The 69932-nt window shown below is 36.9% G+C and overlaps 2 protein-coding genes and 1 long non-coding RNA gene across 3 annotated transcripts; 2 read left to right on the forward strand and 1 right to left on the reverse strand.

Moving 5' to 3' along the window:
- The first annotated feature begins 26905 nt into the window (after window positions 1-26905).
- On the forward strand, window positions 26906-31862 carry LOC114320366 (Protein kinase superfamily protein). Its single transcript, XM_028267521.2, has 8 exons — window positions 26906-27221; window positions 27353-27799; window positions 29267-29527; window positions 30007-30161; window positions 30263-30342; window positions 30513-30648; window positions 31108-31257; window positions 31505-31862. The coding sequence occupies exons 1-8, from the start codon at window positions 27209-27211 to the stop codon at window positions 31682-31684; spliced, it is 1422 nt and encodes a 473-aa protein (XP_028123322.2). The 5' UTR covers window positions 26906-27208; the 3' UTR covers window positions 31685-31862.
- A 7840-nt stretch (window positions 31863-39702) lies between these two features.
- Window positions 39703-40350, forward strand: LOC114320352 (Tetratricopeptide repeat (TPR)-like superfamily protein). The gene has a single exon (XM_028267507.2). It carries the CDS (start codon window positions 39703-39705, stop codon window positions 40348-40350), a length of 648 nt encoding a protein of 215 aa, XP_028123308.2.
- A 5932-nt stretch (window positions 40351-46282) lies between these two features.
- Window positions 46283-47349, reverse strand: LOC114320333 (uncharacterized). Its single transcript, XR_003649801.2, has 2 exons — window positions 47154-47349; window positions 46283-47025 (listed from the first exon to the last, which is right to left on the reverse strand). It is a non-coding gene; the product is annotated as an uncharacterized LOC114320333 (long non-coding RNA).
- Window positions 47350-69932: the final 22583 nt, after the last annotated feature.

A 69932-nucleotide genomic window follows, 5' to 3' on the forward strand; every position in this document is an offset into this window, starting at 1 on the left:
ATTAAATAAAATGAAAAACTTACAATGATCTGACCTAACCTCGTAGAGGTTTACAGCAACAAGCTATTTGAAACTAGTCCTGTGAATGAAGTGCAGTGCAGGAATTTGAAGTACAGAAATGTAAAGAACTATAAAAATTGGAAAGGAAACAAAGTAAATAAAACTGGTTTTTTGCTCTGAGTCTGGATGCTTTATTCTGGGGCCTTCTCTACTATTTATACTTCTCAATGATAACCGTCGAAGTGGGCTTCCAACCGTCGAAGTGTCCTCTTGTGATTGCTGAACATGCTCTCTCACTGTCAATCCCACTATGCCACATTGCAGTTAGGCTTCCCTCTTGATTTTGAATTTGAACTTTGTGAGTAACCGTCAAGCCACACCACCTTATATCCCTTGATTGTTCTAGTGCCATGCAAATCCATTATTATCAATACGGGCTGACACGTGTCTAACTTTGATTGGCAACTTGTGTTAACTTCTTAAATTGCCCCATTTATGCCACGTGTTGAATTGTGATTGGCTTTTACAATTTATATAGCTAATAGAATGCCTTTGAGATCTGTAGTTTCTTGGAGTTGGCCTGATATTACCGTCAGTTTGTGAAAGATTTCTCTAGATTAGCTTCACCATTGACTAAACTGACAAGGAAAGAAATTAAGTTTGTGTGGAGTGAAACCTGTAAGAAGTCATTTCAAAAGCTTAAAGTTAGACTTACCACTGCTCCAATATTGATTATTCTGAAGAGGGGTTTGGGCTATTCGTTGTATTGTGATGCTTCACGGGAAGTTTTGGGTTGTGTATTGATGCAAGCAGGGAAAGTATTAGCTATGGCTCACAGTAGTTGAAAACACATGAGATGAACTACCTTACTCATGACCTAGAGTTAGTAGTGGTGATCACAAGAGTCTGAAATATATGTTTGCACAGAAAGCCTTGAATCTGAGGCAGAGAAGGTGGAGGGAGCTTATTGAAAATTATGACTTTGAGTTGCATTATCATCTGGGGAAGGCCAATGCTGTGGTCGATACCCTGAGTAGGAAATCCATTGGCAGTGTAGCTAGTATTGCCATTCGGGAATAGGAGATGTTAGGCGTTATTGGTGAGTTTGACTTGTATCTTGGTGAGTCTGTTGAGTCGACAGCTTTGTTTACCATGGTTGCCCAACCTACACTTAAAAGTCAAGTTGTAGAAGCACAGAGGGGTGACCTTGAGATAGAAACCCTTCGAGAGAAAATCTCTAGTGGGAAGGTACAGAAACGTGTAAACATATATTCTGACTTGAGTGTTGGATACCTTGACCGTCTTTTTGTACCGGAGTCTTGCCGAAAGGAAGTACTCCGGGAGTTCCACCACTAACGCCTTGCGGTGCACCCGGGAGCCACAAAGATGTATTGTGACCTTAGTCTCCAGTTTTGGTAGAGATGTATAAAGAGAGATGTGGTCTTATTTGTTTCAAGGTGCCTTACTTGTCAACAAGTGAAGGCCAAACATCAGAGACCAACGGGTTTATTACAACCCTTGCCTATAGCCGAGTGGAAATGGGAGCATGTCACAATGGATTTTGTTATAGGTCTTCTGAGGACTCAATAGGGTAGTGACGTCATTTGGGTGGTAGTCGACCGATTGACCAAATCAACGCACTTTGTGCCGATGTGCACTAGTGACTCGGTAGAATATCTAGCCGACCTTCATGTTACGGAAATAGTGAGGTTGCACGAGGTCCCTATAACGATTGTTTCAGATAGAGATCTACATCTTACGACTTGTTTGTGGCAAAGCCTACAGAATACCTTGGGCACAAGATTGAGTTTTAGCACCGCGTATTACCCTCAGACTAACAAGCAGTCAAAGCGCACCATTCAGATTCTAGAGGATATGCTTCGGGGTTGTGTTCTTGACTTTAAGGGGTCGTGGAAGAGACAATTGCCCTTAGTGGAGTTTGCCTATAACAACAGCTTTAAATTGAGTATTGGTATGGCACCGTTTGAGGCCTTGTATGGCTGACCGTGTAGATCACCTGTGTGTTGGGCCGAGGTGGGTGATACACCTATGATAGGTCATGAGTTACTCCGGGAAACAACAAAAAAGATTGCACATATTCGTAAGAGGTTGGTTACGGCTCAGAGTCGTCAAAAGAGTTATGCCGACCACAAGAGGAGACTGTTATCCTTTGAGGTAGGAGTTCATGTCTTCTTGAAGATATCACCTAGACAGGGCTTGATGAGGTTTGGGAAGAGTGGAAAGTTATCTCCTAGATTTATCAGGCCTTTAAGATCCTAGAGCGGATTGGAGAGGTAGCTTATCGCTTGGCCTTACCGCCACAGCTTTCCGGGATTCACGACATGTTTCATATTTGTATGCTCCGAAAGTATGAGCTGAATCCATCACACATGTTGGACTAGACCGAGTTAGAGATAGATGAGGATGCCTCATATGAGGAGAGACCGGTGAGAGTCTTGGATTCTCGAGACCGAGTCTTGTGAAGAAAGACAATTCCTTTGGTGAAAGTGTTATGGAAACATCATAAGGTTGAGGAAGCAACTTAGGAACGTAAGTTGGAAGTCAGTGAGAAGTATCCGAACCTATTTGTTGGTACTTGAGCATGTTTTGAGAATTTTGTTTTGTTAATGTAATGTAAACATCTTATATGTTTTGGAAATGTGAATTGTATATTCAGTATTGAGAACTTGTTTATCATGTTGATATGAATGACTGACCAATGGATGGGTCATCGTAATGAGATTAGTTGATTATCATTGTTGTAATTAGTTTAAACTTGGTTTTAATTTCAAGGACGAAATTCATTAAGGGAGAAGATTATAGCGATTCTGGTTTGGACCTGAACCATTTGATGTTTTGGATCCGGGTTTCATTTCCTTGTATAGTAATTTATGTCTCATATCCCTTATACCTCTTTGAGCTTGGTTTTTTGGGTTGTATTGGTTGCATTTGGAACATGTTGGTACCTTGTTTTTCAAAAACCTTGTTGCCTAGAATTTTGTTTCTACACTCGAGTGCCACATATTGCGCTCGAGCGGTCTTTGTGGACTCTCAGTACTTTTGCAGGTCTGGAAAACTACTAGGACTTCGTATTCTTCGCTCAAGTGAAGATTCTTGCACTCGAGCGGTCTTAACTCGAGTGGCCCTTATCGTGCTCAAGCGTCGGTCTTTTGTTTGTAAAATTAATGGGAGTTTGTATTTCACACTCGAGGAGCGACAACTTCTTGGACTCGAGCGGTCACATCTTTTGTGTCTTATGCTTGAGCGTCACTTCTTACACTCGAGCGAACTGCGCGTATATCAGTCCGTAAAAATCACTTTTTACATCACTTTTTCATTTCACTCTCTCTAAACTTTCTAAAAACTCTAGATGTACACACGCTTTCTCTCTAAAACTCACATTCTCTCTTCTAAAACACCTGGATTCATTAATTTCTCTACCCTATTCCCTTTGAGAATAAGGTAGAACTCACTTAAAGCTTCATTTTCATCCGAACAAAGTTGGGTTTCGGCGTTGTTGAAGTTTTGTCACTCTCTCTCTCTCTCGTCTTCTAAGCTTGAGGTAGGGATTCTTCACACTCTTGTATGAGTTTTACTTTAGTTATTTTCTATTTCAAAAGATTATTGTTGTTTGGGGGTTTTTGGTAAAATCTAGGGTTTGAAATCACAATGAAAAATAGGGATTTTCAAATAGTTTCTTAGAAAAGCTTGAGGGTATGAAATAGGAGTTGATATATGTTGAAATGGGGTATTTCCTACATTAAAATTGATTTTCAAAGAGAAAGGGGTTCTGCCCTAAAATGTGAATGTTTGAGGTTGTAAAGAGAAAATGAAAATGATGTTGAGAATTATGAAACTACAGTTATATTGATGATGATGGCGGAGTTAGATATGTATTATCACTCTCATCTTGAGATTTTGAAAAAGTGTATCTTTAATGAAATTTATTTATTAATTTAGAGATATCTGTTTTGAGCTATCGATAGAGGATAGTTATGAGTGTTGTAGAAATTACATGAGAATTAGGTCAATTAAAACTAAATTTCTCATCCATGTGCATCGAACATTGTTGCTCATTTAATACATTGAAAATGTATATGATTTTGAGAAAAATGGGTGAACATGGGAAAGAGGTGTGTATCACCAAATCAAGTTAGCTTGTGTGTCTAGGGTGAAAGTCCCGAAAAACGTACGTATACATAGGTGTCAGTTCCAACAGACGAAATATCCATAAAATGGCAATAGTAGCGCTTGTATAGGCTACGTTTACATAGATTCCGTTTGACGATTTTCCACGAACAAAATATCCGTGAAAGGTTGTACTGGTTTGAAATTTTCCCCTGTTCTCTATCGTAAAGAGGCATGTTTTGAGAATTGTGATAGAAACCTAGTATAGCACAACTTTTGAAAAAGGATATAAATGTTTTGGTACTGGCATTGCATATGCATAAAACCTTATGGCTTCGTTAAGATTTATACATTGTGTTGTAGTGTTTCTACTAGGCTTTGGCTCACCCTATGTAGGAAAAACCATTTTCAGGTGCTGGTGATATGCCTCCACCAAGGACTTAGCTTGGGAGAACTGTGGAGTTGAAGGTTCAATGTCGTTATTTTGTATTTAATTTTGTATAAGTCTAGGCCTTTTGTCTAGATTGAGCTTAAGACTCACTTTTGATATACCCAAGCATTGGCTTGGAAAGATGTAAGCCTTTAGGGCATATGATTATCTGTTTAGCTTTCATTTCTTTACACTATCTTGTAACACATACTGTAAAGTCAAGATGTACTGTTTGTGAACGTATATCACATGTGTCACCTTTTGTATATCAAACTCTGATTAATAGAAGATTATCAATTCATTTACATTGCTATTTATTGGTTATTCTGAGATGTGTATATTGTGTTTATTTCGGGGCGTTACACACGTGGACATCCACAAAAAAATCTGAAGATTCTTTTACCAAGTGATTATCCATGTTCTTCCTGTTCACAAGGGAAATTAATTATCAAAGCATCACCCACAAAAATAATTGTTGAATCTCCATCATTTTTGCAAAAGAATTCAAGGAAATATATGTGGACTCATACACCCTTCTTGTGGACCATTTCGTTATTTATGATTTTAATAGATGCATCAACCTAATAGTCACATGTTTGTTTACTTTCTATGCGTAATGTTGCATTTGACAGACTCTTTGCTCAAATAATTAGATTGCAAGCACATTTTTCAAACCATCCCATCAAGACAATTCATCTTGATAATGCCAGTTAATTTACATCCCAAGCATTTTGATAATTATTGCATGTCCATTGGTATTGATATTGAACACCATGTTGCACACACTCATACCTAAAATGGTTTAGCTAAATCTTTCATTAAGAAACTTCAGTTGATTACTTGGTCTTTGCTTATGAAAAGTAAATTACCTATTTCAACATAAGGTCATGCTATATTGCATGCAACATCTTTGATTCATGTCAGACCAACTGTATTTAGTCAACCACCAAATGTTAGTCACCTTAGAGTGTTTGGTTGCACAGTTTATGTTTCTATTGCACCTCCAAAGCGTACTAAGATGGGTCCACAACATAGGCTTAGAATTTGTATTGGTTTTGATTCTCCATCAATCATTAGATATCTAGAACCTTTAACTGGTGATATGTCTAAGGCACGATTTGAGGATTGTCATTTTGATAAAACAATTTTTCCATTATTAAGGGGAGATAAGTCGCAACCTGAAGCTCGACGGGAAATCACTTAGAATACTTCGACGTTATCTCATCTTGATCCTCGTACTAATTAATGTGAACTAGAAGTTCAAAGGATCATTCATTTCCAAAGTATTGCAAATCAGTTACCGAATGCGTTCACCGATGCAAAAAATGTGACAAAATCTTACATACTAGCAGCTAATACCCCAGCAAGAATTGATGTTCCTATCTGACAATTAGTGGGTATAGTAGCAAATGAGTCTAAGGCAAGCCAGAAGCTTGGAAGACCTATCGGTGCAAAAGACAAAATTCCTTGAAAGAGGAAAGCTCAAGAACGAACAGTTGGTACTCTAGAAGAAACCACAAATAGATCTCTTGGAGATATCATACCCATAAATGAAAGCACCCCTGAAGAGGTTAGAACCACAAAATAGGCTATAGCAAGTCTATCCAAATCTCTTGTTTATGAACCTCCAAAAGAGAAATCTCCTGAAGAATTATTCCTTAAGGTACTTGAAGATAATGAGATCTCAATACATTATATGAGCACATGAGAAGTTTAGGATAGAAATTAAATTGTTGTCGACAACATATTTTTGTTTAAAGTTGCTCTTGACATTACCAGAAGTAATGCTAAAAACATTATCAAAAGTGATAATGACAATGAACCACAAACTATCGAGGAATGTCGACAGAGAAATGATTGGTCAATGTGGAAAGATGCAATACAAGCAGAGTTAAACTCACTTACAAAACGTGAAGTATTTGGACCTGTAGTCCAAACCCCTGAAGGGATACAGTTTGTGGGATATCAATGGGTATTTGTTCGAAAACGAAATGAGCAAAATGAAATTGTAAGATATAAAGCACGACTTGTTGCGTAAGGTTTCTCGAAGAGATCTGGTATTGATTATAAGGAAACATATTCACCCCGTAATTGATGCAATTACATTCAAATTTTTTATTAGCTTGGTAATCACAGAAAATTAAAATATGCGTTTAATGGATGTACTTACAATATATTTATATGGATCACTAGATAGTGATATATATATATGAAACTCTCTGAAGGATTTAAGATGCCAGAGCATCTAATTCAAAACCCATAAGTGTTTATTCAATCAAGTTACAAAGATCTCTATCCTGGTTGAAATAATCCTAACGCATGTAGTATAATCGACTCAGTGTATATCTATTGAAAGAATGATATGTGAATGATCCAACTTGTCCATACATTTTTATTAAGAAATTAGAATCCAAATTTGCAGTTGTTGCAGTATATGTTGATGATTTAAATCTTGTAGGCACTCCAAAAGAGCTTACAAAAATTGTAGAATATTTAAAGAAGGAATTTGAAATGAAAGATCTTAGAAAAATAAAATTTTGCCTCAGCCTGCAGATCGAATATTTGCTAAATGAGATTCTTGTACATCAATCCATATATATAGAAAAAGTCTTGAAGAACTTTTATATGGATAAAGTTCATCCTTTGAGTACTCATATGGTTGTTCGATCTCTTGATGCGAAAAAGGATTTTTTTTTTTTTGACCTTAAGAAGATAATAAAGAACTTTTTGGTCCTGAAGTACCATATCTTAGTGCAATTGGTGCTCTCATGTATCTTGTAAATTGTACCAGGCCTGATATTGCATTCGCTGTCAATTTATTAGCATGATATAGTTTTGCACTAACCCAAAGGCATTGTAATGGAGTAAAGCAAATATTACGTTATCTTCGTGGAACAACTGATATGAGTTTATTTTATTCAAATGAATCAAAGTTGCAGTTAATTGGATATGCAGATATTGGATATCTTTCTGATCCACATAAAGCCAATTCACAAACAAGATATATTTTTGCCTATGGGTATACTGCTATATCTTGGCAATCAGTAAAACAAACATTGAATGTTACTTCTTCAAATCACTCAAAGATACTTGTAATTCATGAAGCAAGTTGAGAATCTATTTGGCTTAGATCCATGATCCATCATATTCAAGAAAGATGTGGATTGTCATTAACAAAAATAGTCCAACCATATTATATGAAGATAATGTTGTGTATATCACACAGATCAAAGGAAGCTATATCAAAAGTGACAGGACTAAACACATTTCGCCAAAATTCTTTTACACACATGAGCTCCAGAAGAATAATGATATTGATGTTTAACAAATATGGTCAAGTGATAATCTGGCAGATCTATTTACCAAAGCACTGCTGACTACAACATTTAAGAAGTTGGTACATAATATTAGGATGTGTCGACATAAAGACCTATTATGCAGTATTGAGGGGGAGTCATCAATTTTAGTAGATTTATAGATTGTACTTTTTTCATTTGTTTAAGGTTTTTTCCGACTAGATTTTTCTTAGTAGGGTTTTAATGAGGCAATCTAAACAAATTACATACAAGAATATTATACTCTTTTTCCTTCACCAAAGATTTTTTCCCACTAGGTTTTCTATGGTAAGGTTTTAATGAAGCATATTCTTAATAAATGGTTATCCAAGGAGGAGTGTTGTGAAATATTTGGATAGCTATCAAAAGAGATGTAATTGGAATTCGAATGAGTTTTGGTCCAAAGTGTAAATAGGAAAAAGTTTTACCAATGGGAAGTATGATATGCCATGTGGAAGGTTTTATCACCGATAAATAGGTGAGTTTGCATGGTAATGATGATATACAAAAATTGTGCATTACATATGTGATCTTTTATTTTCTCTTCCATTGTGACTATTCTTTATTTATTTTCTTTAATTTTATAATAACTTTTATGATTTATGGACTACATTTATTTTGAGTATGGTCTATATTAAATTAATGCTTGGGAACATAATAAAATAGTCAAAAAGTCGCTATTAAAATGTCAACTGTACTCTTTATTTTTCTGCATATATTTTCATAAAAAGTTAAAAAATCAAAATCAACTAAAATAATTAATTCTCATAATAATCCTAAATTTACACCATATAAAATTCAGGGATACTTTAATTTTATCCATAATTTTTACTTTAAAAGTAGAAATATTGAGAATGTATATGATCTATAGATATAATTCGCATATATTTTCTAATAATTTTCATGAATATGTAATATAAGTTTTTATGAATATGTAATATGGGTCTGGTAAACTTCTGCGTTTCTCCTAATCTTGGTACTCCCACGCTGAGCTTTTTTATTGTGGCGCAACGTTAACGCAGTGAAAATTTGGTTGTCTCCTTTTTCTTGGTAATGACTGATTTATAAACCTGCAAAGCTACAAGAAAAAAAAAATTAAAGAACATAAAAATAAATAAATAAATTAATTATTCTTACAGTTCTTTCATATTTTTACCAAAAAATTATTTTGATATCTTCTATTTTAATTGTAACCATTAATCATTACTCTATAAATTAAATTGCATTGTCTCCCATTTGTTTATCTAATTTTAATAAGGATGATAAAATTGAAATGTGATCTGTATGACATTTTTTCTCTTCTCACTGACACTCCAATTCTTTGACCAAAATTCGACAGCGGTTCCCAATCCTTTTCACCAAAATCTCCATTTTAAACCCTCCACAAGGGTGGTAAGTGTAATTAGATCAAAAGATATATATATATATATATATACTCCCAGCCTTAAACTATTATCATGACATGGCCCATTTGGGAGTCTTAAAAGGCCTTCTCTTCTATTGCTTCAATTGATGTGTGTTGTTTTTTTCCATGCTAAAGGGTCAATCTTTAATGCATTTCAATTATTCACAACAACCCAAGAAAATTTCACACTTGCATGTGCACATTATTCAAAATGATTACTAATGGGGCATGTTAAATTGATGAACATTGACAAAGAACAAAAAAAATATGGAAAATGCTAGAGGTTCCAAATTTTCTACTAAATAAATGACCAAATGTCTTATATGGGTGTGGGGCCTACAAAATTGCGGACCCCACACCTATGTGAGACATTTGATCATTTGTTTGGTAGAAAATTTGGTGTCCCTAGCATTACCCAAAAAATATATTCATAACAAGTGTTTCAGGATACCAGAAAATTATTAAAAGAAACAAAATATAGACACTTTTCATCAACTTCATAAAAATTTTCATTGAATTTAATTTTTATTTTATTGAACTTTTTTACTATTTTTAAAATATTTTTTACACAAATGTACGAGCACGAAATAATTTTTCTCGTATGATCCTTCGAGTTTGCAATCGTATGGCGAGTCGTTCTTTCTGTGTCTCGCCGAGCAGACTAACTCGGTTTATACTAACCCTGCCAACCTGCTTTGGCCGAGATAACCATCTCGGTCTTGAAAAATTTGTTGGTCAAACCTGTCAACCTGCTTTGGCCAAGGTAACCATCATCCCGGCCAAAGAGTTCAAAAAATTTTGTTGGTCATACCTACAAACCTGCTTTGACCGAGGTAACCATCATCCCAGTCAAAGAGTTCAAAAAATTTTGTTGGTCATACCTGCCAACCTGCTTTGGCCGAGGTAACCATCATCCCGGCCAAAGAGTTCAAAAAATTTTGTTAGTCATACCTGCCAACCTGCTTTGGCTGAGGTAACCATCATCCCGGCTAAAAAGTTCAAAAAATTTTGTTGGTCATACCTGGCAACTTGCTTTGGCCGAGGTAACCATCATCCCGGGCAAAGAGTTCCAAAAATTTTGTTAAAGAAAAGGCCAATGTGGTCTCGAATTAAAATTAAAAAGACCTTAGAAGTCTTCTTAAACAAAAATTAAAAAGAAAGAAATGTAAGCAAATGGGATTAAACTTTGGATTATGGTATTTTGATCCAAAAAATTTCATTTCAATACATGAGAATGCAATATATTATTAAATTGCAAACTCAATACTTGTTAAATTATCACATCGTTATGAAATTTTTAACATCTCCCTTAATTATTTTTTATTTTAAAAAATTATTGATTTTGCTTTTTAACTGGCATTAATAGGAAATAGAGATCTCCATAAGAAGGGGGGGAAAGAAAAAGAAAAAAAAAAAAGCATGAATTGCAAGTCTGCAATAATCAGTTTTTCTTTTCATTTTCTTCTGGTTTTAAATTTCAATTAACGTTTGGCAATTATTTTTGTGTAGTTTGAGTTTTGGTGTTGTAAAAAAGTATTTAGTCATATATTGTCAGTTAAATTTTCTTCTTCTTTTTTTTCTTTTTTTTTTTTAAATTCAAGACTTGCCTTTTAGTAGAGTTTTGACTATACACTAAGAAAATTCAATTTGATTTGAAGAACCCTAACTTTTTGATTCCTCACAACAGTTTTTAGAACATTTTTAAAAGTATTCTAGCTATCAAATCTTCATATACAAAATCATGTGATCACTAAAATTATCACATAATATTGAATTTTCTTTAAATGTGATTTTTTAGGCTGTTTAGAAAATTTTATTTGCAACTTAAAAAGAGTTAGTTTTTTTTTAAAAAAAAAGCATCCCAAACTCAACTTTAAAAAAATAATTTGAGCTTTTTATGCAGAAAACCTGCAAAATTTTACCACTCCCTAACTTTTCAAAGTACAACTACTAGTTGGACAACTAATGGTGAACCTCACCAAATAGTAGTTTGTATTATTATATATTACACAAGATACTTTCAAGCAAAAATTTTAAAAAAAAATTAAATATTTTAAATAAATTATAATAAAACTTAATAGTTTTAATTGAAATATTTATCATCATCTTAACAATTTTAGAAAGAAAAAAAATAAAAATTGAAATATTCATCATCATCATCTTAACAGTATTGACAAAATTTAAAAATTAAAAAATAATAATAATATTTTTTTTAAAAAAAAGTATCAAAATTGGGTTAGAATAAAGTAAACTCACGCCATGTACTTCGGGGAGAATTTTGTTTCTAATCTTATTTTTATATATGACATTAAACTTCATGTTGAAAAGATGATAATGATACATGATAAGATAGATTATTACTACAACAAATCCTTGTTCGCACTGCAAAAATATTTCAAAATAATCTAGAATTTAGCAAAATGCTTGCTTCGATGGTTATTTAAAATTATAATGATTTGTGAAATACTTAGATAAAAATTGAAATTAGGATAGTATTAGGGAATTGTTCACTTAAAATGAGCTGAAAGGGTCAATTCTTGCCAAAAATAAATGTTGATTATTTATATAGATTGTAATTATGGACTATTCTTTGTGGTAGATTTGTAGATATATATTGTTGGACATTAATTATCCAGTTTAATGTAATTGTTCAATTTAATTGCTCAAGTTAATGTGATTGACTCTACTTATTAGCCAATATATACATATATATATATATAGATATACATATTCTAAAAATTTAGGTGAGTGATATTATTTATCTCAATCAGGGTTTTTGGTTTAGTACTTGTGTATACCACTCTTTGTGCTGCAAGATTTTGGATTCAACCAAGTAAAATTTGAAACTCTTTATGGTGGTATTTTTTTATCCCCCATTGTTAGGGTTGTATGTAACTAGTAGTTGTTAGGTTTAAGTTGGGCTTGGGCCTGGCGATTGTTGACTTTTTAGTTATTATTAAACTAGTGGTCTATTTTATGTAATATCTCTCATATTTGTATTTATTCTCCCATCAGTTGAAAAAATATATATATATTTATATATTTCAAATCAAGATAAAGAAGGATTGCGATACAATAAAGTGTTAGTTCTAAGATATATAGTCTAAATGATCAACTAGTATATCTATTGAATATGAAATTCCATGTCATGTCTCAATCCCATAAAATAAATGCCCCTTAATGCTCAAACTTTTGACAAATTTCAATTTGCAAGGTATCCTGAATTCTACTCTTTTTTTTTCTCTTTTTTTGGAGGGGGAGGGAATTATTGACGAGTCTTATTTGAGAGATGTGTGGCCTATTTAGTCTCATAACTTTTTGTTTATACCCAAAAATCCTATAGCGTTTTTCTTCTTATTTGCCTTCGTTCTTCTCTGTCTCTTTCTCTTCTTGATTTTCGGCGATCAACAATGGGCAATCACATCTTACTTCTTCTCTTTCTCTTTTTGATATATAGTCACCGACAATCGATGACCACCATCGATTGGGGTTTGTCGGCAACCACTGACTCCTTACTTCACTTTCACCGACGGCGAAGGAGATGAATAGATCTACTCAAATCTAATGTAGATATATTCAGATCTTCATCAGATCTGAATAGATCTACATCATATCTGGCTAAATCTAAATCCAAAAATAGTTACTGGGGTACAATTCTCTCTCTATATCTGTCTCTCTTTCGATCTCTCAATTTTTCTATATTTTCTCTGCTACACACTTCACTTTTCCTAATTTAAGGGAGAAAATTTTTAAATTCTGAACAAGTTATTTTCGAGTTTTAATTACAGGAGATGAAAATTTTAAAATTTTACAATTTCAATTTTTTTTTCTTTTCTAAAATGAATCGTATTTTAAAACTACAAAATTTTACAGTTTGATAACATGTTTTTCAATTTGATTAATAAGGATAAATGCTTGATAGATTTTTGTTTTGAAACTATAACATTTTATAATTTCAAAACTTGTTTTTTAGTTTGATCAATATTAGAGATTATTTGCTTAAATCCTACAAAAACTAAAAAATAACATATGTTTTTTTTTTTTTTCTTATTGTTGTTGTTTGTTGTTGTTGTTATGTTTTTATTTTTTTTTCCCTTCTAGTTTATCAATATTAATTTAACACATTTTTCTATGTTTTTTCTTTTATTTCTCCATTTATTCGTTCTTTTTCCGGTAATATTCTAAACATTCCAGTGAGTTTCCAACGATATTTTTAATGTCCAATGAACGTTCTGGACATTCCGGCGACTACCAATAACGTTCAAAACACTCCAGCGAACATTCGGCGATACTTTGGCGACTTCCCAATGGTGTTAAACATTCTGGAAGTCTCTGGTAACCGTCCGACGAAAATCCGACAGTAATAGAATGTAGCAGCGTCTATATAAAAAAAATTAAAAAAAGAAAAGCATTTTTTGATAACAATTAAAAAATGTGTATGACTAATTGGTACAAGTGTTTTATTTTGGAGTTAGATGGGTTTTAAACTTTATATATAGGACTTACCGATAAATTTCTCATTTTTCTTAGAAAGAAATAATCACAATCATATGTGTGTGGACCAATAACTGGTGTTAAGCCCATTAAAAAAATTAAAAATTAAAATAGATATTTATATATATCAAATGGATCAAAAATTTAAATCTTATCATTTTTCGTCTAATAACAAGGTCTTATGTGGATGATTTTGCAACAATCTATAAATAAGCAATTTATTTGTTATAAATTGTCATAGCACCTCTCTATTTTTCTATATATCCTTTTGTAAAAAATCAAAAATTTACTAAATGAATAATTGCATACACTTTATTATTGGATGGACTTTTGAAGCTTATTTACTTTATATAAATTCAAATTTTAAAAAAAAAATTATATTCAATTGTTATTGGGCTTAAGTAATTTTGTGTAATTTTACTATCCATTCCTTTTTAATGTCAACATTGTTCACTATAGGAAAAATGAGATTTAATGGCGTTTTTTTAAACGTCACTTTTCTTAATTTTTAACGACATTTTATAACCGTCGCATATTTTTTTAATGAAAACGGCACCGTTTTATAATTGAAGGCGTTTAAAAGCGCCTCCAGATGCTGTGGGTTCACGCGCTACCTCCATGCTCTTTTTGAAACCCTTATTTTGATTCTGTGCGAGAAAAACTCTGAATGTTACAACTCTCTCTCTCAACCCTTATACGCACATATCTCTCTCTCTCTCTCTCTCTCTCTCTCTCTCTCAACCCTTATACGCACATTGAAGCTCCATCTGCACTGGCGATTTCGAAGCTTTAGATCGATTTCGAAGCTCCATCGCCACCAATATCTGCTCTCTCTCTCGATTTAGATCTACTAAGCTTCATTTTTCCAAATTTCGAGGTAGCAAGCTCCACCATGTCTCTCTCTCTAGATCTATGAAATCAATAGAGAGATTTATGAAATCAACGTTTGAAGGCATTCTTACTTGATCCTCATTTGCAGAGATTTAGTGATTTCAAAGCGATTTCGATTTCGAAGTTCCATCGCCACCACCATCTGCACCAGAAAAGGAAGAAGGTTTGCCTCCTGCACTATTGGGTAGCTGCAATGACCATGCAAAACAACTTCATGCTTCACCTTCAAGTTCCTCTTCAAATCTATTATTTCTCCTTTTTCTTTATTTACTATTTTTTTAATTATTTTTTATCATGACTTTGAAGCTGTTCAGTGTTTATATTTTATAGGGTTAATACTTTCATTTATCTTATGCTCCTGAAAGTTGTCTTTTGTATGACCATTGGAGTATTGATCTCTTCTTTATAAAGTGTAATATGCTGAATTTTTGCTGGTTGAATTAAGTCCTGGAGCTGAACACATATTTGACATGTATATGATTGGGTTAGGAAATGCTAACCTCAATCTAGTCTTTGTTTTTGGGGTCTGCCCTAATTGAATCTTCAAAACTGAGCCATCCCATCCCCAAAAAATGAGGAAGCAAAAACAAAAACCAGTGCCTGTTCAGTGCAGGCCATATGTCCAATTAGAAAACAAACAGAAGACAGTCATTAGGCTTTTGTGGTGGGCATTATGTTGTATTAAAAGCCATCTATTGTTGGTAAGTTTGTTAGTTCAATGTCAGGTTTTTCCAGTTGTAGTATTAATTAGAATCTAGAGTCATAACAACACCTTATAAGTGATATAATGTTTATACTGTTTCTTTTTGGATTATTGTACATTACTTAGTGGTTAGTCAGTAGTACGTACAGCCATAAATCATTCTTTAGGGGTGGGCATTAGATAAATATTCAAAAGCTAATATCTGGTGGTGTATTGGGATCAAGTTCTAACAGAGTGCACAATGTGATCTATCATTTACGTTTTTGGATGGAATGATAGCTTCACATGATATGGAAGCATATCTGCAATGTAGCGATAGCCAACATTTGCAGTGTAGTTAATGTTCTTAAAGAATTGTGGAAATCATATTTTATTGTAATTTGTTTTTGTTTTTAAATTTTGGGGTTTTTAAGTTCTGATTTGATATAAAATTTAAAAAATCTGATTGATTGAGATGGATAATCTGTTTTTAAATAGGGTATGGAACAACATACCCTCCGCCTGGGTGCCCCTCAGCGCCACTGGCACCGCCATACGAAGGGTACCCTCCACAGCTAGCAGGGTATCCATACCTAGCGCCACCACAGCCAGGATATCAAAGGTTACTTCAATCAAGGGTACCCTCCTCCACCACCACCACCACCACCCCCTCAACATGAAATTGGGAATTGACATATGGTTTTGCATTGTTGCTGATACTGTATTTATTTTCTCCTTGATCCCTAAGAGATGTTTACTCTAGCTTTTGATGGTAGCAAAGCAACAATGAATGAAATGGAGAAGCACACTTCACTCTGCAGTCATTAGCACTTTTTGTTTCGCCAATTGAAATCTAGAGTAGGACATGACAAGTATCATTCATATGACAAGTAGGACATAACATCCATGTGGTCATTAGACTTCCATTGGATTCAGTTCTTCTAAATGCATGAGTGCTTCAAAATTGTTTGAATATCTTAAGTATCATTCATACAACTGTGTCTCCCTCGTATTTTTTGTTTCAGTCTATTTTTCTTGGGAGTTGTTGGTAATTGCAATCATTTATGTTGTGTTTGGATCATAGATTTGGATAGAGATTTGTGAAAATGAAAAGGAAAAGGTGTTTGCCTTATGCTGTGTTTGAATCATGGATTGGAAAGGGAAATGGAGAAAAAATTTAGCTTATATTTCTTTCACATTTTCCTCACCTTTTCCCTTTTTCCTTTCCAAATCCATGATCCAAACATAGCCCTAGAATTTTGTTAAAGATCCTTTTCAATCTGGATAAGCCACTTTTATATGATGATTGACAATCACATAATAATTTGATTTTTTTTTCCACCTGCAGTTTGGCTGCGCTTTGTTGCTGCTGTCTGATGGAGGAATGCATCTACTAAGCCACTATGAACTTTACATGATGTATGTGGGGTGTCCTCTGGTAATTCTTTATGTGAGGTCCTTGTAATTTCTGCTCTCTGTATCTGTTATCTTCTCCATGTTTTCTCGAATATGTGCCTCTTCTCTTGTTGTTAAAGAGGTTTTATTATGAGGCATGTGTGCCTATTTGAATTATTGGTTGTGGACGTTTGGATTGTTTCCTGACGTTTGGATTATTATGAGGCATATTGACTATTTTTGTTAAGATGGTTGGCTATATGAAAAATTACTTTGTAGATTCTGATGAGTAGGAGTTAGATCAAATGGCCACTGAATTTGTTTATGCTAAGAGAGCATTATTTATTTAATTTTACATGATTCTCATCTGTGTTTATATTGTCTTTGGGTATGTCCTTTCTTTATATGTATTTAGTGCTTCTTGGTATGTGATAAATCTTCTTGTTAGTGCTTCTTCAAGTTTTAAGTATTGTTTATAAGTATTGGGTACAAATTCTTCAATTTGTGTTTATTTTGGTGAATCTGATTGCAGTTTATGTTCTAATGCAGGCATGTAGACCAGTGAAGACTACATCTTTTATGCTAAGACATGATTTTTGGATACATGGTAGTTTGTGGTTAATGTTAAGACATGATTTTTGGATATATGTTACTTTGTGGTTAATGTTGTGGTTAATGTTAAGACATGATTTTTGGATATATGTTAGTTTGTGGTTAATGTCAAGACATGATTTGTGTGTGGATATATGTTAGTTTGTGGTTGATGTTAAAACATGATTTTTGGATTTTGGATATGTTAATTTTGTGGGTAATGATGATTGGATATTTTTTGAATGAGAAAGTGAATTAATGCTTCATTACAGCTATTTGAATGGGAGTTATTATTTTATATTAGTGTTATTACAGGTATTTTTTTAGTTTAATCAAATAAAATTAGCACAATTTCAATCAAAAAAAAAAAAGGATATGACGGCATTTCTACAAATGCCATCTTTTTTTAAAAAGATCTAACGGCGTTTTTTCAAAACGTTGCTAAATATCGTTAGTGACGTCAGTGTAGATTTTGTAGGACATTTGGCGGCATTTATACTAATATCACGACGTTTTTAAAACGCCATAAAGTTATCGCAACGGCCGCATTCTCGACGTTTGGTGTTAAGCGTCACAAAAAGAATTGGCGGCGTTTTTGGCACTTATAGCAGCACTTTTTAAACGCCACTAAAAGTTAAATTTCCTGCGGTGGTTGGACATAAAATTTTATATTTTTTCTCCAAAAACAATTATATATCACTAGGAGCATTTTATTAGATTTTCTCATCTCTCACATGCTATCAGTGGACTCGTTTAGTACAATTTCTTACAAATTAAAAGATAAAAGAAAACTAAAAGTATAACTCACTCAATTTTTAAAAAATTTACTTTTATTCAACTCATTTAAGTTAATTTGTCTCATAAATAAAAATTATATCGAACACTTCATTACAATTTTTTTAAAATCAAAAATTATAGATCATACCAAACGATGTCATATAAAGAGCCCGTTCAAATATGTCTATGGAACAGTGGCTGATATCTAATTTTCAGAATAAAGAAAAACAAGAACAGAATAGCATCCCCTGATGCACAATGTTCATGGTTACTCTTTGGAAAATTTGAAAAGACATAAACAATGTGATCTTTCGGCAAGACGAGTGCTCCACTGCAGAAGCAACTTCAAGAATACAACACCTAACTCAAGAGATTTATGATGCTTTTCAATGTGACCACTTTACTGGAACTTTTAGAAATCTTCTAATTACATTGTGTTGTCCTCCTTCAGGTAGCATCATGTTGGAACTGTGAGACACCAGAAATTAATCACACACAATAACACAAGAATATTTACGTGGTTCGGCAATTGCCTACGTCCACGGAGAGCTATCCACTATAAAATTTCCCGGAAGGAGTTTACACCACTCACACCTCACTCACTCACTATAGTACTCTCACTTACACATACACTCTGTGTTTTTTTTTTCTCACAATCTCTCTCAGATTACACATTGCAATCTATATCTCTAACTAGCTCTTCCTCCTCACCTCATTTATACACAAATGAGGGAGGCTTTGATTGGCCACCACCTACCCCTTCCACTAGCTAGTGGAGTTGGTGGAGTGGAAGAGTGAGAGAGCCCACCTTACCTGTCTTCTTCCACTATCCATAGTGGTTTCTCCATTTGGACAGTGGACTAACAATTCTCCCCCTCCACGCCCATATGGATAACTGACTTCTCACTTGAAGTCCATCCCGGCAATGTCTCTGCAGATTTCGAGTTTGTCTCTCGAGGCCGCCTTTGTAACTATGTTAGCTGGATTCTTGTCTATATGGATCTTGATCAGTTCTAATAATTGCTTTTCCATCACTTCGCGTATCCAATGATACCGAACATCAATGTGCTTTGTGCAAGAATGGTACATCGAATTCTTGCTCAGGTCGATGGCACTTTGGCTATCACAATGTACTGTGAACTTCTCTTTATTTAATCCCAACTCTTTGAGAAACCGCTTCAACCACAACATCTCTTTCCCAACTTCCACTGCGGCAATATACTCTGCCTCGGTTGTGGATAAAGCAACACACTTCTGTAACTTGGACTTCCAAGACACAGCTCCCCCTGCGAAAGTGAACAGAAATCCTGATGTAGATTTTCTACCATCAAAATCTCCCGCCATATCTGAATCCGTATAGCCTTCCAAGACTGGTTTAGCATCTCTAAAGCACAAACACGTTTTTGTCATACCCTTGAGGTACCTCAAAATCCACTTGACTACTTCACAATGCTCTTTTCCTGGATTGGAAAGGAATCTGCTTACCACTCCAACAACATGAGCAATATCTGGTCGGGTAGACACCATTGCATACATCAAACTCCCTACAGCGGATGAGTCGGAAATAGTCTCCATCTCTTCTCTTTCTTTAGTAGAAGAGGGACAAGAACTCCTGCTCAACTTAAAATGATTAGCCAGCGGAGTATTGACTGGCTTGGAATCTTTCATGTTGAACTTCGCAATCACTCGTTCAACGTACTTCTCCTGTGACAGCCATAATTTCTTAGCTTTCTTGTCACACACAATTTGCATGCCCAACATTTGCTGTGTAGGGCCTAGGTCCTTCATGTCAAAGCACTGTGATAACTCTTTCTTCAGTGATCTGATTGCTGTGGCATCCTATCCAACAATCAGCATGTCATCAACATAGAGCAGGAGTATGATGAAGTTTCCATCAGGAAATTTCCTGACATAGACACACTAATCTGCAGCAGTTCTCTTGTACTCATGACCCACCATGAATGAGTAAAACTTCTCATACCACTGTCTTGGCGCTTGTTTGAGGTCGTAAAGACTCTTCTTCAATCTGCAGACTAAGTTTTCTTTCCCTTTTACTTCAAAACCTTCTGCCTGCTCCATGTAAATTTCTTCCTTCAGATCTCCATGGAGAAATGTCGTCTTTACATCTATCTATTCAAGTTCCAAATTCAAACTGGCCGCTAGTCCCAAAACTATTCAAATGGATGTCATTTTCACAACTGGCGAGACAATTTCATCAAAATCAATACATTTCTTCTGCCCGAAACCTTTGACAACCAATCGAACCTTATACTTGACTAGCTTTCTGCTGCCATGTTTCTTTAACTTGAACACCCATTTGTTCTGCAATGGTTTTCGACCCTGGGGAAGTTTGACCAAATCATAAGTTTGATTCTTCTGCAAGGACTCTTCTTGCATAGCTTGATGCCAGCTACTCTTCTCCTTATGATTCTGAGCTTCTTGAAAATTTCCTGGCTCCCCCTCATCAATAAGAAAAATATAATCAGAAGCAGGGTATTTTGACAAAACTATGGACCAACAATCTCTGGCAGAGGGCTTGTGGCTCCCCCTGCTCTACACCTTCTTCTTCTGGATCTTCTTCTTCTGGAAATTCGTCATGTAACTCTACATCATTGGCTGCACGTTACGGTAGCTCTTCTTCATCAGTGGCATGCTATGATGGTGCAGGATTGGGAACAATTTCGAAAACATCATTAACTTTGGGTTTGGCTGGTTACCCAAAGTCTTCTAAGGTCTGGCCTTCTTGAAATACCGCATCTCAGCTTCGAATGACCTTTTTATTTTTCGGATCCCATAATCTGTATCCAAATTCTTCATCTCCATAGCCAATAAAGATGCATGGACTAACTTTGTCATCCAGCTTCTGTCTGTGCTCCTTGGATACATGTGCAAATGCTTTGCACCCAAACACTCTCAAATGAGAGTAAGAAATCTCCCTTCCAGACCATACTTTCTCTGGAAATTCAAAATTCAGTGGAACTGATAGCGATCTATTGATCAAATAGCATGCAACACGAACTGCTTCGCCCCAAAATGGCTTTAGCAGCTTTGCCATTTTGAGCATACATCTGACCTTCTCCATAATGGTCTGGTTCATTCTTTCGGCTACACCATTGTGTTGTGGGGTTCCAGGAACAGTCTTCTCATGTCGGATGCTACGAGTAGCACAGTAGGCTTCAAACTCCTTTAACGTGTACTCGTCTCCATTGTCTGTTCGTAGACACTTCAGCTTCTTTCCAGTCTCTCTTTCCACCATAACATGGAATGTCTGAAAATGCTGGAACACCTCAGCTTTGGTTTTTAGGATATAAATCCATACCTTCCGTGATGCGTCATCAATAAACGTCAGGAAGTATTTTCTGTCATCCAAAGATTCTACTTTTATGGAACCGCATACATCATAGTATACTCTGCTCAACAACTTTTATTATCTTCTGGATGATGAGTGGAAAACGACTCTATGTTGCTTCCCAAACAAGCAGTTGTCATAAGGGTTCAATTTCGCATCTTTGGCAAAGGAAATAAGCAACTTCTTTGCCAGAATCCGCAACCCTTTCTCACTCATGTGACCCAACCTTTTGTGCCACAAATTTGGTGATGCCTCATCTTCTGTTACGTTGAGGCTATCTGAATGCACCTCCACATGAGTCTTATACAACGTGCCACTTTCCTGTCCTCTGGTTACCACCAGAGATCCCTTTTTCAACTTCCACATGCCTTTGCCGAAGTAGTTCTCATAGCCTTGTCGATCTAAGGCTATCCCTGAGATAAAATTTAGGCATAAATCGGGAACATACCTGACATCTTTCAACACCATCGTGCACCCAACTTTGGTTTGGATGTGAACATTACCGATTCCCACAATCTTTGAAAAACTGGAGTTGCCCATCTTCACTGTACCAAAATCTCCATCTTGGTATGTACCGAAGAACTCCTTCCGGGGTGTGTCGTGGTGGGAAGCTGTTGTATCTACCACCCGCTCGGCGTCGTTGTCTGACATATGAAGACATTCTTCTTCTTCAACAGAGAATAATGCAATATCCTCTGAAACAGTAACTACAGTGTTCTCATCTTCAATCTTTGGTTGTCTATTGCCTTGTTTTTGTTCTCCCTTTAAGGCATAGCACTATTTCTTTATGTGACCCTCTTGGCCACAATGGTAACACTTGAACTTTGGCCGACTCATACCTTCTTTGGATTTCCCTCTGTCTTGAAATCTTCTTCTAATGCGTCATCCGTTTTTGCTTCTTCCTATGTCTTTGCCTTTAGCTTTATTTTTTGTGACGAGGGTATGGGATTGATCTCCACCCAAGTTTTTCCGCCTTGTCTCTTCATTGTACATGGCGTCTGTGACCATGCTTATGGTCAGTTTCTCTTCTGGTGCAAAGTTGCTAAGAGAAACCACCAACATCTCCCAGCTATCTGGTAAAGAACTGAGCAGTAGAACGGCTTGCATTTCATCGTCTAAGCACATCTTGACAGTTACAAGCTAATTCACCAAATTTTTGAATTCACTGGTGTGTTCGACGACAGACATACCATTCTTCAATTTCAAATTGACAAGCATTCTCATCACCAAGGCTTTGTTCCGAGTGATCTTTGACCGGTACATGTCGTCTAACATTGTCCATGGAGAATAGGCATCTGTCTCCTCGGCGATATGATGGTACACACCGTAGTCTATCCATTGTCTGATACAACCGATAGTCTTGCAGTTTATCTTTATCCAGTCATCATCCTTCATTGCTTCTAGTTTAACCCCTTTTACAAAAATAGGGTCAAACAGGTTTTTATAATACAGGGTGTCTTCCATCCGTGTCTTCCATCCGTGACTTCCAAATTGCATAATTAGAAGGAGTCAACTTGAACATAGATCCTAAAGTCAACGTTGATTCCTCTATCAACACCTGTCTATATAGAAAATAGTCTCTGTCTGAAAAACAGGCTTCGCTATTGAGTCCGGACTAGTCAAATTAGCCGAAAAAGCACTTCGAATTGTCCAAATACAAACTAAAAAATTTTGAAATAGGATTTGCAAAATTTGACCATACAGATGTGTTTGGAATATTACAAATAGTTTGAAAGCACTATTGGATCGTCAAAAACGGACTCAAAATGACTTAGATCGAGCCAAAACAGTTTGGGCGGTTCTAATCTGCAGAATCTAGTGAGGCTGAGAAGCACCGGATGATTTCTCTGGTTCGGCGCGGTCAATGGCGCAGTCAACGGCTTAGCAGCTAGGTCAATAGCTGGTCAACGAGGAACGGCTCTAGCTCAGCTCGGTCAACGGTCAACGAGGATGACGTGGCCCCTACGTGGCGATGACAAGGCTATACGTGTCAATGACGCAGCTACACGTGGCTCGTCTTCTTCCTTCAGACATGTGTGAGGTGCGTGTCCAGAGTGGGAGGATGTGCCGACTGCACTAACGGCGCGTGGAAGCGCGTGGTGAAACTGGGATTCATGCGCCTTCTTTGAGAGACGCATGTGGGCACGTGGGAGGGCTTCTGGAGCTCTGCTTTGCAGTTTTGGACTCATCTCTTTGAGACCTTGCTCCTGCTATCCTCAAAATCTGATTTTGAGTAACTTGATTTCTGGCAGTTTCGAAGAAACGCACTCTGTTTTTTCGAAACACAACCAACTTGGCTCTGATACCACTTATTGGGACTGTGAGACACCAGAAATCAATCACACATAATAACAAAAGAATATTTACGTGGTTCGGCAATTGCCTACGTCCACGGAGAGCTATCCACTATAGAATTTCCCGGAGGAAGTTTACACCACTCACACCTCACTCACTCACTATAGCACTCTCACTTACACATACACTCTGTGTTTTTTTTCTCACAATCTCTCTCAGATTACACACTGCAATCTCTTACTAGCTCTTCCTCCTCACCTCATTTATACACAAATGAATGAGGCTTTGATTGGCCACCACCTACCCCTTCCACTAGCTAGTGAGGTTGGTGGAGTGGAAGAGTGGGAGAGCCCACCTTACCTATCTTCTTCCACTATCCATAGTGGTTTCTTCATTTGGGCAGTGGACTAACACATCAAGCTTAATACAGATGGTTGCTTGAAGAAAAACCCATGACCTGCTGGCTTCAATGACTTCTTTGCGTTGTGTTTGGTTGGGGGATTTGGGAATGGATTGAAAACGGAAAGGGAAAATGTAAGTAAAATGTAAATAAAACATACCTACATTTTACCTAATTTCACAAACCTTTTCTCTTTTCGTTTCCAAATCTCTTCCTAAATCCCTCAACCAAACAATATTAGGGACTCGCATGGATCATGGCTGCATGGCTATCATGGATTTATTGGAAATGCGACCAATGATGAAACAGAGCTATGGGGATTCTATAGGGGTCTCACCATCATCTTGAAAAGGGAATGAAGGAATAGTCATCATCGAGATAGACTCGGAACAACTAGTTCAGCTCTTCAAAGGGGAAACACCATCCAATTTCCCCTAACGGGCCCTTCTAGAAGATGCCAAGTTTCTCATGGATAGGTGCAACTGCTCTCTAAACTACATAAGGCGTGAAGGAAATCAATGTATCGAAAAATTAGCCAATTTGAGTGTGAATAGCCAAAAACCCTTCCTAGTTTTTGAAGACCCTCCTAGCCAAATTGTATGTCTACTTGTTGCAGACATGGTTAACCTTTTTTTGAGAGAGGACCTAGTATCCTGATGAACAATTATTGTTTTGTTGTTTGTTTATTTCAACTTAATCAAAAATAAAAAATAAAAAACCATTTTATTTTCGTAAAGATGAGGGAGTTAGAAAAATCGACAATTAAAATCTAATGTATATATAATGAGTCATATATACACATCATATTTACTGTGTAAATCTTTATAAGAGGGTGAAATTCTTACAGTTACAAACATCATTTAGTTAGAAAAAAAATTAGTACAAAAAAACAAAGATAAATTTAGTCTGAAAAAATTCATAATTGTATTATTTTTTATGGCCCTGAGTTCATCAATTTTTTAAATAATATTTCCAAATCCTTATATATATATATATATAACCAACTTTTGAGTACCACAAATGCCCTCTTGAAGAACCAAATTCGCATAAGTTAGTTGGGTTGGTTATTTACCCTCGCCTGCCCCACTTTAAAAGTTATTTATTTATTTATTTATTTTGAGTGCACCCCACTTTAAAAGTTGTTGCGCCAACAACACCAAAGTTAAAAAAGGACGGCGGAGATTGCATCAGCTGATGGCAGCCCCGACATACATCTATCCAATAAGGCGTTTGTAAGTATAATAAGGCTTCGTTTAAGAAGGAAGTTCGCTTTTTAATTTTTTAGTTTTTTTTTATTATTTTAGGTTGGAGTTAAAAAATTTAATTTGAAAAAAGTTTTTAATTTTTTTAATTTTTTTGTGAGAAAAAAAATATAATGATTATAGATTGGATGTGATGTTTTGTCTTATTGAACTAAAAAACTTATTTTATTTTTTGTGACTATTTTAACCAAAAAAACCACGAAACTCACTTCTCAAACATAGGCTACAAATGTGGTCCTAATTATAATATATATATATATATATATTGTGTGTGATTTAATTAATGAAAATAGAAATATTATTTATTATTGAATTTATATCAAGTCTTTAGGTCACTTTTATGTGTATTTATATCTTTAAAAAAAATCTTAAAAATCATATGCATTCATAGAACTTATTATATTTAAAACTTAACATATTTCATGCGACTCTTGGAAGTGAAAGATCTAGTGAAAAAAAATATGATATATAGCAATTGTCTAATGAAAATGATGAATTAAATTTGAAACTGTAAGAAGTATTCTTGAAGAAAAATAAAAGAAAAAAAAAAAACATGATAAAGTTTCAAAATTAATTTAAATTGTGTATTTTATATAATAGAATACGTAACAACCAGGCTATAGCCACAGAGATTATGACAAGAGACTTATACGCCAGTTAAATGAGATATGATTCGAGTCAATTGAGCAGCATCGCCCTTTTAACTTTATTTATTTATTTATTTGAACAGCCCTTTTAACTTTATTAACTTAATAGCATTAGTGTTGAAAAATAATAACAATAATAAATAGGGTTAATTTCACTTTTATTCCCTCAACTATCTTCATTTTTTCTATTTTATCCCTAAATTCTCAATTTCGTTTTTTAATTTTGTCAATTTTATTCCTTGATAGTTTAAGGTTATCTTTGTTTTCAATGTTTTCAGATCAAATTGACAAAATCAAAAACTTTGGGAACGAAAGTCACACGGGAAATTCTAATATACACTCTTTTAAAAATTATGTACTATATGCACTCCTAATTATGTCATTTTCTTATTTAGTTATGACTAATTTTTTTTTTAATTATGATATTATTTTAGTTATGACGCATGCGTTCTTTAATTATACCTTATGTTGTTTTTAGTTATGACATTTTTTTTTTCCTATTTTTAGTTATGACTTAAAATTTTGAAATTATATCATTTTTTCTTTTTAGGTATAAAGTGCATATGGTGCATACCCTAGTGTTTCTCAAGTCACACAAAACACATATATTAAGGTCACATGTGTATTTCATTATCATTCTATAAATTATTTATACAATTATTTCAAGTTCGACCTAACTGATTCAAATTAAAAAATTTAATAATAAATGTATTTTATCCTAATGAAATAATAAATGTATTTCACATATTTTAGTAATTATAAATGTATTTTATCCTAATGAAATTAACCTCAATAAAATAATAGAATGGATACACATCAATATCACCATGTGTATAAATATAGCATATATACCGATCACCACAAAACCGGTTATCTCCTTCACTCCTCTATCAAAGGAATAACCAACTCTGAAACATATTACCATTTTTAATTCTCTCATTCTGTGTCTTCTCTCTCTCTCTCTCTCTCTCTCTCTCTACCCACATGAAGAAGAGAAGAAGAGGGATGAACACCTAATATATGTAGATATATTCTATTCAAATTATTACAGTTCTCCCAATCCCAAGTAACAAATTCAAAAACGCTGCAACAATTTGAGAGAAACCCAACAAAGCACCAAAACAATAATGTCTGTGGAAGGTAACACTATATTCACATGCTATTCTATTCATTCATCATTCAAAAATATTCAATTCAATTAATGTCCCTGTTTTTGTATGTTTTGATCTGATTAAATTGCTCTCAATTTTGATGGTAATGTGATGAAATAGTTGTAGAAATTGAAGAGAGCCCAAAAACAGAGTCGGTCGATGAAATAGAAAAAGAGGCCGATGGGGACAATGAATTGTCATCGCCGAGAGGTGTATTGGAGGTCCCTGTTTCGGGTTCGTCAGACTCCGATAACAGCAGTATCAGCAGTTGTGAATCGTCGGGGTCGGAGCGATCGGTGGTTCACAAAGCTCTGTTCGGGGAGAGTCAGGGTGGTTTGCACTGGAAAAGTTTCATTGACACCATAAAGATGAAATCAGTGAGACGGTTCACCACCATTCCATTGTTGTCTGGGTACGATATTTCGAAGAAGAACTTGATAAAAAAATTGGGGAGGAATCAGAGTGCGGATGATGATATAGATTGCGGTGATATGGTGGTGCCCAAACCATCATGGAGGAGCTTCAGTCGGACCGAGCTCGTCGCAGCAACCGACAATTTCAACTCCGGTAACCGATTTTATTTTCTTTCTTTCTCTGTTTTTATCATTATTGTTCAGAGTGCTCTGTTTTTAATGGTTCAGCGGAGAGAACATTTGAGTTCTTGCGCACCCCTGTTTTTGACAGAACATTTGACTAAGACCCATAAGTCCCTCACGTAAAAAAAAATGGATTTCAACAAAAATCCAAACCCTAATAAAAAAATCAAGATATGTTCAACTGTGAGAGAGAGATGTTTTGTTGAAGATGAATGCATTTAAATTGACTGCTACTTGCCTAGATTAAATAGAAAGGTACATCTGTATTTCTTTGACTATTTTTTCTTGGTACATAGTTTTGTGGATGATATTACTTTAGTTTATCTATATATATTCATTTGCACCAAACAGGGTTTAAATGCAATTTAGTTGTATGATTGATTAATGTCATGGTCTACCTTTTTGTTTTGTTTTTGAATATCAATCAACAACAACCATTCAAACCCGCCTGGGCTTGGGATAAAAGACAAAACCTTTTGATTGGGAAAGAAAATTGGAGGGACAGGTTAGGAAAGTGATTGTTGACCTCACATTTTGACCTGTTTTGTTGGAAAAGTCAATATCTCATGTGTCAGTTGCAAATTACTTCTTTATCATACGATTAATCTCTCAACTATTGATAATGTGAATTGCAGAACATTGGGATAGGGAGATTGGGACCACTGGAACTTGGTTTAGATTGGGTAGAGCGTTCTTGGTAGTATGAAGATGTTCGTTGGCCAATAGTTCATGCACCTCACTAAAAATTTACAAATGTTGTTGTTTCTAATTATGTGTGAGTTTTTTCTCTTTTTTGTTTGTTTGAGTTCTTTCTTTCTTTTTGCTGGACTTTCATATACCGTTAAATGTTCAGTTTGATATAAATCTTATAATATTTGTAAATTCTCTTGTACGGATTAACACAAAATAAATAAATAATAATACCAATAAAAATAAAAATAAAAAAAACAACAAACATGGTTCACAAGTGTTTTATACTAATTGGCCTCAATTTTTTTAAGCAGCAATGAATCTACATCCTAAAGTAATTATTTTAATCAAGGTTCCAAATTTGTTTCTAAAAAAATGAATCTATGCCCAAGTCAAGGATGATGAAATGTTTCATCCATGTTCATCTAACACATTTTGAACTTAACCAATATATTCCCCAAATGGTTCTTTGAAATTATTATTGAGTTTCTCGAACATAGGTTTTCAGTGAATTAAATCAACATCCAAATCAGGCTGGTTTTAGTTGAGTAAATGTGATTTTAAAAAAAGTCTATGCTCGTTGTAGCTAACGGATTGTTGCTGCATAATTGTTAGCCTATCCTTCTGGTTAGATATTGACTTTTAACTACATTCACAATCCACATCAACTAACTTCGCAGTTGCAGCATTTCTAGGCTGTTTCACTAAGTCGTGTTTGTGTTTGTGTTTGTGTATTGAATTTCGACAGAGAAGCTGATTGGGAAAGGGGGTCATGCGGAAGTTTATAAGGGGTGCTTACCGGATGGTCAAGTTGTGGCGGTGAAGAGAATAACAAAAAACACAGAAAAAAAGGAGGAGGACAGAGTCAGTTCTTACTTAACTGAGCTTGGGATTATAGCTCATATCAACCACCCAAATGCTGCTAAATTGATTGGGTTCAGTGCTGACGGTGGCTTGCACCTCGTCGTCCAATTTTCTCCCCATGGAAGCCTTGCTTCTCTGCTTCATGGTGCTCTATCCATCCCCTTATTTTCATTCTCTTCTTTGCCCTGTTTCATATGTTTACACTGCAATTGCACAGACACAAACAGTCTTGATGGTTTTGCTCAAACCAAATATGAGTGCAGCAGACCATCAAGACATCAATTCTAAAATTTGGACACTAGCACACTTGTTAGATCACAAATTATCCTAAACTATTAAATAAATAAACAAGAGTTTAACAACGTATATCTAATATTCCCCTCACGTGCGACCTTATCTCACACAGAGATAGAACGGACTCAGCACACAATGACATGATAATGGGAGTGATAATGAGACTTGAATGAAGACCTCCAGAAACCAAAGATACGATACTATATTAAATCATCAATTGTTTCAAAAAATTTAAAGCCATAGTAAATGAACTAAAAAAAACACTAGATCTCAACAGTTGTATCAGTTAGTTATTTAATTTGACTGAACAAGAGAGATTCAGCATTTCAGGTGCAAATGAGAGTCTAGCATGGAAGATAAGGTTTAAAGTGGCTCTTGGGGTAGCTGAAGGACTGCAGTATCTCCACTGTGAATGCCCGAGGCGCATAATCCACAGGGATATCACAGCCTCAAACATATTACTCGCTGAAGACTATGAACCTCAGGTTTTTGTTTTCCATTTGGTTTTTGGTTTTTTGGGAAAATAATTAGAAATCAAAATCTGATTAATTAATTCAACTTTCTGATACCATTAATGGTATGCTAGATATCTGATTTTGGGCTAGCAAAATGGCTCCCTGAAAAATGGCTTCACCATATTGTCCATCCCATCGAGGGGACTTTCGGGTAAGGCAAAAGAGCAGCCTCAATGATTTTTTCATCGCTAATGCCATATGAAAAGAAAATTGCACTTCTTTATTTTTATTTTTTTTGTGTGCGCACATAACATTACTATTATTTTCTTACTTCATATAAACATGTGAGCTTATTATGTATTGTGATTTTAAACGATTCAGATACATGGCTCCAGAATATTTCATGCATGGAATTGTGGATGAGAAGACTGATATATTTGCATTTGGGGTGCTGTTATTGGAAATTATAACTGGTCATCATGCAGTTGATTCATATCGACAAAGCCTAGTGATGTGGGTATGATTTAGTCATCAAACTCTTCAAATTTTTACTATAATACTAATAAGTCCTGCTACAAAATTCATCAGAAATCTTTTGAAGATAATTATTGTTTACATGTTAGCTATAGGGCTTAATCCAAACAAAACTTTCAAAAATAACCGTTTAAATATTTGTGTCTTATCTTGAAATACATTTATTATTTGTCCTCCTTTCTTTGTTGATCCAGAGGAATGCTTTTTGATGTCTAAATATGTTGATTCTTTAGGTAGGTGAATAAATTTGTTTCAACCAATAGATTTTGGAATTTAATATGACCTTTACCATGTTTGATTTCTAAATTAAATATAATATCTTCATTAGGATAACTTGTCCTATAATATATCCGCAAATCTAACATGACATCAATGTTAACAAACACTTCCAAGATCATGAATCATGTGTTGATAAAAACTTGGGTATTTTATATATGTATAGGCAAAACCGTTGTTGGAAAATAGCAATGTGAAGGACATAGCAGATCCTAGCTTGGGAGATGCATATGACTCTGGTGAAATGAAACGTGTTATGTCAACAGCATTGGCATGCCTTCATCACTTACCTGACATGCGCCCAAACATGACCCGGGTAATGAAATATTATTATTCCCCTATTTGTTTACTTCTTTTTTTCTAATCTAATGTACGAGTAATCTTCTACACACAAACAAAATGTGCTCAATCATAACAAGCTTAACTTGTTTAAATGTGACGAGCCAAACACAAGCCCTCAAATAGTTTAATTGTTTTATAGCCTATCGATTTACACATAATTCTGGTAAAGTTTTTTACAAAAATTAAGGCACGAGATTATAAATTTTTCTGGGAAAATGCAGGTAGTGCAGCTGTTGAGAGGAGAGGGGGGACAAATAGAGGTGAAACAGAAGTCAATAGGAGGGAGAGCTATCATTTTGGATGCATGTGATTTGGAAAACTACACTTCTACATGTTACCTCAAAGACCTCAATCGCCATATGCAACTTGTTTTGGAAGAAAATAATAATATGGCTGCTTAGTAGTTTAGTTTATTCACCTTTTTGCTGTCTGTTGGCACAAATTATGGTTTCTTCCAAGAGTGAGGAATGTTTTCTGATGGCCAACAGCTATATATATTTTTGTAACAATCAAGCATCCAAAGTTGGGTTTCTGTATTTATTCCAAATATATAAATATTTTTGAATTTTTTTTTATTTATACCAAGTGTTTGTTTTATTAATCCATGTAGAAAATGTGAAGTATGATATGAACACACAACTCAGAAATGGAACACCACTCTTTACGGCTGTAAAAGTATTGCAATTCATACAAGTTACAAAGAATCCATACTTGGTATCATGAAGTCATGTTGTTGTTGCAATTAAAAGTCATTTTCCTTTCTAAATTCAAGACACAATATTTTAACATAGCACTTGACATAACTCCTTTACTGAGCAATATGAGCTTTTGTCAACTATGGAATAATGGAACTGTTTTGGGCATTGAAAACAGGTGAAACTTCACAACTTATGAACTTCCACTGAATCCAGTTTGTTCAGTCTAACTAATGAACCATCCTGATCTGTTGTAATTACTTTAGTATCTGAATGTTAAACTATCACTCTTATTCATCTTCCATTTACTTCATATTTGTTTCTAATTCTAGGTTCTCATTTCCTACCCCTTTTATCAATGGCTAATCATTCTAATGTAGATCTAGTTAACTGAAATGAAATTGAATGAAATTAAACTATCATTCCTTAATTTTTCTTATGAAATGACTTCTTTTTTTTCTTTTTTTTTACAATGATAAATAATGATTCTATTATCTATTAAATATTTTTTTTCATTCTAGTAAACCAAAAATGTATAATATCAATAAAATGCATATGACAAGGGTGACTGATACAAACAAAATGACGTATAAGCAATCAATGGCGGTTTTGTGAGTGGAGATTTTTTTTTAATATTATCAATACATATAATATTTATTACATTTATACATGTAAAATAAAATGTGATAAAAATAGATGAAATAAATCAGGTAAAATAAACAATATTTCTCTGTGCAATATGAATTTTCACTGCTTAAGAAAACAAATTCAGCTTAGAACAAGGTTGATTGGTTTCGTGGCGTCTCAGAACATCTCCAATAGAATGATTACAAAAATATAATTGGGTGTGTGATATTTGACAAAATGTATTATATGACAAAATGACAAAGTGTATTGTTAGGTTTTTTCTTGGTAATCCCGTTTGAAGAAAACTCCTTTCAGTTGTACTTATTTTCGTACTTTTTATTTCAGTGAAGTTATGAGTATTTAGATGCGAATCCAACTCGAATTATGCCTTGCAGAGAAGTTTGTGATGTTAATTCTTTCAAGATTGCCACTTCGCTGATTATGACGGGGATCGAGCTGCTGAGTTCCAGAAGTTTATTCGCCTACAAAAATACTGGATGTTGTTTTTTCCCGCTCGAGCGGAACTTTCCGCGCTCGAGCGTAGGTCCGCTCGAGCGGCCAATCTGACGCTCGAGCGGAGATCGCAGGATAGGATTCTATAAATACGTGTTTCAGTCCAAATCTAGGATAACTTCTCCAGATCATCTTCTTGGGTCCTAGGGTTTACATCTGGGGATATTTTGCTAGTTTTCTTTGATGTTTTGATTAAGTATTCAACTCATGGTTTAAAGAGTATACATCAAAGGATTATTTGTTTGTTCTACACAAAAGAGAGAGTTGTTCTTCGGTGGATTCTGAAGAATTCGAGCCTGAAGCTTTGGTGGATTCCGGAATGGCTCATCATCAAGACAATTCAGAGGTGAAGACGGGGTTGGAAGAGGCACATAGAGGTTGGTTCAATTCGGGCATGGATTCGCTAGGTAATTAAGAGTATACCTGTGTAATTCCTTTATATCTTCTTAGTGGATTGTTTTGTGGCTGTTGCCCGTGATTTTTTTATCACAATTAGAGGTGTCCAATTGTGATTTTTTCACGTAAAATCGTTGTGCCGATTTATCTTGATTGTTTGATTAGGATTATTATATACTGCTTAAAATTGATACATAATCACAAATCAACATCTAGGGAATTTCTAGATTTTTCAATTGGTATCAGAGCAGGTCGTTCTATTTTTTTTAAAAAAAATTATTTTAGAACGAGATCTTATTTGATTTATGATAATGGATTCAATACGTGAGGGAAATTCTATGGTTCGACCACCCCTACTTGACGGATCCAATTATTCTTTTTGGAAAGCTCGGATGAGATCGTTTTTGAAATCTATAGATGAAAAATTTTGGCAATCTGTCATGAATGGGTGGATTGAACCAACAATTACTGTTGATGGAGTAACTTTCCCCAAACCAATTGATAAGTGGGACACAATTGATTACCAAAATAGTAGCTAGAATAGTAAAGATATCAATTCTCTCTTTTGCGCTGTCACACCTGAAGAGTTTAGTCGTATTTGCAATTGTGAAGTCGCAAAAGAGGCTTGGGATATCTTACAAACTATTCATGAGGGCACTCCTTCTATTAAACGCTCAAAACTTTAAAGGCTCACATCTAATTTCTAAAACCTTTCAATGAAAGATAGTTAGACCTTTGATGAATTTTATGCGAAATTGAGTGACATTATAAATTCCAGCTTCAATTTAGGTGAAAAAATACCAGAATCCAAAGTTGTGGGAAAAATTTTGAGATCCTTGCTCGATCGGTTCCAACCAAAAGTTACGGCTATTGAGGAGGCTCAAGATGTTGACAACTTCAAGCTGGATCACTTGGTTGGAAATCTCCAAACTTATGAAGCACATAGGAATTTTAAAAAGAAACAAAAAGATACTATTGCTTATAGTAGTACTCATAGAGTTGAAGAGGATTCAGATGAGGATTGTGAGATAGATTCTAAAATTACGGCTGCTTTTGTTAAACAATTTAAAAAATCTTTTCTGAAAAAGAATCATAAATTTTTGAAATCTACTCATACTCATAAATCTAAAGGCAAAGATAAGCTCAAAATCAATTCTATAGCCAAGAAGGAAAAAGGAAAGATACAAAGGAACTCTGAAAGAGTCCAATGCTATGAATGCCAAGGATTTGGCCACTTTGCTTCAGAATGCCCCACTCGTTTGAAGAAGAAGAAAGCCCGCGGCATCACTTGGGATGATGAATCAGAATCTGATGAAGATGAAAGTGACAATGAAGATCAAGGCGAAGAGGGACATAAACAATTCCTTGCTTTCATGGCGGCTTCTGAAACTGAAGGGCGAACAGAGTATCCGAAGAGCCTGGTTGAGAATACCACTGATGATGAATCCTCGGGAAGTGATGATGAAGAGCTTGAGCAAGCTTATGAAAAGTTGTATAAGGAATCTCTTAAGTTATCCAAATTGAATGACAAACTCACTATGAAACTCACAACATGTGAAAGTGAGAATGTCAAACTAAACGAGGAGATTTCCGAGGCTAGGATTGATGCCATCAAGATAGCTAATGATCGACAAGCTCTTTGTGCAAAACTCTTGACTTGTGAGACAGAGAGGAACAAGCTACAACAAATCTGTGCCACATATGAAGAAAAAATTGAAACTCTCGAGATGTCTCAAGTTGCTTTAGAAGAACTAATGATCAAGAAAAATGAATAACTCTAGTGTGCTATGGCTACCATTGGTCTTTGGAACAAGGGATCAAAGACTTTGGACAATATCATTGGGTCTCAACAAATTTGTTCTGACAAGAGTGACATTGGCTTTGGTGGTAAGAAAGAGCAAAAACAGAGTGCTTCCACATCTCATTATACAAGAACTCAAGGAAAGGGAGAACAAAAACTTCAACAAAAGGATGGATTTCTCAAATTTTCTAGAGTTGGTAAGGTAAAAAAAAAAAAGATACACCCTGTTTTTATTTGTCATCATTGTGGTATGCATGGTCATATTCACCCTTATTGTTATAAGTTGTATGGGAGAGTGTCTCATAAAGATGGAAGAAATTCTAACATCTCATGGGGTAAGAGACACTTCATTGGTTGTAAGGAGGTTAAGGGTCATAATAAACCTTGCTATTTTGATTTGCTTGAGACCAAACATGAACAGAGGCTGTGTTTTCCTAGTCCTAGTTATAGGAAGTTGGAAACCATGTCAAGACAGGTTCTCATTGAAAAGGGAGGGAACCACAACGTCAAGACACCACCCAAGAACCGCAATTCTCACAACTTTGTTCGTACTAAAGCAGTTTGGGTGAAAAAACTTGACTTACGTTAATTTGTTTTGTCGTTTTAGTTTTTGGGTTTCTGTGTGTGTGTGTGTGTGTGTTTTTTTTTTTTTTTGTCTTTACATGTGTACTTGTTCATTTTTTTGTCTTACTTTATTTTTGGAAAAAAAAAAAAAACCAAAAAGATTTTCTTAGTATGGTTTTGCAAACTTGAAATTTTTGTATAGTCCTTAGTACATATTGGAATTGATAAGAATATCCATTACATGTTAATAAGTGTGTGCTTTCTGTGATCATTACTCATTTTGGAGAGTGTGTCTTGATTAGTATGTCTCATTCTGTACACACTCTTGGATTAGCAAATATCAGAGTCTTCTGCCTTAGTGATATTTTTTTTTTTTTTGGACTTCTAATATTGTATCTTTTGCTTTTCTAGAGGAATTAACCTATACTAGCATATCATGGTTGATGTTGAGTCTCTTAACCATCTTCCATCTTTTTGCATCTCCACGGCTTTCCCCTCTATTTTGTGTAGTCCAGCCATGAGGAAAAGGCTACCTCAGAGTCACCAACCAGGCCATCCTTATTATATCCATGCTTCTCTGGTTCAGTTTCCATACTCTTGGGTGTCAGCCGCCAATGAGTGTGCAAAAGAAAAAGAAAAAGAAAAAGAAAAAGAAGAAGAAAAAATTTGCAAAAGATAGAAAAAAAAATGTGCAAAAGACAGAAAGAAAAAAAAGAATAAGAAAAGATTCATTGATTGAGGGGAAGCATCCGCCTTTACTCACCAAATACTCCTTGATTCCTAGTGGTTTGACTTTCCTTTGTTGTGTTTAGATTCTCTTGTCAGAGGTCCAGCTTTCATATCACTACTAGGATTAGAATCTAGTATTTGTCAAACTCCAAGAGTCACACACACACTTTTACCATGGGATCTATGCTTTTCACATAATGCATCACTTTCTTTTACAAGGAATTTTCTAGAGGCTATGCACAATGTGTTTTCAAGTAATTGTGCTTCTTGGATAGTCTTGTGTGTTTTAAGGTACAAATCTGAAATTCTCTGCTTGCTCCACCATATTATTTTTGTCGTTTTCTTCCTGTTCATTGTTTTCCATGTTTGTGGTTGTTTTTCGTAAGTGGGAGTTTGGTTTATCATTAAAAGAGTTTGTAAGCATGAACACTTTGATCATCATGTCATTGCTTGTGTGGTTTTTGATCTTGGTTTAGTTGATTGAGCTTCATTTGTCAATTCGTGACAAAAAGGGGGAGTGATGTGTGTCGAGTGCATATGTCTTAGGTTTCAGGTTTTCATGCTACATGTTCTTAAAATCTCCAAGTCGTATCTATTCATGTTTTCCATCTCATGCTTCAAGATAATCTTGTCATATGTTTATTGTTTTTTCATATACTCTTGTGGCACTAATAGTTGTTTTGGAGATTGTGGCACTAATAGTTATTTTACAGCTCATGACCTTGAGAAAGAAGTTTGTAAAGAAGTTTGTTTTTGTTAGCTGTAATGGGTTGGGGTGATTAGAATTTTATTTGTTAGGTGTGTTTTGTCACGGCATTGCCAAAGGGGGAGATTGTTAGGTTTTTTCTTGGCAATCCCGTTTGAACAAAACTCCTTTCAGTTGTACTTATTTTTGCACTTTTTATTTCAGTGAGGCTATATAAGGCCCCGGTGTCCTATATCGGGAATGGAGGGGGAGTTCCTGGGCTATAAAAGTAAAAACTTGGACCCTTATATAGCATCGAGGCCTTTTCACAAGTGGTAAAATCCCTATTAGAACTCCCCAGTTAAGCGTGCTTAGGCTGGAGTAGTTCTAGGATGGGTGACTCACTGGGAAGAACAAATCTGTGCGGGCGTGGCCCAAAACAGACAATATCGATGACGTGTAAAAGGTCGGGGCGTTACAAATAGTATCAGAGCCGACTCTCCAGAGTACCGAGTGTGGGCCCCTGGCGTCCCTCGGTGCATGTGGCGGGTTTGCGAGCTGGCAGGCTACTGCATGGGGACGTGCAGCCTTATGGAGGGTGGATTGTAAGGCCCCGGTATCCTATATCGGGAATGGAGGGGGAGTTCCTGGGCTATAAAAGTAAAAACTTGGACCCTTATATAGCATCGAGGCCTTTTCCCAAGTGGTGAAATCCCTATTAGAACTCCCCAGTTAAGCGTGCTTAGGCTGGAGTAGTTCTAGGATGGGTGACCCACTGGGAAGAACAAATTCGTGCGAGCGTGGCCCAAAACAGACAATATCGAAGACGTGTAAAGGGTCGGGGCATTACAGGCTATGAGTGTTTAGATGTGAATCCAACTCGAATTATGTCTTGCAGAGAAGTTTGTGATGTTAATTCTTTCAAGATTGCCACTTCACTGATTATGACGGGAATCGAGCTGTCCGGTTAGCTCGCAGGGGTCCAGGGAGCAGCGCCACGGTAGGGTCGAGGGGCAGCGCCCCCGAAGCAAAATGCAAAAATGCATTCAAAGTTACCTCCCCGCTCAAGCGGAGAATGCTGAGTTCCAGAAGTTTATTCGCCTGCAAAAATACTGGATGTTGTTTTTTCCGGCTCGAGCGAAACTTTCCGCACTCGAGCGTAGGTCCGCTCGAGTGGAGATCACGGGACAGGTTTCTATAAATACGTGTTTCAGTCCAAATCTAGGATAACTTCTCTAGATCTTCTTCTTAGGTCCTAGGATTTATATCTGGAGATATTTTGCTAGTTTTCTTTGATGTTTTGATTGAGTATTCAACTCATGGTTTAAAGAGTATACATCAAAGGATTATTTGTTTGTTCTTCACAAAAGAGAGAATTGTTCTTCGGTGGATTCTGAAGAATTCGAGTCTGAAGCTTTGGTGGATTCCGGAGTGACTCATCGTCAAGACAATTCTGAAGTGAAGACGGGGTTGGAAGAGGCACATAGAGGTTGGTTCAATTCGGGTGTGGATTCGCTAAGTAATTGAGAGTATACATGTGTAATTCCTTTATATCTTCTTAGTGGATTGTTTTGTGGCTGTTGCCCGTAGTTTTTTTTATCACAATTGGAGGTGTCCAATTGTAATTTTTCCGCGTAAAATCGCTGTGTTGATTTGTCTTGATTGTTTGATTGTGATTATTATATACTGCTTAAAATTGATACAAAATTACAAATCAACATCTAACATTTAGGGAATTTTTAGATTTTTCATGTATGAAAAGTGAAACTTAATGTATGAAAAGTGACAAACTTAATGTATTATATGACAAAATGACAAAGTGCATCTCCAATAGCATCTCCAAAGTGTTTTATACGACAAAATGCATGAAAAGTGAAACTTAATGATATTTGCTAAGTATTTGTTAGTATAGAGAGTGATTGTGTGCTCCAATAATATAATTAGGTGTGTTAAAATATATATTATGTAAGAAATGAGATTTACTAAAATATTTATGATTAATTGTAGTGCATAATTAGTTCTGAATTAAAATTTAAAACCAATCATAATTGGGTTAATTTTAAATTTAGTGTGAAACCAAACTAAATCGACTGATGAACAACCCCTACTATATTATGAACCAACTAAATTACTAAAAATAAGTTACAAGATTATAATAATAATTCATGTAATGTACTGAGGTTATTTCGAATCCTTTGAAAATTTGTTTTAAAAATAAAAGTAAAAATAATCAGAAAATAAAAATGCTGGGAAGTCAAAACCCCATATCATTGATTGGATAAATACTGTCTATAGTTTGGGCCTTTGGTTAAGCCATCAGCCCGAAATCGTCTTTTTCGTCAAACAACCCCCACTCTCTGTAAACCCCTCCATTTACTCTCGCACAGAGAGAGAGAGAGAGAGAGAGACATGGGGACAGATGCGATGCTACAATTGACCATGTTATTGCTAACCCTAGCCTTGTTCTTCGGCATGCTCAATTTCCCTAAAAAAGCCCTCACCAAACTCCGATCCAGGGGCCGAACCACCGCCCTCTCTAACCGCCACTTCGTCCAGGGCGCCCAGCTCTTAGCCCGAGCCCGATCCGCCCGCAACCGCACCACCTCCATCAACCTCGCCAAGGACGCGGTCTTCGAAGCCGACAAAGCCCTTTCTCTCGATCCCAAGGACGCCGCCTCTCTCATCCTCAAGGCCCTGGCCCTCGATCTGATGGGCCACAAGTCCTCCGCCCTCAGATCTCTCGACGCCGCCCTCTCTCCGCCGGCCGTCAAGTCTCTGTCGGAGAGGGAGAAAGGAGACGCGCTCTTCAAGAGGGCGGAGCTGCACGTGGCGGTGAACAAGCGGAGGAGACTTGACTCGGCCGTGGAGGATTTGCTGGCGGCGGTCAGGCTCAGCTCCGATAACGCCAAGGCGTACTGTTTGTTGGGACAGTGTTATGAGATGAAGGGGATGAGTGATGAGGCCAGGAAGGCCTTCGATCAGGCCCTCAGGGTCGACCCTGGCTCGCCCGCGGCTCGTCAAGGTTTGGACCGTTTGGCACATCCGCCAAGTGGTTGAGCTTGGCACTCCCTTTGATAAGAAGAATCATTGTTAGTTAATGTCATTGATCTGACGGCTGAGTTTTGTTGTAACTTTAAAACTTGTATTATAAATTTTGTTTTTCTTTTTTTTTTCTTTTTTTTTTTTAATCGCTTCCCTCGTAGCCATAAGCAAATAAGCTATTCCTTTGCCTAATTTTGTGTCCGCCCCCTCCCCCTCCTTTTTTTTTTTTTTCTTTTTTTTTTTTTTTTTTTTTTTTTTGACATTTTTCAAACTGTTAAAGTCTTATTTAGAAGGGCTTCCAGTTCAAAAATCCAAAATTAAGGCTCTGTTTGGCACAATTTTTAAATTATAGTTCTACCTATTGATTTGAGTGTTTTGCTTGTTTTGAGCTTTCAAATCATAATTCTACATCTATTTTTCAAAACAACCATGCTAAATACCCCCACTGGGGGTCGACCCCCAGTGAGGTGGCGGGCCATGATTCGCTGAAAATCAAAAAAAAAAAAAAAAAAAAACAGTTTTTTTTTTTTTGGCCAATGGGAGGGCAACACACACGACCCCCCAGTGACCCCCACTGGGGTCTGAGGCATTTTTGTTTTCAAAACTCAATTTGAAACATAATTATTACTTTTTAAAAGTTATAACCAAACACATAATTCAAAACTCAATTCAAATTAATATTTTAATTTTTTTAATATTTTAAATATTTAAATATTTTTAAAATATTTTAATTTTGTTAAGATTTTAAATATTTTAATATTTAAATATGTTACGATTTTTTTAATTTTTTGAATATTTTTAAATATTTTAATTTCAAAATATTACAATTTTAATTTTTAAAATTTTAAAATATTTTATAAAAATAAATTCAAACTCTATTTTATAAAAATATTTTTAAATATTTTAATTTTTTTGTTATATATTTGGTTACGATTTAGTGTAGAGTTATGAAAGTAGTATGGAGTTTCGAGTTATGCATTTGGTTATGAGTTTTAAAAATAATTTTCTAATTGAGTTTGTTTTATGTGTTTGGTTACAATTCAAGTGTAGAGTTGTTTTTAAATTTAAAATATTAACATTTTAAATTATTTAAATTTTTTGAATATTTAAATTATTTAAATTTTTATGATTTAAATTTTTTGAATATTTATTTTAATTTTTTACTTATTAAATTTTTTAGATTATTTAAATTACTTAAATATTCATATTTAAAAAATTTTGAATATTTATTTTGAAAAAAAAAATATTTCCTTTGCAGTATTTTCAATTAAAAAATTGATTAATATTATTTTTTGTTAATAATAAATTTTTTTAATTGAATTTTAAAAGGAGTTTGGTTATGAGTGTTGATCAGAATTTTCATGAGTGTGAAAGTAGTATGTTTTGTTATGAGTTATAATAATTTGAATTAAGTTTTAAAAACTTTTTCCAAAACTTATAACCAAACAAATTTTCTTACTTCACATGTCAAATCAAACTTTCAAAATTCAATTTCACACTCAATTCAAAACTCAATTCAACACTCTATTTAAAAAGTATAACCAAACAAATTTTCTACACTCAAATCATAATTCCACAACTCACAAACTCAAAATACAACTCATACTCTCAAATCATATTTACAAAACTCGACCAAACGCAACTTACTTTTTTTTATAAAAAAATATTAGGAATCTCAAATGTTTTGTCAAATATTTCACATTGATGAAAAACTTATATCATGTGAATCCCACACCCATGTATGTTAAAATCTTATTTAAAAGGGCTTGCGGTTCAAAAATTCAAAATTAAAATTTTTTTATAGAAAAAAAAAATTAAGAATCTCAAATGTTTTACCAAATGTTTCACATGGATGGGCTTCACACCCATGTGAGACATTTGGTAGAACATTTGGAGTCTCTAACATTATTCTTTTTTTTGTTCAAAGATTTAGGCGTAAAAAAATTAGTTCAAAATATACCTGGTTATTAGAGCTGCAAATGAGCTGAACCAAGCAAAGCCGAGTCGAGTTTTAGTATGTTTAGACTTGTTTATTAAGATTTTAACGAACTCAAGCTCAAGTTCGAACTCAATAAAAATTTAATGAACCGAGTTGGCTTGAGCTTGACTCAAGCTCGAGCCTATTCACAAGCCTTAACAGGTCAAAAAATTTATAAATTTATAAATTCATACTGAAACTAAAGTTACAACTAAAATTTTGATTATACAATTATATATCAAAACACCCACATACACTCTCTCTCATTTAACTCTAACCCCTCTCTCTCTCTCTCTCTCATCTTCAAAGTCTCCCTTTATCCGTCACGCCCGTAGCTCTCTCTCTCTCCCTCTGTCGCCGCCAATTTGTACCACTTCTAGATCAGAGATTTCAATTCTTCGAAGCTTCTGACAACGAGCTTGGTCTTCCTCCATCGAATACGACGACGAGCTTGGTCTTCTAACGACGACCTTTTCTTTCTCTCTTGGCTTGTTACCGTCTTCAGTCATAGCTTCGCGTACTTCCTAAGCTTCCCGTCGACCAGATCTCCTTGTCCTTTAATAGATCTAAGCCACATCACACCGTCGCCGACAATCTTATCACCGTAGTTAGAGATGTAAGAAAAACCAACAAAACCGATTGAACCGGACCAAACTAGCTATATTTGGTCTGTTTTTTAACAAGAATCAGTCTGTGCGATTTTTAAATTTGAATTTTTGAGATTTTTGGTTCAGTATCGATTTAAGCATCTTGTGCACCAATCTAAACCGAAACCGACCGCTTCAGCATATATTTCATTTTTAATAAATATAATTTAATAATATAATGATATTAATAAGTATAATAAATTATTAACCTTAATTAATTAACTTTATCATCTTTATAACCTAAATTTGTAAACTCTTATTATATATAATCTTAACTCTAACTTATTATTCTTGAAACCTTAGTATTTTAAAGCCTTTTTTTTTTATTAATTTAGGAATTGAAAAGTATGTATTAAATTGGATATGTTTGGAATGATAGACAAATTACTAATTTAAGATTTTTATATAGATTAATAATTATATTTAAAAGTGGCTTAAGTTTAAAAAATCCTAAACCAATTAAACAGTACCAAATCGAACCGTTTCAATTGGTTCGGTTTTGATTCGGCTCGGTTCGGTTCAGTTTGATGGAAAAAAACGATCTGTATCGATATTCAAAATAATAAAACTGACATTATCGATTTGGTGTAAATTTTTATCTAAATACCGATTGTATCAAACCGATTACAATCCTAACTGCATTGCTTTGATCCGCGATAGTGGGAGTCGGAGATGCGGCAATGGGAGATGTGAGAAGAGAGAGAGACAGAGATATGAGTGATGGTGATGAATAACATGCTCAGGCAACTTGCAGATTGCAGTTGACCAAATCAAAGCTTCAAGGTTTTTGTTTATATAATTCATTATTTTATTCCAAGTTATATATAAATATTATTCATTCATCAGGTCAAGATAACATTACATTATTGTGATTTGTACGACGCAAATAGAGAGTTGGAGTTTGTTAAGGTCTTGATGGCAATGGCTCAGGCTTCTATGGTATTCAAGGTTTATATGACTTTCATTATGAAAAATGCTTGCTACCCCCAGCTGGGGGTGACACCCAGTGAGGTGTGCTGGGGGTTGGTCCGGAAAAACTGTTTTTTTTTTTTTTTTTTTTTTTTTGATTTCTGACCAGTGGGGGCGCGCCACGTCACTGGGGGCGCGACCCCCACTGGGGGTATGAAGCAAGGTTGCTTTCATTATACATACATGTCAAGTTTTGATCTAAATATTGATCATAACAATCTTTTCTTTTCTTTTTTCTTTTTTGTTTGGATTTACTCAGGGTAATAAAGAACACACACTCTCTATGTCTCCCAAGAAGTTGAAGCAAGATTTTTAAGATTATTATAAGGGCAAATTATCTAGGGCTGTTCAAAAATTCGTTCAAACCGGTAATCCGGACCGAATCAGACCGAATCATACGGTTTGGTTCGGTTCTATTAAGAATTGGTTCGGTTTCGAATTAAGAAATATGAGAACCGTAAAAACAGTTCGGTTAACGGATTTTATGAAAAAATCGCGGTTCGAACCGAACCGAACCGAACCGAATTTTAAAAGATATATATATATATATATAATATAATATCAAATTTTATTTTTATTAATTGGTTTTTTATAATTTTAATGATATTAGGATGATATAGATATGTAATATTAAGTAATGCCTTAATATTGTTAGTTTTTATCATGAGTTAAATGTAATTAGTTGGAGTAATTATTTTGCTAATATTAACAATTTATTCTTGTAAATAGAAATTTTTAGAACCGTAAACCAAACCGAAACCGAACCGTTTTTTCAGTTTGGTTCTGGTCCGGTTTTACAAGTGTAACGGTCTAGTCTGGTTCTCAAAATCACAGAACCGTTAGGATCGGTTCGGTTCTTGAATTTTCTTAAAGCCGAACCAATCCGAACCGTGTATACCCCTAAAATTATCTACACTCTTTAAGGTTTAGTTAAATTACAGATTCTCTACTGAAATTTCAAAAATTACATCCTGTCTCTTGATATTCATATTCGCATAACAATTTAACTCTTATCGTGAACTAAACGTTAAAAATGGTTACAAAAACATGCTAACATCATCAAAATATATATTGATGAACGATATTACTCCTAGTATTTTTCCAAAGCACCAAAGAGCCTGAGTTAACTTGAAATTCCTTTCATAAATCAATAAAATTTATAAAAGAATTAGGTTAGATAGAAAGAAAAAAAAAATTAAGTTTTTGGAACCATGTTTGGTTTGTTGTTTAGAAAAAAAAAATTCAGGAATTTTTTTTTTTTTTGAAAAAATGAACACTAATTTAGTGCCATTTTGGGAACATGGTAAAAAGCCACGTTTTTGGACAAAATGTCCAAAAACGTGGCTGCCAAAAAAGCCAGAAAAGCCATTTGGCAAGTGCAAAAAACGCAACCATAAAATTACAAATTAGGACCTATGAAAAAAAAATAAAAAAATAAATCTCTTATGTTGGGTAAGGGTATTTTGGTCATTTTAATTTGATTTGACACCATAAATAAATATTAAACTAAAAAGTAAAAAGTTAGCTTTTTACCAACTTCCCAAATCACTTCCAAAAAAGCCAAAAAACTTGATAAAAAGCCAAAAGCCAGCTTTTTACCAACTTCCCAAAACAACCTTAATAAAAATAAATATGAAAAAATATATTTAATTTGTAAAAAGAATTTCTAACCAATCAAACGGTAAAATTATATAAAAATGATGATTATATTTTATTTTTTATTTTTCAACCAAATTAATTTTTAATTTTTTAAAAAAAATTCTAAAACAAATTTCTAAAAATCAAACCAAACATAACCTAAGAATCTTTTGATAAGTCATTTCTTGCGTTGGTAACTTATTTAATTATTTATTTTATGATATTTTCACCATCTGATAAGTGTTTTTCTATTTTAATTTTGCATTTCATAACTTATTCAATTAATTAATTTTGTATTCACAACTTATTTAGTTAATTTAATATTATTTTTTGGGGGGTGAACAATTATTTTCTGGGTAATAAGTAAGTACCATGGAATCCTCTTCAACATGGAAGGAATGAAAAAAAAGCACTCAAGTTACTTGAAATTGAAATATTAGCTTAGAAAAATTCAATACATTATCTTATTTTTTTTATATTCAATGAATTTTTAAAAAAAATTTGCACAAATTTTATACTTTTAAAATATATCTAAATTAAATTGATCTAATCTAGATATAATTAGGGATGAACATGGTCTGGATTGGTCCAGAATGAGATAAAACCAAGACCAATTCGTTATCTACAATTCCTGAAAAATTGGAACCAATCTAATCCGTTTAAATTGTGAAACCAATCCGTTTAAATACGGATTGAATCGATTTAGGAACATAAATTTACATAATTAAATAACAAAAAATATATACATAAAATATTTTAATTTCATAAAAACATAAACATAATTGAATCCAAATTACTTTTTTCTCCACCAACGCACACTATTCTTTTCCGCCAAAAGCTACAGCACTTAACTCTAAAAATAAAATAATTAAAATCCACAAAACAACCCACACTAACCACAACAAATTCCCAAGTGCTACACTGTCAAAATAACTTCACTCATGCTGCTGCACTTTATAATTCCACCAAAAACAACCACACTCCTCTTTTCAACAACCCACACAATCCAATGCCAAGACCCACGCTGACAACCAATGTTTCATCACTGTTCCTGACAACACTGTTGCACTCCCAAACCAATGCTGCACTTTTCATCTCCGAGACAAAACCAACCCACCTCTCCTGGCCGGAAAGCTCTCTTTACGGAAAACTATAGGGATTCAAGTTCGGGAAACAACCCAATACATAGCCGAGCATCATAGTTCGGAAAAAAAAGCCACCTTAGCAAAATTAAAAATCTAAAAAAGAAAAGGTGAGAAATCTATGGGGATTCAAGTTTATTAGAAAAAGAGCAAGAAACAGACATAATCGATTTGAAGAAAACGGACACCTCAGCGAAACATTTTACTTACATTTACCGAATCCATTGAAGAAAAGATTAACAAAAATGAGATGAACAATCGATTTGAGAGTGTAGAGTTCACTGCATATCTCTGATCTGAGATTAAGTCCACCGATCTGGTATGAAATCCACAAAAAAGTAACAGAGTGTTAGAGACACAGAGAGAGAGAAAGAAGGCGCTAGCTTACTGAGTCTAAGAAGAAACAAACAAAAAAAAAGTGTCACCGTGAGAAAGAGAGCTCACCAAAAAAGAGATAGAGAAAGAGACCAAGCCGCTACCGATCTAATCTAAGATGGAAATCCACCGATCTGATCTGAAATTAAATCATAAGAATAAAAAGAGAACTCACTCTGAGAAATAGAAGAGAGAGAAAGAGTACCGACAGAGAGATGAGAGTCTGAGAGACAGTAGCATGTGATGTGTTGAATTAGGGTTAGGGTTTAGCTTTTATATGAAATAAGAAATGATATTATGTTGAAGGATCTATAATATAAATATAGACTATTTGTATACGGTCTAGGACCGTGAGATTCAATTAGGAATCAATCTGTGGCCTACGGATTTTAAAATTTATAATCCGGAACCGAACCACGGATTCAAAAACCAATCCAAACCTACCGGATTAGACTGAACCGGATTGGATTACGAATTATATGGATTTCTTGTTCAGCCCTAGATATAATAGTGGAAATAAAAATGAAAAATTATATTCATATATAAAGATTTATACAAAAAAATATCATAAAAATGTTGTGATAGTTCTATTGTTGTAAATATATAAATCATGTTTATGGATGTGTTTGTTTTAAAGTGGAAGGTTACCATTAAGCTATATTATCGTGCTTGAAAATTCTATATAAATTTTATGTTTGTATATCATCTCTCAATAACAATATGTTCAACTAGAATTTAATAATGAAAAGTTGTAAAATGTAGTCATGATGATAGGAAAAAGAAATGGTAGGAAAAATGGCAAGATGATTACTTAGAAAATTTTAAGGTATGACATCAGCAATCTTAATGAGATTACAAACATCAAGGAGGGGAATGTAATTTTTCAAATGTGAGGAGAGATCTATATTAAACAGAATCTTAGAGGGTGTCAGTGTAATTTACCCAAGGGCATTTTAGTCAATTTATTATCTCCGTTAACGGCGTTAACTACAATAGGGCAAGATGTAATTTCTGAAATCTAAAGAGAACATCTATAATTTAACTAAATTTCAAAGGAAGTGTCGGTAATTTGCCCATATTATAAATAAACTTTCAATCAATTTGTTGCTTTTCAATTCAGTTTTTATTTTATTTTATTTATTTATTTATTTTTATTTTTTTGGAGGGCACCACTAGTTTCAACATATCAAACAACAAGTATCTTTCTTTTTCTTTTTTTATTGTTGTTGTTGGAGATATCATGTTTTGCTGTTATTTTTTAACAGATTAACAAATTTGAGTAATATTAGCAATTCTAAATATTTTACCAAATATTTTATTAAATGTCTCATGTGGGTGTGGGGCTCATATGAGGCAAACATGGTGTTGGTCTTACACCTATATGAGACATTTGATAAAATATTTGAAATCCCTAGCATTTTTCAATTATTTGTTATTGTTGTTGATGATGATGATGATGATGATGATTTGGATTTTTTTTTTTTAAAAAAAATAGATATCTCTCTATCTAGATAGAGTATGTTCAATCGATAAATATAAAGATTTTAACAACAGATAAAGTTGATTTGACAAATAGAAACAAATTTTGAACTGAAAAGATCAAAAAATTGAATAGATAGTCAAAAAATTTGAATAGATATATATATGAATTTGAACAAATAGAAAAAAATTAAACAGATAGATATAAATTTGATCATATAGAGTAAATAATTTGAACAGATAAGTAAAAAAATTGAACAGATAGTCAACGAAAAGTCAAACAAATAAAAAAAAAAGTTAAAGGGTAAAATTAGAAACAAAATGTCCTACAGAACTTGTCACCAAACTATTTCACAAAATATGGAACTCTCACAAACAAAAAATATATTTTACAAAACGTGGACCTCTCAACAATAAAAAATATTTACTAAATTTAATACTTTTAACACCCTCTAAATTAGATTTATCACCAATTTTTTCAATTATAAAAAGTTAAAAGTAAAAAACTATTTTTTTTTTTAAAATTATCCCTTAAAGGTGAATATGAACATATTTTGAAAAGAGAATAAGAGGGTATTATTAATGTTTTGAAATTTGAATTCAACTGTAATAATTGCATGTTTTTCTTAAAAATTTAAAACTCTCTAAAAATACTAACAAAATAAGACAAAAATTAATTATTTATGAATGATGATAAGACTCCTTCAGCTCCTTTTTTTTCCCCTGAGTTCAACGACTTGTTTCTTGTGGTAATCAATAAATGACATGTAATAACTCATATCATTATGAATAAATTTAAGTGTCATGTCTTAAGTTTTCTCATTGTACGACTCTAGAAAAAATGATTTAAGTGTCATGTCTTAAGTTTTCTCTTGTACGACTCTAGAAAAAATGATTCAAATTTGTAATTATGTGTAGAATTACAATGGCAAATGGGTTTATAAAATTATCAAATCCATTAGATTATAATTTAAGTCATTTTTTCTTCTTCCTTCCTGAAAAGGAAAAAAAAAAAAAATCATTTGTCAAGTTGTATAACTCTCAAACAGCTCAAAGTAAAATCTCTTATCATTTCATTTATTTGGCGGTTTTTAAACCCCTTTCTTTTTAGTTTCCCGTTTAAAAAGCATCTCAAGTTTAAACATGAATGTTGTAGATGGGCGAACATGGTTTGACTTAGTTTGGTTTTAAAGTAAACTAAGACCAAACAAATACGTATGGTTTCATAAAATTAAAATCAAATCAAATTACGAAAACTTTAAAACCACACCAAACTGAACCATAAAAATGTAGTTCGATTTAGTTTGAAACTACAAACTTTATCATCATTTAGAACTTGCTCAAAGATCAAGCAATATTTTTTGATCGGCGATCAAGCAATATATCATCATTTTACAAACAAAATTGTTTAAATAATTGTTTAGAAATAGTTATACTTTTATACAAAAACGCATTTATAAGCAAAAAAGTTAACAACTTATTGTTAGGTCCCTTGAGTTGTCAATTCCGCGAACAAATACATTTCAGTTACAATGTGTGTGCCCTATTTGCCCTTGGACCGCTCGAGCGGTGAAGTGATGGCTTGACATCTCTCAGTAGTTCAGACTTGCTCTACAAAAATACTGGGAGGTTCCATTATGTGCTCGAGCGGACTTTCTATCACTTGAGCAAAGGCACTTATGGTTTATCCGCATCTTAGACACACTGCTTGAGCGAACTTTCCTGTGCTCAAGCAAGTCTTCGCGACCCTATTTTGTTTAAAGTTGTGCGAGTTACAGATTTTAGGGTTACGAGTTCTAAATCTAAAACTCGAGACTGTGTTTTCTTCTGGAGTGCTTACCTACTGTTTCCCTTGATGATTTTGTGAGTTGGTCGCGTCACATGAATTGAAATGCTTATATCAAGGGGTTTTTTATGGTTCTACTTTTCTAGAGCGTTTGATCTATGGATTCCAAAGATTTAAACTAGGAGACTTTGAAAGAGTTAGAAGCTGCTCATCGTCATGGATTTAACTTGGGTGTTGTGCATTCAACATTGGGCTAATCAATTCCGAGATGAAGGTGTTGTTGAAAGAGGCACAAGAGGCGGAAGATAATTCTTGAGCGTGTTGGGGTAATTATTTGTACTCTTGTGTATTTTCATTATTTTTTATAGTGGATTGATTAGTGCCTTTTAGCCCGTGATTTTTTATCACAATTGGAGGTGATACAAGTGTGATTTTTTTCCACATTAAAATCTTTTGTGTCGATTTATCAATTGTAAAACAACAATCTAAATGACTTTCGTATGTGCTAGATGATTTAGATTATTAATTTTTGTATGTTTAGGATTTGCCGCAATTAAGTCTATTTTGAATCACAAATCACTTAGATTTTTCAATTAGTATCAGAGCGAGTCACTCGTTTTTCGATGGTTTTTTTTAATAAAAAAAAAAGAAGCTATAGGCGTGTGATCTTGGGTGATTTGTGTTAATAGATTCGATTCGGGAAGGTAACTCAACTCATAGACCTCATTTACTTCATGGAACAAACTACTCATATTGAAAAGCTCATATGAGGGCATTTTTAAAACCTATTTATGAGAAAGTTTGGCATTCCGTCATCTATGGGTGGAGTAAACCTATGGTAATTATTGATGGTATTGATATTCCTAAGCCAATTGATAAATATGATACAACTGATTATCAAAATTTTTGGTAATTCCCTTTTTTGTTCCGTCACTCCGAAAGAGTTGCGACATATTTGCACTTGTGAGGTAACAAAAGAGGTTTGGGACATTCTTGAAACAATTCACGAAGATACTATTTCTATCAAAATATCAAAACTTCAACGTCTCACCTCCATTTTTGAAACTTTTTTTTATGTGCGAGGATGAAACGTTTGATGATTTTTATGCTAAACTCAGTGACATCGTGAGTTCTTGTTTCACACTCGGTGAAAAAAATCCCTAAATCTCATGCTGCTGGACAAATTTTGAGGTCATTACCCGATAGGTTTCCATCAAAAATGACAACTATAGAAGAGGCTCAGGATGTTTAGAATCTCAAGTTTGATCAATTGGTTAGAAACTTGCAAACTTATGAAGCATATATGATTTCAAAGAAAAAACAAAAAGAAAGTGCGGCTTTTTCTATTTCTCATGAGATTGTTAAGAATCCTGAGGTGGAAATTGATCTAAAATCCGAAATGACGGCTTTGTTTACCAAACAATTCATAAAAAATTTAAAGAAAAAAAGCCTAATTTCAAGGACAAAAGTTCTAAGGATAAGGGTAATGACAAACTCAAAGTTGTTCCAAAACCCGAGAAAAAGAAAATAAGAGGACAGGGAGTCAAGTGCTATGAATGCCAAGGGTTTGGGCATATTGCTCTAGAGTGTCCTTCGAAGAAGAACAGAAAGACAGTCTACACAGTGACCTAGGATGATGAAAGCGGATTAGAGCAAGAAGCTGATAAAGCTAAATCCGGTGAAGATGGAGATAGTACTTTTATGGCATTCTACTCTAGCTTCCCTCAACCAACTCCCAGGCCAATTGAGTTTGCTCATAGGGCTAATCTTCATCGTGCTCTTACCTTTGATGGGAGAAATTATTTGTTTTGGAAGTATAGAATGATGGTGTATCTCAGAGCTTGGGATCCTGAAGGTTGGCGCACAATTGAGGAGAATATTGAAACACCGTCTGTGAATGATCCTATTACCAATCAAAAAGTCCCCCAATCTATTGAGGAATGGCGTGCTAATGAAATGGCTGACATGGAGAGTAGTGAACGAGTTCTGAATACTATTCAAGAAGCACTTTTTGAAGGAGAGCGACAAAATATCTCTCATTGCTAGAATGCCAAATATGCATGGGTTGTTCTTATGCAATTCCATGAAAGAGCATAGTCATTTTCACGAACACCCAATACTGTTCCCCTCAATACTCTAGTTGCTCGACTGGATGCTCTCGAAAAAGAACAAGAGAAACAAAAAGAGGATGGAGAATGCCACAAATGATGAAACCTAGAAGGATGATGATGAAATAGATGGTGAAGAGCTTCAACAAGCGTATGAAAAGTTATACAAGGAATCGCTAAGCTTATCTATGTTGAATGACAAACTCATTATCAAACTCAAAGCATGTGAAAGTGAAAATGTCAAGCTAAAGGAGGAGATTTTTTCAATTAGGAATGATGCCACCAAGATCTCAAATGATCGACAAGTTCTTTGTGCAAAACTTTTGACTTGTGAGACTGAGAGTAATGAGCTATTGAAAATCTATGCAACATATGACAAAAAGATTGAAACTCACGAGATGTCTTAAGTTGCCTTGGAAGAGCTGATCAAGAGGAAGAACTCAAGAGTGCTTGAGCTACAATTGATCTTTGGAACAAAGAGTCAAAGACATTGGAAGATATCATTGGGCCTCAACAAATGGGTTTGGACAAAAGTGGAATTTCCTATGGTGATGATATACTGCAAAAAGGGAATGCTTCCACATCTCATGACAAAAGGACCTCAAGGTGGTATGATCAATGAAACAGAGGTAAAACCTGTTTTTATTTGTCATCACTGTGGTAAGTATGGCCTCATTCATCCATATTGTTTTAAGTTGTTTGGTAGGGTGTCTCAAAGAGGTAGAATAAACTCCAATACATCATGGGTCAAGAGACAACCTTATATGTCAAGGCAGAATACCATGTGTAGACGTCCCCAAACACCCCGGGAAGGATGATGTCCCGTTCCCCGTTCTGTTCATATTAGGCTCACTACAGTTCAGGACTCTCAAATTGTCACGGTTCTTAATCTGAACCAAAGAGTCCAAATCCGGCAAATCGTTTTGAGAAAACAGATTTTTTTTTGAAAGAAGTGTCAAACATGGACTGCTTTGCCAGATACAGAGTCGCCACCTAAATATTTTATTTTTGGGAAATTTAGGAAACCCTGACTCGTTGCCTAAGGCCACGTGTCCGTCATCACCAAAGTTGTCTCGGCTCGGGAACTTGGTTACGATTGGGGAAGGTCACTTCGTGAGCACCCCCGCTCGCCCGATCAAAAATTGGCCTCTACTAACCATGATATCTATTTTTGAAAACATTATGTGTTCTTATTCCGGTTATTAGCCTAGATTTACTATGTGATGCGCACAGCATACAAGTATAGACTGGATCGCCTGAATTGGAACAAAACATTTCATGTTTGTTTGTTTGAAAATGGTTTGATGGCGCTACCCGCAAGTAGGCTAAGACGTCGATTTGCCACCCTCAGGTGGGCTTAGAAAACATGATTTTGCCACTGTCCAATGGGCTTAAAACACAAATTTGATTAATTGTTCCAATCCAAATAACCCAACCTTCACCCACAGGCATTCAGACAGATATATCACATAAGCAATTAGCCTCATGGTAAGCATGCTATCATGGCAGTCACTCACACGCATGCAAGGATATTAAAGCATAAAACTTACCGAGTACTCCAAGCCAAAACAGAAGCTAATTAGAAATCTATGCATGATCCTAATTATACAGAAATGCCTAATGCAACATATGCAAAAGTGCAACTATAGCAAGCTCGGCTATTCTAGACATGGCATATGAAATCCTACAGCTAACATGTATTCAACTTGAAATTGAAAAATACAATGCAGTTAGTATGATGCGCCGAGCCCGGTGCATGCAAAACAGATGAATGAATACAAACATGCTATCATACTGTATGCTAATTGAAACATGCCATAATCTAACCATCATAAGCGGGTAAATAAAAGGGAGAAAGACGTGGGGTTGGAAGACATACATCACACACACGCACACTTATTACAACATTGCCCTTGCGCAGAGGGTCCGAATAAATAATATACAGTCCCAAATGAATAATTATAGTCCAAATATGTGCAAAACCCTAATTAATTAACAAATTAAATTAGGAAAGCAATAAATTGGCATGCAAGCCAGGGACTGCCTCAAATCTGCTCCGGATGATGAATGATGCATGCTCCGGTTGCCTTTGTCGGAAAATCCCTTGTAATGCCCCGGTTTGCCTCTATTTGCAATTATTCTTGGAATGCATGCCAAGCTCCGGAAGGCTTCCAATTTCTGATTTGCTGCAACAGAGAGCAACAGAGGGGTATGGCAAAGTATTTTCACATATGTATGCATGACCACTCCTTGGGGAGTGTAGTCCTCGATCCTTGTGCCACCAATCACGCATATCGATGCATGATGGCCGAGGAGTCGAATTGCACGACTCAATATGAAATGAATGCACATATAAACATGACAAGCCCTAAACTCCATTATGGATAATCCGGAGTGTCGGTGACTGGGAATTGAGACACGTTCCGTCACTCGAAGTACGAAACGTTCCTCGTTTCCCGTGTTTGGGCTAACTCCTATCCCAAGCACAATGCAATATGCATGACATGCATGAATGCAACTAATATACAACCTAGCATGCACAATGCTATGAGATGGCATACACAATGCACGATGTAACAAGGCATACACAATGCTCTAACATACAACCTAACATACGCAATGCTATGAATCGAAATGGCATATACAATGCATAATGGACTTACACCAACATGAGTGGACCTCAACCACACTCACATCAGTAGCCATGAGATGAAAAATGAGACTCTCGAAATACGTGCACGCATGCATGCAAACCGAGGACCGAACCTAAGGCATAGTATGCAACTCTAAGAAGGCATGGCAAGGCATGAAATGTGGCACATAAGAATGTAATTCCAGCACTGAAATATGATACAAAGAAGTCCCGAAACATGGAAACATGGCACCCGATGCATGGAATGAACCTCGAAACTCGAAACTAGGCACACGGAATGACTTACAGCTACACAAAGCATGCATTATTTGATCATGAAGAATGAAGACAGATGTAAGAAAGTCCCAAAATATACATATTTCCAGTTTATAACAAGTCTCAAAAATGAACACAAATAGGGCTAATCTATCATGCAAAAATGGCCCTAAAAGAGAGATTAAACACAAAGGGACAGCAGCTGGCTCCAAATGGGAAAGAGCCCTTCAACAAAGTTGAAGAGGGGCTCAAAACAAGACACTTTATAGTTTACATTAAGCCACGAAAATAATCACAAATAAGGCCAAACTATTATGCAAGAAAAGGCCTAAAAGAGGGGTAAAAAGACAAATGGTAGCTTCTGTTCTCAAACAGAGGAGAGCCCTTCAACAATGTTGAAGAGGGGCTCAAAACAAGTTATTTTACAGTTTATGACCAAGTCCAAAACAACTCACAAATAAGCCTAAAATACTATGCAAAAATTGGCCTAAAAGAGAGATAAAGAGGCAAGTGGTAGTAAGAGACCTCAAATAGTAGGAGGTCCTTCATCAAACATGAAAAGGGGCTCAAAATATGACTATTCACAGTTTGGGTCGGAGCCCAAAAATTCTTGAAAGCAACGCTTAGATATAGAGCAAGAAAAGACTAGAAAAAGGAGAAAGATGACTCACCCTTGAAGACCAATGAACCAGCAGCTTTTGGTTGAAGAAATGGTGCTCCTAACCTCTGGAAATAACCTCCAAGTTGTTGGAATGGAGTATGGAGGTGTGGTGCTATGAGGTGGTGTAGAAATGGTCCAAGAACAAAGGTATTTGATGGTTGAATGAGAGAGATGGAGGATGTATGTATGCAAGGCTCCAATTGGTTTTTTTTTCAACCCTTAGAAATGGTGGAGAGGTGCTGGTCTTATAGAGGGAGAGAGGTAAGGAAAGGGGGGGAAATCAAATTCAAATTTCCCCCCCAAAAGACCCCCCCTCGGATACAGGATCTGGGGGGAAAAAGAGGGCATATCTGTAAGGAACCAGGTGAGGGGGTCATGGCCGGCCAGGTTTTGAGGGTTCACCCTGGCCGGCCGACCAAGGGTCAAAGGGGTCAATGACAATTGCTAGTCAGCCACCTCAAAAAGGTGTCCTCCCATGTGTGCACAACACAACTATGTGATCAAAACCCAGAAAATGTGAACCAGGAGAGAGAAAAACCCTTTTTTTAGAGGGGTTCAAAAGGATCAAGCACAATTACTGGTCGGCCACCAAATATTGGTAGCCTCCCAAGTGTGTACATCACAAATATGGGGTTTAGGGTTCAAGAAAGTGGCCCCGGGGTGGTCAACATTGGCTTTCAAGTGAGGAAAACGGGCGTTGGAGAGCGATGAAGAAATAAAGCTGGCTTTTCAGAACAATTGCTGGCCTCCCACCCTCCTACAAGCTTCTTAACTATGAAAATAAGGTCTCCACCAAGAATAAACCAAAACGGATGCAAAACGGAGGTTCGGGGACCGAAACGCGCGGCCTAGGGCCCCAAAAATGGGCTGTTAAGCACCGGAGGTGGCATTCGACCACGAAGTTGGTCTCTCGGGCCACAGTGTCCCCCAAAAGGGAGTAAATAAGGTGTATACCAAAAACTGGAGCAAACGGAGGTGGTTAGGTGGTCCTAAACCGAGGCACACGGCCGTCGGCTCCGAAAAATCGGAAATCGGGCTCCAAACGGAAAAAATGGCCTACGACCACGAAATGTGGCCTACGGCCACTGAGAGATGGTCTACGAGACCTCTCCCTCCCTTTGGGAAGAGAAAACAGAGCCTAGTTCGCAAACCGAGGTAAGGCACGAAAGAGTCCGAAAGTCTAGAGGCAAGGCTTGCAGCCGGGACTCTGAAACTTCTGAACGAGCACAATATGCAATATCACCGAGCGCTCAACTGGTGACGTTTGAGTCTTAAGGTCGGTCAAAAATGGGGTGTCTACAGTTGCCCTTCTTTGACAGAACTCGGAAGTCATAGGTGACGGGAGTGAATGTCAAAGCCCAGAGACGACCCATTTTTGACAAGGCCGAAGACTTAGACAAACAGGCAAGACAAACAGAGATGTGCCTGCAGAGATGTGAATGCAACCGACAATGCAAGAAGCCGAAGGTATCTCAATGATCATGTAAATGCAGCAAGCTGTAATGAAGCACATATTCACAATAGATGCAACAGTTTTAAGCAAGAATGCAAAGCAACAACTACATTTCATGCAGCTAAGAATGCGGAGAATTGTTCGATTCTCACCACGTTTCACACGGAGAAGATACAATACCTGCGCGATTCGTCTGGTTGCACCAGCTTCGAATGAACCGTACATGCAATATCGTGCCTCACGCTGCTGGGGATCTCTCGCTTCTTCTTGATTGAGCCACAGGTACTACTTTTCTCCCTGACTATAGTCGCAGCTTTCCCTATTCTCCAACCGGGTGACAGACTAGGTTGGTTCAGTATCCAGAATTGAGGCGCATACACATGCTATCTCAATCTATGGGGTTGCCATACAGATTTCAAGCCGAGGTATGGGTATTTAAACCAGACTTTAGTCTCGAAAATCTCAAACTTTTGCGTTCTAGGCAAAAGCCATTCGAACTCTAGTTTCCACCGTCTCAGTTGATCTCCTAGGAACTCACTGCTAACACAGGCAGGTGGCTATACCAGACCACTGGAAATCGTTCGGACACGACAAACACCAAAGGAATTGCACCTTTAGAGGATTTAAGGTCTCCTAGACCCGGGAGTGCACAAGATAGTACGAATAAAGATGCAGGATTTAAGGTCTCCTTAGACCGGAGGATTTAAGGTCTCCTAGACCAGACAGTAAAATAGATACGATGTAATAGATGTGATGCAATAGATGCAAAGGGTGAACACACGCCAACCACGTTGGACTCGTGAGTGGAGGAAGAACAAAGAAAATCAATCAGGAGCGCGTTCCATGCAACCTAAGATAAATTCCAAACACGCTGAAATCATGTGAGGAAGGGGAGGCTCCAAAAACAATCCGCCCAGTGCGTCTACAACGCAACCTGGGATAAATTCCAAACATGCTGAAATCATGTGAGGAAAAGAACACTTTAACCACGCTAAAATCGTGAGAAGAGGTCCGAAAACAACCGCTCAAGTGCGCGCGCAACGCAACCTGAGATAAAATCCAAACACGCTGAAATCGTGTGAGGAAAAGAACACTCTAACTACGCTGAAATCGTGAGAAGAGGTCCAAAAACAACCGCTCAAGTGCGCGCACAACGCAACCTGAGATAAAATCCAAACACGCTGAAATCGTGTGAGGAAAAGAACACTCTAACCACGCTGAAAACGTGAGAAGAGGTCCAAAAACAACCGCTCAAGTGCGCGCACAACGCAACCTGAGATAAAATCCAAATACGCTGAAATCGTGTGAGAAAAAGAACACTCTAACCACGCTGAAAACGTGAGAAGAGGTCCGAAAACAACCGCTCAAGTGCGCGCACAACGCAACCTGAGATAAAATCCAAACATGCTGAAATCGTGTGAGGAAAAGAACATTCTAACCACGCTAAAATCGTGAGAAGAGGTCCGAAAACAACCGCTCAAGTGCGCGCACAACGCAACCTAAGATAAAATCCAAACACGCTGAAATCGTGTGAGGGACGGGACACTCAAACCACGCTGAAGTCGTGAGAAGAGGTCCAAAAACAACCCGCCCAGTGCGTCTACAACGCAACTTGGGATAAATTCCAAACACGCTGAAATCGTGTGAGGAAAAGAACACTCTAACCACGCTGAAACCGTGAGAAGAGGTAAACAACTCGGGAGCGTGTTCCACGCAACCTAAGTTGAGTCCCGGGGGACAACGATCCTAAACGCTGCTCAGCATAAAAGGATAAACAATAAGAGATAACACAAGATGCAAATAAATGCAATAAGTGTGATGATACGATACATGTTGCAAGCAATGCGGAGCGTGATGTTTAAGGAATGCAATAAACAAATAAAGCGGCACTTTAGAAAGCACCTCATGGAGTGAGTGGCGGTAAACCGTTTTACTCTCGCAGGGAATGGTACTCAGGGAGAGCACTTCTGATCACCATTCTGGCTTGAAATAGTGAAACAGTCAACACAGTATTCTGTTCACTTTGAACACACAGCTCGTATCGGCATACTGCTTATTCTGAACACGCAGCTCATAACACAATATTCTACTTATTTTGGAACATACGGCTCACGCAAGACACCACTGATTCTGAACACACAGTCCGTTCTGAACACAACTCATTCTGAACTCACAGCCCATAACACTGTATTTTGTTTATTCGGCACACAGCTCATACAAGACACTGCTCTTTCTGAACATACATGATGCAATGACGAAACTTGCAGAAGTTGAAACAATCTCGGATGCCCGACATTTTCCCTCTTTTCTTTTGCTTTGTAGCCCGGAACTTTCATAGCTTCAGATAGGTCCTGGTTTTATTGTTTTCACATGACCTGGGTTGAATCCCGCAGCTTTATGAAAGAACCAATCCTGATTTGCACAAATGTGGAGAACGACACGGCACTCTGAGCACAAAACGATTTTTGAAATTGAAATGAGAAAAGGGTTCTTAACCGAGTATTGAGCCTACAACTGACCACAGCCAAAACGACTCAACAATGGAAAACAAAGGTAGAACAACCTAAACACATCTATTGACACTTAAATGACTCAAAACAAGAATTGAGACAAACAAAACACACAAACACAACACTCAACTGTGTTACAAAGACAAGAGACCTCTTGGTGCACGAGGAGCAGTTTCTCCGGGTATTATTTCTCACCCTTTTCTTATTTGTGATTCATACATCACTCGGGCCTCAGGCTCTGTTTTTCTGAAAAAGCCCTTTCCACACTTTTTCTCTCAGCGCACATCTCTCTATTCTTCAATCTCTCATTTTTTATCCCTCCCCTGGGTGGTTAATGGATAAACAGAAAGTTGCGGGCTCTTGCCCAACATAATCAGTTCGCGGCTATTTCCTCCGGTGACATCTGTCAATGCGCCGGATGAGGGAATGGAGTATCTTGATCCATTCCAATCTTGTGCTTCGCACTTGGCTTGATATCTCGTTGCTTGGATGATGAGAGAGCTTTCAGCCCTTTTGTTGTCGCCTTCAGTTGTGCCTTTTCTAGCAGGTAGAGTGCCCTTCTTGGCAAGTATGGCGCCTTTTCTGGCATGTATGTTGACAATGGGGAAAAGACAGAACACCTGACTCAACTGTGCCCCTAGTTCATCATCTTGACCCTTTTTGTTTTTGGCTTTCTACTAAAACAATTTTAACCAAAATGAGAGTTAGATTAACACACTTGTTCGATTTTCTGATTCAAAATCATGCAAGTTAGGTTATGAGCACTGAAAATTTTCCTTTTTTGGGTCAAAGAAAAAGGTCCAGTTTTGGAAAAATGGAATAGTTTTCGAGAGAAGATCAGTCAACCTTAGTAAAAATTCTCAAAAATTGTTTTTTCAAACGACCATTGCTCAATAAGCATAGAACCCACTCTCGAGATGCACAACCTCAGATTCGAAGGAAAATTGCTCCTTGCTTGAGGGGAGCTGCATGGCAACGGACAGTCGCCCCTTGTTTGAACGGCACTGCAGCGCATTGAATGGCAACGGAAAGTTGTTTGAACAGCACCACAGCGCATTGAATGGCAACGGAAAGTTGCCCCTTGTCTGAATGGCCCGCTAGCGTATTGTAGTCAGTCCTCAGAGTGACGAACACAACCAAATTCTCGGATACAGAGAAAGCGAAGATGATCAAAACCATTACATGGGCACAATCAATTTGAAGTGTTTTACGGCTGGACTTCAAAATGAAGTTGCCTACGTATCCCAAAGATGGGAATCAAGCCTTACGTAGTTCGGGGTTAAGGTATACTCGGGTATTTTAACCTCTCCTTTTGCGCTCTAACTTTTGCCAAGGCCGCCCTTCCGAGTTTTCAACCTTGCGAGCTATGTTCTTCTTTTCTTTTCTTTTCATCTTTTTTCTTTTTCTTCTTATTCTTCTTTTCTTTGCATTTTTCTTCTTCTTTTTTTTTGTTCTTTTTCTTGCTCTAACTTTTGCCTGGGTCGCCCTTCCGGGTTTTCGGCCCAGCGAGCCTCTCAAGGGTAAAAGTGTAGCTTGGTCCATGTCAAATGGTTCTGAGATCTCGAACCCGTCTGAATCCAAGAGAGTGGCTGCTGTTTGCTGACGATGCAAGAGTCCATCCCGTGGAGGCTGAATTTGCCCCTAGTGTTGTAGATCGGAACTCAGTTTTTCTTTAGCAATACTTTCTTCTCTCTTTCCCTCTGGGATTTGGCATTCTTGCCGATCTTTGTTGGCTTGAGAAACATCCCAATTTTTTTGACTCTAGGAGCACATCTGACAGTTTTGTCCCTAGTTTGAGGGCTTTTGATCTAGCTTCGCAAGCTTCCTTTGAAAACACTTGATCTTCTTGATCTGACTTTTCTTGCCCTTAGTTCGAGGGCTGCTTCGAATCTGGCCACGCAGGCCTCACATTATGGTTGACCTTTGAACTTTCTGAGTCCGAGTTTGAGGTTTGAAAGCAAGGGGCCGAGTCTCGAGGCTGAGAGCGATCCTAGGCTGCACAATCTCAAGAGCGATTCCACACAGGTGTTCGCAGGACCGTGCAAAACATTTTTTGAAATCTTTTAAGAAAGCGACTAGTCGCTTGCGCTGAAGACAATGTAGAACCAATCTGGATCAAGCCAGGATCGTTCCCAGTATTCACACTAACAAGCCTGATTTCATTCATTAAGGGCTTAGCATGCCTCTCTTTCTCTCAATTGATCAAAATTTTGCAAAACCCGAGGAATTCCTTCCTCTTCGTTTTCACCGCAGTGTTCAAAAAAAAGTTTTGAAAAACTTAGGTCAATGCAATAATTTCAAGGCACAAGAGAGCAGGTGGAATGTACTGCCGTTTCATTCAAATCCCGGCACAACTAGCACACGGCAGAAGCAAACACAAGAGTGCGAAAATCACTGCTATTTAAATCAGAATCTATTGGCACAACTGGCTCCAAGGCAGAAACAGACTCAAAAGAAAACGAAAAGACAAACACAAAACAAGCAAGTGATGTCCGAGGTAACACCCCCGAAATCACTCGACTCCAACAAAACAGGACTGACTCGATACACCAAGACAGACCCAAAACAAAAAGACTGACTCTATACAAAACAACAAGACTGACTCAATACCCAAGTTAGAAAGCACAAAAACTGGTGTTTGCATATTGCTCAGAACAGTGCGTGCCATTCCCACGTCTGGAGTTAATTGAGCGCCACCCGCAGCTAGTTCATCTCCTGATCACATCACATTATCCCCCAAGTTTACCGATCCAATGCCGATAGACTTTGCTGAGCTCGGCAGGAGGATGACCCCGTTGTCAAACAGATCCTATACTTCATGGCGAAGACGAAAGCAGTTGTCAGTAGTATGGCCAGTTTGCTGATGGTACGCGCAGTACTGGGTAGCATCATGTGTAGCCGGAAGAGGGTTCGGGAGAGGCCGAGGCTTAAGGGGTTTGAGATGGTCTTGTCCAATAAAGATTTGGAGAGCTTTGGACAAAGGCATATAGAGGGCATGGAAGACCCTCCGACCTCAGGGTTGGTACTTCAAGGTTTGTGGATTTTTGCTGGGCGCACCAACAGAGGGATTAGCAGGTGCTGGCCTAGTTTGCTGATCTCTTCCGAGTGCAGGATTATAGCTGAAAGGAACGTTTCTAATACAACGACCCTTCTCCCGACTTGCCCCTTGATTCAAACTGCCCCCAACTTGAGTGGCGAAAATGTCGTCCACAGTTTTTGCAACAACTGCGAGCACTTGCTCTTTGTTCAGTCCCTCGGCTTTCAAAGCCTCAACAGCCAACAGAAGATGTTCATGGGGATCCATGTCCGCCCCTATCTTGTTCTTTCCACTCGCCTCCACTTTGCCAAGGGATTGGCATTCCTCAAATACAGCCCGTTCCAAGACTGGGGAGCCTTTTGACATGAACTCCCTGGTATGTGATGTGGTTGATGACGGAGTCGATGTCCCAGAGGCCAAATCTGTCACAGTTCTTTGAAGATCTTCGATCATTCTCTTCAGCTCAGAAGTAGTGGGCTCACGGGTTTGAGATGATTGGGGTCCAGGTGCATCCATCATGCATAAGTCCATGATTTCTGGAATGAACACCTCAGGCTTGGGTAGATGGGCTGGGGTGATGTATATGCTGGGGTCGAAGGTGGATGGTAGTGTATGAATGAGGTTGAGATGGGGAGGTGACGAATCAGTACTAACCTGAGGTTCTTTTGGTGGAGCTAGGGTCTCTTCGTCAATAAGATCCTGAATCTTATGACGGAGGCGGATGCAACGGTTCGTATGCAACGGTTCGTATCATGACCGTGTTGTTGATAATAGACACAGTATTTAGCTGGGTCATATCTTGGTGGAAAAGGATTTGGAAGGGGTTGGGGTTCTTGGAGTTCTAGGTGCCCTTCTTCTTGCAGCTTTTTCAAAGCTTGAGAGAGACTCATGTAAAGAGGATGGAATTTTCGGGCTTGGGGCCGAGTTAAATTAGTTGGTTTTTGGTCATTAAGGGAAGTGGTGATAGTGTCTACTTCTGAGCATTTCGTAGCTGTGCTACCATCAGTAGTAGCATTGGAACTGTGGGCAACATTCCTCTTCGAAGGCTCATTATCTTCTACAAAGATCCCTTGTCTGATGGCATCCTCGATTTGAACCCCCATTTCATGAAAGGCTGGAAAGGTAAATAGAGGTAGAACGACCATCTTTTACAGCAACTAGCCATGCAGATTCCGAACAATCATCCTGATCTGATCTTTGTCGGAAAGCCTTGTAGTCATCATTGAGGCCTTTGCTCTCCATCTTGTCACAAACTCTGAGAAACCCTCCTTTGGCTTTTGGCGGGTGACTTCGAGATCACGAGTCGTGACCTCAATCTGTGTGTTGTAGGAGTATTGAGCAATAAAGGCCTCAGCCAGCCCTTCCCAGTTCTGTTTCACAGAGTTCTCCAATTTTGCATACCAGATTACGGCTATCCCAGACAGGGTTCGGCCGAATAGTGACAATTTCTGGGCTGTGGTCAAACCCATTGGCCTCAAGATATCAGAAAACAGTTGGAGGTGCACCATTGGGTCTTCAGAGCCATCAAATCGATCGATATGCGGCATTTTAAACCGCTCTGGCAAGGTCACCACTGAGTCGGTATAACTATCCTCTATATCAGGAATAGAGCGGGCCCCCTGAGACTTTTTGAACAATTCCTCAAGCTTGCTCACTTTCAATGCTGTGGGGTCCATCTCGAACTCAAAGGGGGAGTCTGGCAGGTTGGTGGGTGTTTTAGACAGCTGGGGTAGCACCGGGGGCGGAGCTGGCCCACATGGAATATCCGTATCATCCTGGACGTGGGTTGCCTCCCCGAGTATGGGAACTCTTGGTGGGGGGGGAGCCTGGTGTGAAGTAGATACTCCAGTTTGCTGCTCTAACCTGGCAATTGTCTCTGCCTATTGGGCTATGACCACGGCCTGTTGCTTGGTGAATTCCGCTTGACGGACAGCATCTTGCTGCATGGCTTTCATACTATCCTGGAGTTGGCGCACCATCTCTTCCAGACCCGACATATTGTCCTGATCTAACTGAGCAACTGGTATACCTGTGTCTGCAGTAGGCTCAGAAATCTCAACCTAGCTGTTCAAAGACCACTGAGCTGGTAGCTGCTGTACTGGTGGTCTGTGCCTGACCGACGTTTTCACCCTACCTCTGGTAAAGGAACACTGATTGCCTTTGAACTGAATCTCTAACCCGACAAAGTCTATCAACACAAGTTCGGTGTACCCGGGGGATATTGGAGCCCTCTGAAGCTATGGTTCCCAGACTACCTAGTAAAAGAGAAAACATGCAGCATCTCAGCCTGATTTCACGATAACCCATATGAGCAAAGCTGAATAACTGTGCCTCCTACAGAATTCTACCCAAAATTCTGCCCGTAAACTGATACCCTTAGGTGAACTGAATCCCAAAGTACTGAACTGGTGCCCGCAGGCCTAATGTCCAAACTTGTAGACTGATACATGCATTCCTATAGAGACGCACTGTAAAAGCACATAGCAGACAAGTGAGAACCAAAACACCCCTATGTTGGGGTAGGGTTTCCCTATCCTATTTTGTCAGGAGCTAGGGTTTCACTACGCACGCAGCGGCTTCAAACAACCTAAATCGGGTAAGCAACCTGTCCTAGCTTGGAATGGTCACTATGGATTCCGAATATGCACTAGGTCGAATGGTCAAAAAGGGTGCCCCGGTAAAACCGGGGTTTGTGTTCCCATACTGGCAGAGCCCATAACCAGTCAGCCTTATGGTCATGCCTTGACAAGACAAGTCTCCGGCAAACCGTTCAGGAATAGCAGATGGCAAACACGGTGTCTTAGGCACACCAATGCAAATGCAATGCAAAGAAACACATAAGTGTAATCAAAACAAGATATCATGAGTTCGAGTCAAGTTCTCTAACCCCCCAGCAGAGTCGCCAGAAACTGTAGACGTCCCCGAACGCCCCGGGAGGGATGAGGTCCCGTTCCCCGTTCTGTTCATATTGGGCTCACTACAGTTTAGGACTCTCAAATTGTCACGGTTCTTAATCTGAACCAAAGAGTCCAAATCCGGCAAATCGTTTTGAGAAAACAGATTTTTTTTAAAGAAGTGCCAAACATGGACTGCTTTGCCAGATACAGAGTCGCCGCCTAAATATTTTATTTTTGGGAAATTTAGGAAACCCTGACTCGTTGCCTAAGGCCACGTGTCCGTCATCACCAAAGTTGCCTCGGCTCGGGAACTTAGGTACGATTGGGGAAGGTCACTTCGTGAGCACCCCCGCTTACCCGATCAAAGATCAGCCTCTACAAACCATGATATCTATTTTTGAAAACATTATGTGTTCTTATTCCGGTTATTAGCCTAGATTTATTATGTGATGCGCATAGCATACAAGTATAGACTGGATCGCCTGAATTTGAACAAAACATTTCATGTTTGTTTGTTTGAAAATGGTTTGATGGTGCTAACCGCAAGTAGGCTAAGACGTGGATTTGCCACCCTCAGGTAGGCTTAGAAAACATGATTTTGCCACTATCTAGTGGGCTTAAAACACACATTTGATGAATTGTTCCAATCCAAATAACCCAACCTTCACCCACAGGCATTCAGGCAGATATATCACATAAGCAATTAGCCTCATGGTAAGCATGCTATCATGGCAGTCACTCACACGCATGCAAGGATATTAAAGCATAAAACTTACCGAGTACTCCAAGCCAAAATGAATAATTACAGTCCAAATATGTACAAAACCCTAATTAATTAACAAATTAAATTAGGAAAGCGATAAATTGGCATGCAAGCCAGGGACTGCCTCAAATCTGCTCCGGATGATGAATGATGCATGCTCCGGTTACCTTTGTCGGAAAATCCCTTGTGATGCCCCGGTTTGCCTCTATTTGCAATTGTTCTTGGAGTGCGTGCCAAGCTCCGGAAGGCTGCCAATTTCTGATTTGCTGCAACAGAGAGCAACAAAGGGGCATGGCAAAGTATTTTCACATATGTATGCATGACCACTCCTCGGGGAGTGTAGTCCTCGATCCTCGTGCCACTAATCACGCATATCGATGCATGATGGCCGAGGAGTCGAATTGCACAACTCAACATGAAATGAATGCACATATAAACACGACAAGACCTAAACTCTATCATGGATAATCCGGAGTGTCGGTGACTGGGAATTGAGACACGTTCCGTCACTTGAAGTACGAAACGTCCCTCGTTTCCTGTGCTCGGGCTAACTCCTATCCCAAGAACAATGCAATATGCATGACATGCATGAATGCAACTAATATACAACCTAGCATGCACAATGCTATGAGATGGCATACACAATGCACGATGTAACAAGGCATACACAATGCTCTAACATACAACCTAGCATACGCAATGCTATGAATCGAAATGGAATACACAATGCATAATGGACTTACACCAACATGAGTGGACCTCAGCCACACTCACATCAGTAGCCATGAGATGAAAAATGAGACTCTCGAAATACGTGCACGCATGCACGCAAACCGATGACCAAACCTAAGACATAGTATGCAACTCTAACAAGGCATGGCAAGGCATAAAATGTGGCACATAAGCATGTAACTCCGGCACTGAAATATGATACAAAGCAGTCCCGAAACATGGAAACATGGCACTCGATGCATGGAATGAACCCCGAAACTCGAAACTAGGCATACGGAATGACTTACAGTTATACAAAGCATGCATTATTTGATCATGAAGCATGAAGACAGATGAAAGAAAGTCCCAAAACATGCATATTTCCAGTTTATAACAAGTCTCAAAAATGAACACAAATAGGGCTAATCTATCATGCAAAAATGGCCCTAAATGAGAGATTAAACACAAAGGGACAGAAGATGGCCCCAAATGGCAAAGAGCCCTTCAACAAAGTGGAAGAGGGGCTAAAAAAAAGACACTTTACAGTTTACATCAAGCCACGAAAATAATCACAAATAAGGCCAAACTATTATGCAAGAAAAGGCCTAAAAGAGGGGTAAAGAGACAAATGGTAGCTGCTATTCTCAAACAGAGGAGAGCCCTTCAACAATGTTGAAGAGGGGCTCAAAAAAAAGTTATTTTACAGTTTATGACCAAGTCCAAAATAACTCACAAATAAGCCTAAAATACTATGCAAAAATTGGCCTAAAAGAGAGATAAAGAGGCAAGTAGTAGTAGGAGACCTCAAACAGCAGGAGGTCCTTCATCAAACATAAAAACAGGCTCAAAATATGACTATTCACAGTTTGGGTCGGAGCCCAAAAATGCTTGAAGGCAAGGCTTAGATATAGAGCAAAAAAAGACTAGAAAAATGAGAAAGAGGACTCACCCTTGAAGACCAATGAACCAGCAGATTTTGGTTGAAGAAATGGTGCTTCTAACCTCTGGAAATAACCTCCAAGTTGCTGGAATGAAGTATGGAGGTGTGGTGCTATGAGGTAGTGTAGAAATGGTCCAAGAACAAAGGTATTTGATAGTTGAATGAGAGAGATGGAGGATGTATGTATGCAAGGCTTTTTTTCAACCCTTAGAAATGGTGGAGAGGTACTGGTCTTATAGAGGGAGAGAGGTAAGGAAAGAGGGGGAAATCAAATTCAAATTTCGCCCCCAAAAGACCCCCCCATCGGATACAGGATCTGGGGGGAAAAAGAGGGCATATCTGTAAGGAACCAGGTGAGGGGGTCATGGCTGGCCAGGTTTTGAGGGTTCACCCTGGCCGGCCGACGAAGGGTCAAAGGGGTCAATGACAATTGCTAGTCGACCACCTCAAAAAGGTGGCCTCCCATGTGTGCACAACACAACTATGTGGTCAAAACCCAGAAAATGTGAACCAGGAAAGAGAAAAACCCTTTTTTTAGAGGGGTTCAAAAGGGTCAAGCACAATTACTGGTCGGCCACCAAATATTGGTGGCCTCCCAAGTGTGTACATCACAAATATGGGGTTTAGGGTTCAAGAAAGTGGCCCCGGGGTAGTCAACATTGGCTTTCAAGTGAGGAAAACGGGCGTCGGAGAGCGATGAAGAAATAAAGCTGGCTTTTCAGAACAATTGCTGGCCTCCCACCCTCCTACAAGCTTCCTAACTATGAAAATAAGGTCTCCACCAAAAATGAACCAAAACGGATGCAAAACGGAGGTTCGGGGACCGAAACTCGCGGCCCGGGGCCCCAAAAATGGGCTGTTAAGCACCAGAGGTGGCATTCGACCGCGAAGTTGGTCTCTCGAGCCACAGTGTCCCCCAAAAGGGAGTAAATAAGGTGTATACCAAAAACCAGAGCAAACGGAGGTGGTTAGGTGGTCCCGAACCGAGGCACACGGCCGTCAGCTCCGAAAAATCAGAAACCGGGCTCCAAACGGAAAAAATGGCCTACAACCACGAAACGTAGCCTACGGCCACTGAGAGATGGTCTACGAGACCTCTCCCTCCCTTTGGGAAGAGAAAATAAAGAAAACAGAGCCTGGTTCGCAAACCGAGGCAAGGTACGAAAGCGTCCGAAAGTCTAGAGGCAAGGCTTGCAGCCGGGACTCTGAAACTTCTGAACGAGCACAATATGCAATATCACCGAGCGCTCAACTGGTGACGTCTGAGTCTTATGGTCGGTCAAAAATGGGGTGTCTACACCATGATTCATAATGGTGTTCACAACACTAAGACATCTCCCAAGAATCATGATGATCCCTCTTCTATTAAGTCTAGAAAAGTGTGGGAGAGAAAGAGTGATTTGTCTTGTTTTGTTGTTCATATTGCTTATAAAGCGCATGACTGGCACATGTGGTATCTTGATAGTGGGTGTTCTCGTCACATGTGCAGTGACAAATCCTATTTCACATCCCTTAAGAAATATGGAGAAGGAATTGTCACATTTAGAGATGGCAGCACCTTTAGAGTCATTGGTAAGAGCTCTATAAGTGTTCTC

The sequence above is a fragment of the Camellia sinensis genome, chromosome 1 (assembly GCF_055761805.1).
Source record: "Camellia sinensis isolate YWXY chromosome 1, ASM5576180v1, whole genome shotgun sequence".
Classification (NCBI taxonomy): Eukaryota; Viridiplantae; Streptophyta; class Magnoliopsida; order Ericales; family Theaceae; genus Camellia; species Camellia sinensis.

Excerpts from the sequence above, each read along its gene's own strand:
- LOC114320366 (XM_028267521.2), top strand. Across the intron at positions 27,800-29,266 it reads AACCGACAATTTCAACTCCG|AGAAGCTGATTGGGAAAGGG; the intron begins GTAACCGATTTT and ends GAATTTCGACAG. Across the intron at positions 29,528-30,006 it reads CCTTGCTTCTCTGCTTCATG|GTGCAAATGAGAGTCTAGCA; the intron begins GTGCTCTATCCA and ends TCAGCATTTCAG.
- LOC114320352 (XM_028267507.2), top strand. The coding sequence starts at position 39,703 with ATGGGGACAGATGCGATGCTACAATTGACCATGTTATTGCTAACCCTA.